This window comes from Lemur catta, chromosome 12 (assembly GCF_020740605.2).
Source record: "Lemur catta isolate mLemCat1 chromosome 12, mLemCat1.pri, whole genome shotgun sequence".
In the NCBI taxonomy this organism is placed as follows: Eukaryota; Metazoa; Chordata; class Mammalia; order Primates; family Lemuridae; genus Lemur; species Lemur catta.
This window is the reverse complement of record NC_059139.1, coordinates 76,298,781-76,370,869: the sequence shown is the minus strand read 5'-3', so window position 1 is coordinate 76,370,869 and position 72,089 is coordinate 76,298,781. Positions and strand designations below refer to the sequence as shown.

General features: G+C 35.7%; 1 protein-coding gene across 1 annotated transcript; it reads right to left on the bottom strand.

Moving 5' to 3' along the window:
• Positions 1–53,275: 53,275 nt before the first annotated feature.
• SLC25A46 (solute carrier family 25 member 46) lies at positions 53,276–70,987 on the bottom strand. Its single transcript, XM_045565627.1, has 8 exons — positions 70,570–70,987; positions 68,025–68,067; positions 66,663–66,720; positions 64,109–64,186; positions 62,263–62,363; positions 59,058–59,114; positions 57,807–57,864; positions 53,276–54,869 (listed from the first exon to the last, which is right to left on the bottom strand). Exons 1-8 carry the CDS (start codon positions 70,856–70,858, stop codon positions 54,291–54,293), a joined length of 1,263 nt encoding a protein of 420 aa, XP_045421583.1. The 5' UTR covers positions 70,859–70,987; the 3' UTR covers positions 53,276–54,290.
• Between the last annotated feature and the right edge of the window lie 1,102 nt (positions 70,988–72,089).

Below are 72,089 nucleotides of genomic sequence, written 5' to 3'. Positions count from 1 at the left end.
TTTTAGAATCTTACCCAAGTCCCATTTTTCTTCTTATTCTACACATGCTCTCTAAATGTGCTTCTCTACTTCCATGGCTTTACAAATGAACACCTTTTGGGTAGTCTTTGATACTCTAATGATTCCCTTTCTTTGGTAAAAGCCCCCACATTCGAAGTGATCCACAGTTTTTCAGTCTTATTTGTATAACATGAATCTGCTTCTTCAATCATAATGCTCACTCATAAAGGCCAATAACTATCTCCTCTAGGGAACCAAATTGAGAGCAAAGAGTTTTAAACTATCTTTTTTTGGTGGCACCTATATCACACACTCAGATAACAAGAGCCACTAATTTCTACTATGCAAGCAAGAGAGTCAAAGAAACTATTCTGTGTATGTAAAGAAGAATTAATAAGGTGTATAAACAAATTAAAAACCAGAGAGAGAATATTGCTTGGTTCTGATTAATTCCTTTTCCTGACCCTAGAACTTTCTAAGAAAGAGGGCTATGATCAGGAAAAAAGTTGTGAAGCAAAATCTACCCCTAAATATTAGATAACATAATGCCAAATATATTAATATAATTTTTCATAAAATACAGAGCTTTGTGTCTTGGAACGAAGGCAATAGCCAAGTCTCAGGGACAGGGCAGAATACTCACTGACCCATTATCTGATCAAAGCGGAAGGAGAGGGCAAGTAGTAATGCTCAGGAAGCCCCATCAGGCGTATAGATATGGCTTACAGAGAACTATAGTTCCAAGAAGAAACCGTGGTACTGCGACATTTACTTCTCTTTCATAGTAGTCCTTGAAAATAGTTTTCTAGCAGCAATAAGCTACTTATTTCCAGCATCTTCTGGTCAGAAAAGAGGCACAACCTGAGAAGACCGGCACCATTCCTACAGTCCACAGGTCCTATTTCACCTCTAAATGCCTGTAAATGACATTATACGTCATCTCCAAGGTCAAATTTCTGAGTAAATGAATTATAAAAGCTCATACAACTCTAGATTTGACATGTTTAAAGAGCAATTCCCAGAGAAGTGGGGTATTATGGGGCAGCATTTAATGGACAACACTGGAAATGCCATGATGTTCTTATTTCTATTCAGTGGAGGACTCATTTTTTTAATACAATTTCCAATCAAGAAACAATCTCTTGCTGCTAAAAAGAGGTTTAGATGCTCGTTTTATTGTCACAGAATGAAGCACAAGTGGTCTTGAGTTGCTTGTGGGGACCCAAACAGAGACTACTCAGATTACAGAGTGGAGCCATTGCAAATGTCCTTGCAGAGCTAAGTAGGCAACCAGAATTTTCAGAAGATTGATTTAAAGAAGGGTTTGCTATAAATCAATTGATAAAGACTATATTTAAAGTTATACTTGACAATGACTTTAGCAGAGACTGAGAAAAATCTGTAACTAGTTTTTTTTTCTTTAAAGCAGCTTAATATTAATACAAGGAAGCAAGTAATTGCTGCCATGAGTAAAGTATGATAGGTGATCCCAAAGGGTATTTGCAGAATCAATGGGATGGGGGGATTGAACAAGGAAGAGGCTGGTCAGAATCTCATGCATTTTTATGCTTTCATCAGGGTGTTACAAAAAGTGGATCAATTATATTTGACAACTATTTATTTTCCATTTCCATAAAATCTGAGGTAATTTCTCTTAAGTACCTGAAGTGAATTGCTATCCCTGACCATTGTGGTCAAGATTTGAATGTACATAAAGGACAAAACTAGATGAGCCAAATACTTACACAATTCCACCTTATCTAAGTGTTCTTCTGACTGGCTAAGCAACATGCCTCAATATGACTTCAGAATATTCCTGAAATACACAAAGCACACATATCTTCACTTGCTGGAAAAATCTTAAATTCCTTAAATAGAAATACAAATTTCTATGTCATGCTCAAATAAAAAAAGATGTGTATCCTGCCTGAAGGAACATGTTGACTCATGCTTTCACATGAATATACAATTAGTCAAATGACATCATGTGTACGTTGGCTTATATTACTATCATTTCCTGTTTGAACTTGAGATGAAGGGAATTTTAAGAAAGAGGATTCTGGGTAATTATAAAATGGTAGTCGAAGTGTCATGTCATGAGAAGCTGGAGACATTAAGGAAAACACATCTAAATTTTATTAGTTCATTTCTATCTTTTAATAACAAGATGGGACATAGGAGGTAGAAGGGCACTAGGGTCTTAAAGTGAGAAGAATAATGCCACAAGTACGGGGCAAATAGGAGAGGCTTCTTGCAGTGCGAAAGGACTGGCTGTAGTTAGGAAATGTAGCATGTTAAATGCGTCAGACTGAACACACTTGTTTATCTCTGCTCCCTCCTGAAAACCACTAAAAGAAATAAAAAGATATAACCCTGTAAGGACAAAGAAAATAAGACAGCAGAAAACGTGATGTCAAAAGTTTTGGAAGAAGAAAAATGATTAGGGAGTTGAAATTGACTTAGTTGAGGCAGACAACGACAAACTTAAATTGCTAGAAGGGAATGAAGGAAGCCAACAAGAAGTAAACCCACTCTCACTGCTGGATGCCCTAATTAAGAAGATGGATTTTACCACCAAAAGAAAGTATGTGAGGTGATGGATGTATTAATATTAAATAGCTTGATCACTTCACAATGTAAACATATATTAAAACATCACCTTGTAGTCCATAAACATACACAATTATTACTTATCAATCTAAAAAATTTAATTTAAAATAGAAGGAGATGGAGGCAGGACCAAGTGACTCTGATATATCATTTTAGATGATAAGATTATGGGTGATTTTTTCAAACTTTCTACAATGACTTTTTTTTTCCCTTAAGGGAAAAAAGATATTTCTCAAAAAAAGATTTCTAATGTGGGAAAGTTCTAGATGACAGCAAAATTCACAGTATAGTATTGGGAGTGAGCTGTGGATTAGAGACAAAGTCGCTTGAACTTGAATACATCAGAGAATTTTGAGCCCAGGCTACAGCACATTATTAACATGTACATTGAAATTGATCGAGATGATGGTGGAACTTCAAGCTTGTGAGAAAGTAAACCTGGGAGACGGAGGGTGGGAGAGAGTTTGAGACTTGAGGGAGCACTGCGGGCTGTGGAAAGCACAAACCTGTTAGAGATCACTTGCATCATTTCTGAGGCTCTCTGAATTTCAGACGATTATAAAAATGACTATTTAACAAAAGAAGCAACTGACATTCCTAAACCATGTGGAGGCTTAGCCTGTAAACCTATGCCTCCTTGGTATTTTCTGCAATTCCTAAGCAGGACTCCACTCAGACTCCAATCAAGCACCTACCAAATTTTTGGGCATTCACATGAGCAAAGAGCCTGAAATACAGTGTAAAATTCTCCATATGCACCTCATGCTCATTCCCGCACTTGCCTTTCCAGAGAACGTATTCTGATATCATGATTTCATTCCTGTGTTTCATCAGAGTGGTTTCTCCTCATCGGGAAAAGTGAAAGTAACCAGGAAGGTGAAACAATTTCCCTTGACTTAAAGTCAATTGCTAGGTATGCCAAGTGAATCATGCACATTTGCACAAGGAGCTGCAAGACTTTCAATTCAAAAGAAACATGTTTTCACTTGATAAAGGATTCTGGATATTTCATCAGCTCTCAACAATTCAAGAAGAAACACTCACTTCCTAAACCTAAGTTTTAAAAAAGGTATGACTTGGCCCCACCTTAATTTACCCACTTAATCTTTTCATGTTCTCACTCTTTTCGCAGGCACTTAACTTCTACTTTCACCAGGGGCACCTTTTTGTTGGACTATCATGCCTTGCTCTTCTTTTCACCTAGGGGATATTCAGATCAGCCATCTCCTATATGTGTACCCGATATTTTAATCTAGTTTACTTAACAAGAATATATTGAAATATATGGGAAACAGAGAGAGGACTATCAGAATTTTAATAATTTGATAAAAAATAAGGTGATAGAGAAGCAAAAATAAAAATAGAAAAAATATTTAGAAATATCTTTGCAATTGTGAATTGTGCTGCTATAAACATTTGGGTGCAGGTGTCTTTTTTTTATAAAATGACTTTTGTTCTTCTGGGTAGATGCCCAATAATGGGATTGCTGGATCGAATGGTGGAAACAACCCAAATGCCCATCAATTCATGAATGGATTAGCAAAATGTGGTATATGTATACCATGGAATATTACTCAGCTATAAGAAATAACGGTGATATGGCATCTCTTTGGTTCTCCTGGAGAGAGTTGGAACCCATTCTATTAAGTGAAGTATCCCAAAAATGGAAAAATAAGCACCACATGTACTCACCAGCAAACTGGTTTCCCTGATCATAACCTAAGTGCACATTTGGGAATAACACTAATTGGGTATCGGACAGAGGTGGGGGCTGGGGGGAAGGGATGGGTGTATACCTACTTGATGAGTGCGATGCGCACTGTCTGGGGAATGGTCATGCTTGAAGTTCTGACTGGGGGGGGCATGGGCAATATATATTACCTGAACTTTTGTACCCCCATAATGAGCTGAAATAAAAAAAAAAAAAAAAGAAAGAAAAATGAAGCCGGGTGAGGGTGGCTCACACCTGTAATCCTAGCACTCTGGGAGGCCGACGTGGGCAGAACGTCTGAATTCAGGAGTTCGAGACCAGCCTGAGCCAGGGCGAGACCCCGTCTCTACTAAAAAAATAGAAAGAAATTAGCTGGACAACTAAAAATATATAGAAAAAATTAGCCAGGCATGGTGGCGTATGCCTGTAGTCCCAGGTACTTGGGGGGCTGAGGCAGTAGGATTGCTTGAGACCAGGAGTTTGAGGTTGCTGTGAGCTAGGCTGACGCCACGGCACTCTAGCCCAGGCAACAGAGTGAGAGTCTGTCTCAAGAAAAAAAAAAAAAAAATGAATGTCACCCTGCTTATTTTATTAGGGATTAATTAAAACACTTGCTTTCTCTGAAAGCTAGTGAATAAATTAGATATGAAAACAAATAACACTAATTTCACACACTGTTGCAAATCCATATAAATTTCCTTATCCTGATCCATTTTCATTCCTACATCTATATCTACCTTGACCTCAGAATGTATCTTTACTGTGTAAGATGTATGTGTGTTAGAATGACTCTAATTGAATTAGGAGAGAAATCATTTTGGATTCCAGTTTTAAAAGTGACTGACTAATGCAAATCTTCTGTATTTCCTTTGTTATCTATAAATAAGCAAGTTAATTATTCTGTCTTATATTTCCTCATCTACTGAACAAAGTCACCTGTTAATATTTTGAACTTACTTCCACATAGATTATTTTGCCTTAATCTTTCCCCAAGTTAGTAATGATGACCTATGTAATTTTTTTTTTTTTTTTTTGAGACAGAATCTCACTCTATTGCCCGGGCTAGAGTGCCGTGGCATCAGGCTAGCTCACAGAAACCTCAAACTCCTGGGCTCAAGCGACCCTCCTGCCTCTGCTTCCCAAGTAGCTGGGACTACAGGCATGCGCCACCATGCCCGGCTAATTTTTACAATTTTTAGTTGTTTGGCTAATTTCTTTCTATTTTTAGTAGAGACAGGGTCTCGCTCTTGCTCAGGCTGGTCTTGAACTCCTGAGCTTAAGCAATCCTCCCGCCTCGGCCTCCTGGAGGGCTAGGATTACAGGCGTGAGCCACCACGCCCAGCCGACTTATGTAATTTTTTTGGTATCCATTTGATCCATTGACCCCGGGTATGAGAAGAAACCCAGCCAAACCATTAGGATCAAGATTCAAGTTTCAGCCAGTAATATTGGTAATGCTGAATGTTTTTTTCTAAAATGTATGCAAAGCTTTTTAAAAAGATGCTATTGTAATGTTTGTACAACTGTGTAAAATTACTAAAATTGTTGAATTCATTTTTTAAAAACAAGTATTTAAACTAACTGAGGTAGATCCACAGCTTAAGTCCTATAGGCCCACTAGCATCATGCTATTCACAAAATAGCTGAAGATTCCATGAGCTTAATCAAACTTGGCCTTCTCTGTATGACCCTTTTGCTTTGTTTTATATCTTTGTCTCATTTCCCTTGGTATATAACTGCAAGACATCTGTTAATAGAACCTTATTAACAAAATTCTTGATAAATAACTTCTTATTTTAGCTCCAAAGACATGCAAAAACATGAATAAAACACCTTGAAGAGATGATGAAAAAAAGTAATAAAATGTTCATAGTATGAGAAAGCAATGGAACAGTTCCATTTAAGGAAGAATTAAAGGCCACAAGTTAGCGAGGGCTTGCAGGACAGGATCCGGTTGAGGAGCATCTAGAAGTCAATAGAAGCAATTCTGTTTCTATTGCCAGCTCAACCAATGAAGTGATGTCATTTAGGATCACTTGAAAACTAGAATTGGGAGCTTTTCACGGAAATTCCCTTTTATTTATTCATTTATTTTTGGGTTGACTAAGTGAGTTAGGAATGTGGAAGTATATTTGCCACGAATATTCAAAGCTTTTCCAACATTACATATATATATATAGTCTCACTTGTTAGATCCACACTTGTTTCTGGGACTAGTAATTTCTTGTAGTCACCAGACATTACACCATTTTTATTTTTATTTTTTTATTTTGCTTGTGTGCGTGATGTACAGTAGTAGCTTAAAATATTTCATAAGGGCTTGGTGTGGATAAAGGAGACCCATCTGTAACAGACAATTCTTGTAGAACTAGAAGACAAGAAGAAAATGTCCTCTTAAACCTTCCTTGAGGTTACTTTTTTGTTATTTCCAGTTTTAACAAAATCAAAAATTGAACACAAATTCAATATTATTGCCCATATTAGATTCATCCACGTTTTTATACTCTCTCTATTTCCTTATGCTTTAAGCACTCTGTGAGCTCATCCCATTCCCCACTATAGAAAATGTGATTGTGTTGTTTATAGGGGAGATGTATACTATTTTAATTGTTATTTTGAAGTAATTATAGGCTCACCGGAAGTTGCAAAAATAGTATAAAGAATCTTGTGCACCCTTCATCCAATTTCCCCCGACAATGACCTCTTATATATTAATAGGTGTAGTACAATATCAAAACTAGGAATTTGACATTGATACATTACTATTAACTAGACTACAAACCTTAGTTTAAGCCTGGAATTGTTGTGTGCATTTGTGTACATGCAATTTACTTACGTAAATACTCTGCCTTTAAGGTGGGTAATTAATTTCCTACCCTTTTATTTATTTATTTTTTCAGACTATTACTGGGGTACAAATGTTTTGGTTGCATGGATTGCTTTTTTGTACTGCTTGAGTCAAAGTTATAAGTGTGCCCATCACCCAGATAGTGTACATTGTACCCATTAGGTATGAATTCACATCCCCTCCTGCCACCTTCCACCTGCATGATTTCCGTTGAGTTTTACTTCCATCTGTGCACATGAGTGTTGATGGGTTAATTCCAGTTTAATAGTGGGTACATATGGTGTTTGTTTTTCCATTCTTGCGATATTTCACTTAGCAGAATGGTCTCCAGTTCCATCCAGATTGTTGCAAAAGGTAATAATTCATTTTTTATAGCTGAGAACTACTCCATGGTATACATATACCACATTTCATTAATCCACTAATGAGCTGATGGGCACTTGGGTTGATCCCACATCTTTGTGATTGTGAATTGTGCTACAATAAACATTCTAGTGCAAGTGTCTTTTTGATAAAATGACTTTTTTTTCCCTATGGGTAAACACCCAGTAGTGGAATTGCTGGATCAAATGGTAGATCTACTTTTAGTTTTTTGAGGAATATCCATACTATTTTTCATAGAGGTTGTACTAGTTTGCAGTCCCACCAACAGTGTGTGTTCCTTTCTCTCTGCATCCACTCCAGCATCTATTGTTTTGGGATTTTTTGATAAAAGCCTTTCTCACTGGAGTTAGGTATTACCTCATTGTGGTTTTGATTTGCATTTCTCTAATGATCAGTGATGTGGAGCATTTTTCATATGTTTATTGGCCATTAGTCTATCTTCTTTTGAAATGCTTCTGTTCATGTCTTTTGCCCACTTCTAGTGGAGCTGTTTGATGTTTTATTGCTGATTTGCTTGAATTCTTTGTAGATTCTGATTATTGGCCCCTTATTGGATATATAGCATGAGAATATTTTCTCCCATTCTGGTTGGGAATGGGAAGTTGTCTATTTGCCCTGTTGATTGCTTTCTTGACTGTGTAGAAGCCTTTGAATTTAATCAAATCCCATTTATTTTTGTTATTGCTGTGATTGCCCTTGAGGTCTTCCTCACATATGAATAGGAGCTAAATGATGGGTATACATGGTCAAATAGAGTAGTACAGTAGACTTTGGAGACTCAGAAGGGGAGAATGGATCAAAAATTACCTATTGGGTACAATGAACACTATTCAGATGATGGATACACTAAAAGCCCTGAATTCACCATACAATTTATCCATGTAACAAAAATGCCACTTGTACCCTTAAATCTATTGAATTAGGAAAGATTCTAATGTATACTACTTTCAAAATTAGAAGTTCTACTTATTTCTGATTCAAGCTTGGGAGGTTATGTGTTTCCAAAAATTTATGCATTTCCTCTAGATTTTCTAGTTTGTGTGTATAGAGGTGTTTGTAGTATTCTCAGATGATCTTTTGTATTTCTGTGGTATCAGCTGTAATATCTCCTTTTTCATTTCTGATTGAGCTAATCTAAATTCTCTCTTCTTTCCTTGGTTAATCTAACCAGTGGTATTTATCTTTTCAAAACACCAACTTTTTGTTTCATTGATCATTTGTATTTTTTATTTCAATTTTAATTCTGCTCCGATCTTTGTTATTTACTCTCTTCTGCTAGCTTTGGGTTTTGTTATTTTTTTACTAGTTCCTGGAAATGTGACATTAAGTAGTTGATTTGTGATTTTTGTGTAGATATTTAGTGCTATGAACTTCCTTCTTAGCACTGCTTTTGCTGTATCACGGAGATTTTGGTAGCTAGTGCTGCCATTGTCATTCAATTAAAAGCATTTATTTCCATTTTTATTTTATCATTGACACAAGGATAATTCATCAGCAGGTTGTTTAACTTTCATGTATTTGTATAGTTTTGAGAGCTCCTCTTGAAATTAATTTCTAGTTTTATTTCACTGTGATCTAAGAAGATACATAATTTTATGCTTTTAATTTTTTAAAATTTGCTGAGGCTTTTTTTTGTGTGTGTGGCCTAATGTGTTATCTATCTTGGGAAATGTTCCATATGCTGATGAGAAGAAGGTATATTCTGTAGTTTTTGTGTAGAATATTCTGTAAATATCTGTTAGGTCCATTTGTTCTAGAGTCCAATTTAAGTCCAGTGTTTCTTTGTTGATTTTTCTGGCTTGATGATTTGCTCCATTCTATCAGTGGAGTGTTGAAGTCCCTTGCTATAATTATGTTTCTGTTTATTTTCTTTTTAAGTCTAGTATTATTTGGTTTTTGAATCTCAGAGCTTTGGTGTTAGGTGCATATATATTTAGGATTGTTATACCTTCTTGTTTAGTTGATCCCTTTATCATTATATAATGACTGTATTTGTCTTTTATTACTGTTGTTAATTTGAAATCTGTTATATCTGATATAAGCATGGCTAGTCTTGCTTGCTTTTGGTTTCCATTTGCATGGATTTTTTTTTACCCCTTTATCTTGAGTCCGTTAGACTCTTTATAAGTTAAATGGGTTTCTTGGAGAAAGCAGATATTTGGGTTCTGTTTTATTTCATCCATTCTATCAATTTTTATCTTTTAAATGGGACTTTTATACCATTTACATTCAGTGTTAATACTGATAAGTGAGACACTGTTCCAGTCATCATGTTGATTGTTACCTAGTTGCTCTGTATTCTCCCTTGTGTTACTGTTTTATAAGAGTTGTGAATTTTTACTTTCAAGCATTTTTACACTGTTGAGCATTGACTGTTCTTTTCAGTCTTTAGGACACTTTAAAGCATTTCTTGTAGGGCTAGTCAAGTGGTGACAAATTCCCTTAGTGTTTACATGTCTGAAAAAGATTTTACTTCTCTTTCATTTATGAAACTTATTTTTGCAGGATACAAAATGCATGGCTGACAGTTATTCTGTTTAAGAAGATTAAAGATGGGCCCCTAATCCCTTCTGGTTTGTAAGGTTTCCGCTGATAATTATGCTGTTAGTTGAATGGGCTTTCCTTTGTAAAATACTTGATGATTTCATCTCACAGCTTATAGAATTTTCTCTTTAATTTTGAGTTTGTCCAGACTGATGACTATGTGATTTCTTGATGTCCTATTTGCAATGAATCTTCCAGGAATTTGATGATTTTCTTGTATCTGGATGTCTAAATCTCTAGCAAGACCAGGAAAGCTTTTCTCTGTTATTCTCTCAAATAAGTTTTCCATGCTTTTGCTTTTTCTTTTTATCTCTCAGGGATACCTATGATTCTTATGTTTTGGCATTTTACAAAATCCCATATTTCTTGAGACTTTCTACATTTCTCTTGATTCTTTTTTCTCTATTTTTGATAGACTGGGTTAGCTCAAAATCCTTGTCTTCAGGCTCTGACAGTCTTTCTTTTGCTTGGTCTAGTCTGTTGTTAAAACTTTTGATTGTATTTTGAAATTACCTAAATGATTCTTTCATTTCCAGAAGTTCTGTTATTTTTTTATATATCTATCTCTTTATTGAGTTTTTCACTTGTGTTCTGAATTAATTTTTGGTTTCTTTGTATTGTTTTTCAGCTTTCTCATTGATCCCACTGAACTTACCTGGGATCCACATTTGAATTCTTTATCTGACTTTTCAAAAATTTCCTTTTGGTTGGAGTCCATTGCTGGAGAGCTAATGTGATCCTTTGGGTGTGTTGATAGAGCCTTTTAAAAAAATATTTCCAAAGTTCTTATGCTGGTTCCTTATTTTCTGGAACCTCTTTCCTCAGCTTAAGAGAGTTTTGTGGTTCATTTGTTCTCTTCTGCAGGGAACTCTGGTGCTTAGAGTACGGAGGGAAAATTACACTGTCTTTTAGCTCGTGCAGGTAGATACCCACTGTGGTGTCACTGGAAATTTGGGTGGGTTGGACATCAGACCCTTGGAAAAAGGTTGAGGTTAGGTAATCTTCAGTTCCTAGGCCCCTGGATGGCGTGCTTGAGTTTTTGATGGACTAGACCAAGACCAGACTGGCAGACTTGCCCTCAAGTCTTTCTGAGTTCAAGCACTGGCTGTGGTAGTGAGCAGTGAGGTGAACTCCTGTTCTGGAAAAATTCTCAGGCAGAAAAAGAGCAGATGTATTGTGAGCCTGTAACAAGGGGGATGAGCTCCCCTTGATTAAATTAGCAGAGGCAGGCCACTGTTGGGGGCACCAACTGCTCACACATCCCTCTGTCAGCAGTGACGGAAGTGTCTGTCATTTGGGGTCATAAAATCACCCAGCTTCCCAACTACCACTCTGGCCCAGCTACAGCAGATGTGGTGGAGGCAGCTCAGCCTGCTCTATGCAGAGCTATCAGACTGGCTATGGGGTGCAGCTGAAATGCTCCAGCAGGGAAGGTGTAGTTGTGTCAGGGACTTGCCTCCAGGGAGGGTAGTCTCCTCCAAGAAGAGACAGGTAGCTCAGGGAGAGGACTCCTAGCTCCACCCTCCCTCAGTGGAAACAGTAGTTTTTGTCCTTGGGGCACACAAAAGTGCTTGATGTGGCTTTTTAGAGGGAAAGGAGTGAGCCCCAAACTGAATGGAAGGCTGGGTGTGATAAGTGCTCTGTAAGAGAGAGACAGCTGCTCCTAAGTGTTTTAGGTTAATTGTCTCTTGTAGAACCCTTAGCTGTCCCAAGCAGAAACAGCTGTAGCTGCCTCAGCAGCAGTGGGCTAAGAGAGAGAAGTAGAAGGCCCCAAATGGTGGGGTGCTGGTGCCCTGTTCCCCTTTGTCATAAGGGGCCCTCTGGTGTGCTGCACTCTACTCTCAGCTGGAAGTGGTCCACCCTTAATACCCAAGTTCCAAGTGACCCATAACTCCCCTAGGACCCGTCAATCACCCCAAGGCTGCTGTGGTCCAAGTGGGGGCTGGGGAGCATTGCCTGTGGATCCAGTGACATACAGACTCAGGTGCTGAGATTCCCAGATCAGAACAGCTGCAAGAAAGCTGCCTGTCCATGAAGGGAGGGAAATAAGCTCTACCCTCCAGGCAGAACCTGGGTGTGGTGAGCAAAGTAGAACTGGGGTGCACCCACACACACAAACATTGAACTGGTTGTCCTACAGCATATCCACACCAGAAACTCATGCCTGGGTGCAGAGGAAGCTATGATCACAGCATTGGGCGGTTGGAAGAGGGGAGGTCCCCATTTCCATGTCCCTTGCCAGGTTTCAGTGCTGATTCTGCTCTGCTCTCCTCTCCTACATTACAAATTCCTCTCCATATTTGTGACTCCACTGGGAGGGGGGCAGACAATTTCAGATCATGAGCCAGGGACTTTTAGGTACAAGACAGTGTGTACTCCACCTTCCTCTGTCCTAAAAAGCCTTTGCAGCACTTCTCAGTCCCCTTGGGGCAGCCCACCCTATGTGTCAGAACTCTGAGAATGTGGATGCTCTCCTGTGTTTCCCTGTTTCTTTGTGGTTGTCACAGTCCAAGAGAGTGCAGGGGAATGTTCCTGTGGGACCCAGTGACAGGGAGACTGAGGAGATATGACTTCCCTGGCAGGACAGAGGCACCTGGTCCGTGCACAGGCCATATGGTATCCACTATTTCAGCTCAAATCTGTGGTGGGAAGAAGTGACCCTATATTGGCCTGTAGGCTGGTGCTCTGCTTCCAAAAAGCTCTCAATTTGCTGATGGCAACATCACCTGGATTTGTCATGGTAGAAGGGCTCTATGACAGATTGAGCTGACAGACTGCTATAGGTGTGAGGGGAGGAAAAGTAAATACTCCCAGCTATCTGAATGCCTCCAGCGTTGTTCTCTGCCCAAATTTGCTCCTTCTTGTTCTGCTCTGCAACTTCTTCCTGTGGGATCTCTGGTAAGGGTAAATTCTGGCACCTTTCCCTCACTATTTCACCTGGGCTATGCTTTGTCACCTGAAACTTTTTCTTCTTTTTGAGACGATCTAATGACTGATGTCTAGTCTGCCATCTTGCCACACCGCCACCAGAGTAGTATATGGAAGTCTTCCTCTAAAATTTCATTTTTAACCTATCTTCTTCCAAAAGATTTTATGTGTTTATATGCTATGTTTCTGGGCTGGACGTTTATAACTGCTATGTCTTCATAAGTGATGTCTTTTATCATTATGTATTACTCATTTTTATATTGTTTAAGTATTTTAATATTAAATTATAAATAGTTTGTAACTGATATTTTCTACTCTGGATTTTTGTTTTTGGTTTTGCTTGCAGTTACCTGGTAACTTTTTGTTTATCTGCTTAATTTCTGACCCATATTTATCACTGTGTTTTAAATTTGTTTTTTATATAAAGCATGTAGCACTTACTTTAAAAGGAAGTTTGACTATCTTTTCCTCCTGAGTGAAGAAATCAGCCTGTTTTCTCTCAGTATGATGAATCATGCTTATTCATCCCATCTGAATCAATGTTCTTTAATTATTCCTTCACATAATCCTTTTCTATTTTTCCAATTCTATTTTTTTTTTTTGCTAATTTGGTTAAATTGTTATCATTTTATGTATTCCTCATGCTTATTGGAAATTCTGCTTGACTCTTCTGGTCTGTTAATGTCTACTTTATCTTTCTCCACTCTCATAATCATACTAATTTCTATACTATTGTTTGAAAATAAAATACAAATGGATTCTCCAGCAACATAAACTATTCCCTCTACTTCTTTTTAACTCCCCAAAAGATGAAAGACCTATGAAATTAATCTTTCCTGCTCTCCTCCCGTACCACTGTCCCAGTCCATTGGATGTTTTATTTCTCTTTCCACTCACCCTTAACCCTGATTTATAGGTTTTGCTGAGGTAGCTTAAAACTCTTTATTCTAGACAATTTAGACTATATTAGAGTTTTCTTTATATCACCTTCCTTTCAATTCCAGATTCTTATAATATATAATTTCTCTGGAAATCAAAAAAGCATTCATATATGACAATTTATTGTTATTACAGTCCTTTTTTGGACAAAAATACCTATAGCCCCTAATAACTTTATATAGCTCAGACTCTCAGAAAGTAGAGGTGTGAGTTTTATTAGGCCACAAGTTTCCATTACTTTTATATATGATATATAAAAATAATATTCCATTATTTTTTACATTAAAAATATAATGTGTTGTTACATGGTATGCACACATTATATTATATATTTGGTACTTATCACCATCTGACAGGTTATATATTTTAGTAATTTATCTTGTTTATTGACCTTCTCCCCCTATTAGAATGAAGATATTTTTGGCTGAAATATTCACTGCTGCATCCCCATCACCTGCTACAGTACCTGCCATAGTGGAAACTCAATATATACTATTTAAATGAATAAAGTAATTGAGTATATTTCAAAGTGGGGATACGTTTTTTCTTTTTGGTTTTATATGTTTTCCAGATGTTTCTAAAATAAACATGTATTAACATTAAAAAATAAATAAAAATAAACTCTTAAAAATTTTTTTTACCATCCCTTCTTTCTTTTTCTTTATCTCCCTTTCTTCCTTTATTTCTTACAATGGAATGTACCAGGCTTCCTACACCAAACTTTGATCTGAGGCTGGGCCTCATTGCTTATTATCTGAATGTCTTTAGGCAAACCACTTAGCTTCCCTAAAAGTTGATTTTCTTCTATCAAATAAGAATAATAATGGAGTACTCTTTCCATGTCACAAGGCAGGTGTTCATAACAAATACAAAAAAACATGTAAAAGAACTTTGTGACTAGGTGTGGTATGCATGCTACATATCTGATTAGAAATTTTGTTTGACACCAGTTGATAAGAATTATAGGGACAGCCTAAAGTGGATACTCATTAAGGGGTAGGAAAAAATGTTAGATTTATGGAATGTCTCAGTCCATTTTCTGCTGCTATAACAAAATACCACAGATTGATTAATTTATAAAGAAAAGTGATTTGACTCAAGGCTGTAGAGGCTGGGCAGTCCAAGAGCATGGCCATCTGGTGAAGGTCATCCTACGGCAGAATTGTGAAAGGTGGAAATTAGCACATGAGACACAGAGAACTAATCGGGTCCAAACTTATCCTTTTATCAAGAGCTCACTCTTATGATAACTAACCCACTCCTGTGATAATGGGAGTTATCTAATTGATTCTTGAGGGTAGAGCCCTCATGATCTAGTCAACTCATAAGACCTCCACATCAATTGAATCTCAACATAAGTTTCAGAGGGGAAGAGTATTCAAATCATACCATGGAATGATTGGCATTTTCTTTTCCTTCTCCCTAGAATGTTCTTTCCCAAGACTTTCATAATGCTCACTTTTTTATTTCATTCTGGCTTCTGCTCATATTTGACCTCTTTAGAGAAGATTCATGTACCACAGAAGCCTTCCCTCTGGTCACTCTCTATGATTTTACCCTGCTTTATATTTTATAATAGTATGTATCACTTTTAAACATGTAGGCATTCTTTATTACCTTTCTCTTCCATTTTAATGTGAACTCCATAACAACACATATTTTCACTTTTTACTCATTACTGCAACCCCATTGCCTAGGATACTGCCAAACTTATAGGGATCCCTCAGTAATTACTTATTGAATGAATAAATAGTTGAAGTTGGAAAAACTATCACTAACTAAGTTTAATTTCTCTCAATTATCCAAATACCTTACATATTCTTGCCACGATATGGTTCAAAAAACATGAGAAGAGCTAACAACTTTTAAGAAAATGAAACTTTTGAAAAATTGAGCTTCAATATTAGAACAAATTTTCAACTATATAATTTATGCATATTTTATTTTATATTTTCATATACTTTTATTATTTTCAACAGAATCAGTTGCTCAAAATATAGCAAAATTATTTCATGCTTACACCTTTGTAAGATTTTTTTCTTATTACATAATATATAGACAGATATATCCTGTCACATGTCATGAGGATTATTATTTTTCAGACTTTGGCCATTTTTATACCATTTTCATAAGTTTGGGCCATAACTACATACCTATCATATGTAATGTTTTATTTCTGTATAAACCTACCTTAAAAGAATTATCTCTGCTGTTTTTAACTTTCTCTCATTCTAAGTATTAATATTTGAGAAATCATAAGTTTGATGTGTTGGTTATAGTTTTAAAATACACAGTAAGTTATGTATGTGATTATTAAAACAAAATCTCATCTATTTATTATGCTTAATGCTGCCAGTGCAACAAAATGTGGCACTAAGTGATGGGCAATTGATTACAGCAGCAAATTAACATCATTGCAACAGTGCAACTTTCTGAGGCCTGGCTTATCCATGTGAAAAATGAGAGGGTGAAATGAGTGGTCTCTAAGTTCTCATGGTCTTTCTCATAACCTGTTTCTCTTCCAAGAATGATCTAGAAAGCTTCCCAGGAAAGACTTAAGCTTGTTTCCTGGCACCACAACTCACATATGAGTAAGGAGATGACTCCATTGGTCCTACTATAAACTCTTAAATGGTAAACAATGAGAAAATAAGGGCTAAATTATGGAATTCCAACAAGATCACATAAGTATTAAGTATACATCAGCACATGTAAAATGAAACAAAAACATGAAGCAATTTATTGTTCTTATATATAATTTCTCTGGAAATTTTCTTTTACTTTTTGGGGGGATTGAATTATCTAGATGACCACTTGCCACTTTCTCTTCCATGTAGGAATTATATGATTTATTCAAGTGGTATCAACTAGAACTTTCCTGAGAAAGATGACCAGATCAAGTAGCCAACAAGGGTCATTCTTCATGCAACAAAGACTGATATATGCTATCAGGAACAGCCATTTTTTTCCAAGGCTTATGCTGCACTAGGGTAGGCATGGCCATCCACATGTAACTCATAACTACTGAAGATTTATTCATTGCATTAGTAGTATTTAAACCACACATTTGTGCACCCTTTCTATTTTATATACTATGTAAACTGATGTACCATCATTTGATATATATATCAAATATATATTGCTATCTTTAATATACATCTGAAATATATAGTGCTATATTGCTATATTTAATATATATTGCCACTTTTACAAATGTTAGTTATTTTTTACAACAATTCTGTGTGGAAGTGTAGCTATAATTAAACTCTTTTGTAATTTAAGATTTATTAACATAAAAGAATACTGAAAGGCCCAAGATAACTATGGGAAAACTTGCTTTTCATTGGTATTCCTATGCCTTGTAGTCATAATTACTATTTATTTCTGGGAAAAAATAATAAAACATAAAAATTAAACATATATTGATAGGGAAAATAGGAGGAAACATTTAAAATGAAAACCGTCCTGAGAATCGTGATCCCCAGTTATACAGTTGCTACCTATGCAAAGATGGGCAAGTAGGATCTAGTTTCCACCAGGTTCCTTCATTTCCTGACTAAGTAGTTGAGCCATTTGTTTACAAGTTACAGAAATGTAATTCAAACCGTTTTGCAATAATAATAAGAAGAAGAAGAATTCACTCTCTCACGCTCACACACACGTGCAAACATACTCACTCTCAGGCAGGCCATCTCCCTATAGTTGCCACCAGCCACTGAAGCTCACATAATTCCCTATCTTTAGCAAGGCCATCAGAAAGACAGTTTATTTTCTTTAATCCGTGGATAGATATATAGATAAAATTCCTGGAATTCTACTGGTTGGGAAAACATAGGATCTGCGCAATGTAGGACATAGTATAATCCCTTAAACCAGGGGTTTGATGGGTGCCCCCTGTCTCCACCTTAACCATGTGCACTGAAACTAAGTGAGGGAAGCTTCCCCAAAAGAACATTGGGGTGCTTTTCACCAGAAGAAGAGGGCAATGCATATTGTAAAATAAAATAAAGTAAAATCTCCACTAGGCTTGTGTTCAGTTAATCACTGAGGATTAATATGATGCCCTCAAGCAGCTACAACTCCAAAGGGGCTCCTAAACGTCAGAAAACATTGGGTAGACCACAGAACATTACTGAGACAATAACACTATGTTCTATAACTTTTGATTTTTTTTTAAATCTTAATACCTTTGAACTCATCCCTTAAAATGACTTCATGAGTTTTATGCTATGTATATGGCTGTTGTTAAAAGAAAAAACTTAAAAAAATTTTTTTTAAAGAGTGGTTTTACTCTGTAACTGCTCAAAGGGCTCTGTGTGGACCCTGTTTGGAGCTTCCCCCTAAAAATGGTACTAAGAGAGCAGGGAGCAGCCACCAAGGGAAGAATAAAAGGAGGCAGGAGTCCTTCAGAACAGGAAGAGCTACAGTTGCCCTAGAGTTGTAGGAATGAGACTCACTGCCAGTGAGAGCTACTTGAGAGAAGAGCCTTACAGATAGAAACAGCTGTCAGCGAGCCCATGCCAGGAGCCATAGCAAGAGCAGTGACAAAATGAGCTGCTGGGAATCGACTTGAGGAGCAAAAGGAATTGTCAGTGGTTTCAGCCCTCTTCACCACACTATAGGAAGTGACCACAGAGGTCAGGCATGAGAGTAAGATAGTTGTTTTTACTAAATACTATATAGCTATATCTGTATCTTTATATCATCCATATGTATACTTAAATCTATATCAATACTTCTGGGGAGCGTAAGAAATTGTCAGTGGCTTCAGCCTTCTTCACCACACTGTCATTGACCACAGAGGTCTGATGTGAGAGTAAGGTAGATGTTCTTACAAAATACTATATATTTATATCTATAGGTCATCTATATGGATATCTAAATCCATGTAAATATTGATATATAGATATATATCTTAGTATACTTTCAGTATACCATGTATTTCTGTGTATTCCACAGTAAAGGATAAAATTTGTTTCTTTTCATTCATTCAGTTAATAATTATATACCCTGTCTCTGCAAAAGATAAAATAAAAAGAAAACTTTAAACTTTGATATGATTACTATCTAGGGGAGGAAAGAAGTGTGAAAATAAATGTTTAGAATACAATGTAATGGAAATAGTTGCAAAATGTTCTTTGGGGGAGCGCAAGAGAAGATAAAGCTGCCTTGGCCGGAAGGACTTGATAAGGCTTTAAGAAGATGTTACATTTTATCTGCATCTTATCAAATGGAACGCCCAGAAATTCTAACAAGGGTAGAAACTGGCTATGAAACAGTAAATCAGGCTTCAATCCTGAAGTGTCATGTAGGGTAAGATAGTCTCATACATTACAACTTAAAGAAATAAGGTAACTAGCTCTAGAACGTGCATAGGTTAAGTGCCAAGTGAATATATGGGAAAATGTATTTAGTGGGTTAGAAGAATATTAGAACATGCTTGGTACATAGTTTGTAATACATGTAGTTTCCCCTCAAAGTTTGATATGATCTATTCCCAGATAATGTGAGTTAAAACTGGTAAATTTAACTGATTTTTATCTTTTACTTTTCTAACTCCTTTTACTTCTCACTCACTATCATTTTTATATATTTCTTCTCCAGAAGTTTATAAGAAGCAGAAGAAATATGGCCCCATTGCTTGGTTATTATCATTTAAGAGACAATTATTAAATAAATGGATAACATTTGCTGAAAGTTTATTATATCATAGGCACAATACTATGTAATGTATGGGCATTAAGTTATTTAATTATCTTTAAAACCCCATAAGGAATGTAGCATTGATAATGTCATTTTATAGTAAAGAGACTGAGGTTTAGCGATTTTAATCGAGTATCACATAGTGGGTGGCAATGCTAGGACTCTAGCCAGGCTCTCTAATTTCAAGTGATTTCAACACTAAAGTACAGGAATTGAAAATCAGTATAAATCACTTTAAGGATGCTTGTTTTACGATTTTAATAATACTTTAATTCTGTCTTAGCTCAAGAGGAATAATTTTGTTTACCCAAATATTTTTCCAATTCATAAGGTGACGTTAAATACCTCAATATCTCATGCTTTTTTTCTTAATTTCTAAATATCCAAAGATAAGACTGAAAGGTTATGTAGAAATATTTTTGGTTATGCACAAATCAACATGGATCCCAGATAACCAAATATTAAGTCATCCTCTGGCAGAACAGCTACATTTTTTAATAGGGAAGCCATGCCATCTTGGTGGTTAGTTTATGTCTTTTTAATAGCCTATTAATTTCTTTCAGATGATCTCCAAACTCATAAAATTTTATGAGCTCTATGTGGGCCTTTCCAAAACCCTGAAGAAACTGTGGAGACAGATTCCCAACTCATTCCTATGTGCTTCTTTTAACATATAACAAAATTAGACACAGTTTTTATTAAGTAGCTGATACATAAAGAGTTGATGGGCCACTTGCCAAGCTGGTCTTCAGCTGTATATAATATGACAGTTTATTTAGTTTAATAAAGTATTTTATGAAATAATAATGGCACAAGTGATATAATAGCTGATATCTCTCATTACCATCCCCACTCTTATATTAGGTATTATAGCCTAAAGATAAACTCTTCAATGCTTCCCAGCTTCCTATTTAGTTGTTAACCAACTAACTGTTGGACAGAAATGGAAAGCAGAGGCAGGGTAGTCTCATGACAAAGACTAGAGGGGTAGAAATCTGAAAAGTGGAGGTCCAGTCCAGGTGTGGCTGACTTGCTTGCTGTGTACCATTAGGCAGACAGTGAGCCTCTCTGGACCTGTCAGAATCCAAATCTGTAGAGGGGAAATGATGATCCATCCATCAGCACCTCTTAGAATATGATGAGAGTAAAGTATGATGATGAAAGAAGAGAAAATATTGCAGTTACAAGGTGGTGTTTTTTTTTTTCCTTTTCCTACTGGCCACAAATAACTACGATTTATCCTTCTTTTTTCAATCAGTGCAGAATCTCCAAAAAGATATTGGAAAATTATTAACTAATGTATTAATTATAAATTGTTATGTAACAAATCACCCCCAAATTTAGTAGCCTAAAACAACAACAAATATGTATTATCTCACATAGCTTCAGAGGGTCAGGAATTTGGCTGGCAGTGCCTTTAGCTGAATGGTTCTGACTCAAGGTCTCTTATGAAGTTGAAATCAAGCTGCGGTCAAGACAGGGCTGCACCATCTCAATGTTCCACTTGAGGGGGAGGGTCTGCTTCCAAATTCACCATATGGTAGTGGTAAAAAGTCATTATCCAGACTCCTGTAGACTTGGTATAAGTGAGTAATTAGAAATGATCAAGGAAGTGGCTAAGCTTCACATTTAGATGAATAAAACGTGAGAAAGAGGGTAAATGAACACAGGAAATTGAAGACAGAGTTAATTATGGGAAAGTTAGCCTGCTCCTGGAATTGGTAAAAAGCTTTTTAGATGGCTTAGGATGTCCACAGGCCACAGGTGTTTTATCTAAAATTATCCAGATGTCAGGGTGCCAGAAGATTCTAGCTGACTTCTGAATTAAACACATGAACCTGATAATGAAGATAGCAAACAGATTTTCTTAGCCACTGTACTTTTAAAATACATAAACAGAATTTTTAAAAATTTCACTGTCTCATTCTGATGCTAAAAGTTTTCAGAAAGACATTCAGCTGTCTTATTTTTTTTCAGTTATAGTATAACTGATATTTAAAAAAAAAACAGGACTAGCAGTGTGCAATCAAAAAGCAACTTGATTTTTTTCCCCTACAACTACCCTTAAAACTCATTCTGTGTGGCCAGTTCAGTAAGTGGTGAAACTTCAGGAAGGCTCATTTGCTCTCTCTTGGGTAATAAAGTCTCCCAAACCGTCTCAGTCTAGTAATTATTAATAATATATCCATTCCAACCTAATAATTAAAATTCCTTACTCCATTTAAAGTTAAGTCTTCTTTTTCTAGTTCCTTGAGATGTAAAATTAGGTTGCTTATTTGAGAACTTTCTTCTTTATTAATGTATACATTTATCGCTATGAACTTCCTTCTTAGATATATTTGCTGCATCCTAAAGGTTATTGGTATGTTGTATTTTCATTTGTCTCAAGATATTTTCTAACTTCCCTTTTGGCTTCTTCTTTGACCCAATGTGTTAGGGAGAATGTGGAGAAATAGGAACATTAGCACACTGTTCATGAGAATACAATAGCCAAGACAGCCCTATGTACATGGAGACCTTGCAACCCTAGCTAAAAGCCTCTGCTTAGAACCGTGATAGGTAGGAAGATAACACCACCATATAAAAACCATTCCTAATGTGTTATTTAAAAGTTAGCAAGTAAGTGCACCTGTAATGAAGAAGGAATGGAAGAACAGACTAGACTTTGATTTCTCCTTTGTATAGAGACCCTTAATTTCCATTTTATAGATCTTGTTGTGTGAAGCCCTTATTTGCTCACAGAAGTTTGCTGTACATACTTTTTGGCTGCTTTCTCTAAAAGCTTATATTCATGACTTGTATATCCTTACCAATTTTATGAAACTCTAGTTTTTTTCTGTTTCCATATGCTGGCTTCCCTGGAAAGTAGATTTTTATCCTTTAACATAATTAAAGCTGTAGAATTATAGAGCTACAATTCATTAAAGTCAAAGTCACCACAAGTGATTATGTAGGCCACTACAAACTACAAAAGCAAAATCAAGTGAATGCCCATCTTTGCCAACCACTGATGCAACAGCTATTGGTACAAGTCAAGGCAAAGAAGTCAGTAAAAAGAATTATGATTAATCAGATACAGCATAAATTCTGCTGCACTTTGGCACCACATCTAACCTTTTCTACTTATGCTAATGGGCTTGGATGTGGTACAGTATGAGTGGAGGAAAGAACAAACACTTGTAAAAATGAAATAAACCCACATCTACCTGGACAGTGCCAAAAAGATGACTTTCCCTTAAGTAAGTTATTCCCAAACTATAAAGTTTATCAGTCCAAGGCCAAAATTAGAGCTGTAATAACCTCTTACCTTCTTGATGCTCCTAGGGTTGGGTCTCAGAGAATCCAATTCTAGAACTCTGGGCTTTTGAAACTCTTTGAGGAGCTTGTTGTACCTATAGACCCTATGGACATATCTGATGAGCCCAGTGAGAATGTTACATAGGAGTTTTTCCTGGCAAATCAGGCCATTTGTTAGTATTGGTGCTCTGTCAACAAATAATTATAAAGTTTTCTTCCTTGACTAACCTACAAAAATATGATTGAACAGACAATGGGAATAAAAAATAAATGGTATTTCTAGCTACATTTGGACATGCAGAATTGCTTTATTCCCTGTGGGTCAGCCTTTGACAACAAAGGTACAATGAAGTTTTTTTTTTTTTGTCCAATATCGCTTTTATTTATTTTATTTTTTTTTTATTTCAGCTTATTATGGGAGTACAAAAGTTCAGGTTACATATATGGCCCATGTCCCGCCCATCCCCCCGAGTCAGAGCTTCAAGCGTGTCCATTCCCCAGACAGTGTGCTTGGCGCTCACCATGTAGTTATACCTCCATCCCCTCCCCCCACCCCCCACCTCCCTGAGCCAGCACCTTCAAGCATGACCATTCCCCAGACGGTGCGCAACGCACTCATCATGTAGACATACACCCATCCCCTCCCCCCACCTTCCGCCTCAGTCCGATATCCAATTGGTATCATTCTCCAATGTGCATTTAGGTGATGATCAGGGAAACCAGTTTTCTGGTGAGTACATGTGATGCTTGTTTATACTTCACTTAATATAATGGGTTCCAACTCTCTCCAGGAGAACCAAAGAGATGTTGTATCACTGTTATTTCTTATAGCTGAGTAATACTCCATGGCATACATATACCATAATTTACTAATCCATTCGTGAATTGATGGGCATTTGGGTTGTTTCCACATCTTTGCAATTGTGAATTGTGCTGCTATAAACATTCGGGTACAGGTGTCTTTGTCATAGAATGACTTTTGTTCCTTTGGTTAGATGCCCAATAATGGGATTGCTGGATTGAATGGTAGGTCTACTTGAATCTGTTTAAGGTATCTCCATAATGCTTTCCACAGGAGTTGCACTAGTTTGCAGTCCCACCAGCAGTGTATGAGTGTTCCTGTCTCTCCGCATCCACGCCAACGTGTGTTGTTTTGGGACTTTTTGATAAAGGCCATTCTCACTGGAGTTCAGTGATATCTCATTGTGGTTTTGATTTGAATTTCCCTGATGATTAGGGATGTTGAGCATTTTTTCATATGTTTGTCAGCCGTTCTTATATCTTCTTTTGAAAAATTTCTGTTCATGTCGTTTGCCCACTTTTTGATAGGGTTGTTTGATTTTTTTCTTGCTGATTTTCCTGAGTTCTAAATAGATTCTTGTTATCAGTCCTTTATCTGATGTGTAGTATGTGAAAATTTTTTCCCATTCTGTAGGTTGTCTGTTTATTCTCGTGACTGTTTCTTTGGCTGTGCAGAAGCTTTTTAATTTGATCATGTCCCATTCATTTATTTTTGTTGTTGCTGTGATTGCCTTAGGGGTCTTCTTGATAAATTCTTTGCCTAGACCAATGTCTGTAAGAGTCTTTCCTACATTTTCTTCTAGAATTCTAATCGTTTCCCATTCCAGGTTTAAATCTGTTATCCACCGTGATTTGATTTTTGTGAGAGGTGAAAAGTGTGGGTCCTGTTTCAGTCTTCTACATGTGGCTATCCAGTTTTCCCAGCACCATTTATTGAATAAGGATTCTTTTCCCCACAGTATGTTTTTGTCTGCTTTGTCAAAGATTAGATGGCTATATGAGGATGGTTTTATATCTGGATTTTCTGTTCTGTTCCGCTGGTCTGTGTCCCTGCACTTGTGCCAATACCAGGCAGTTTTAAGAACCACAGCCTTGTAGTATAGTTTGAAGTCTGGCAAATTAATACCTCCCATTTTGTTTTTATTGCTTAAAATTGCTTTTGCTATACAGGGTCTTCTCTGATTCCATACAAAGTGTATAATTATTTTTTCTAAATCTGTGAAAAATGATGTTGGTAATTTAATAGGGATTGCATTGAATTTGTAGATCACTTTGGGTAGTACAGACATTTTAACAATGTTGATTCTTCCAATCCAGGAGTATGGTATGGTTTTCCACCTATTTACATGTTCTGCAATTACCTTCCTCAGTGTTTCATAGTTCTCCCTATAGAGGTCCTTTATCTCTTTAGTTAAATATATTCCTAGATATTTTATTTTCTTTGTTGCTATTTTGAAGGGTATTGAGTCTTTAATTTGGTTCTCCGATTGACTGTTATTGGCATATATGAATGCCTCTGATTTGTGTGTATTGATTTTGTAACCTGAGACTTTACTGACTTCATTAATCAATTCCAGGAGTCTCTTGGTTGAATCCTTGGGGTTTTCCAGATATAACATCATATCATCAGCGAAGAATGAGAGTTTGATCTCTTCTTTCCCTATTTGGACTCCCTTGATTCTGCTCTCTTGCCTGATAGCTCTCGCAAGGACTTCCAAAACTATGTTGAAAAGTAATGGGGACAGTGGGCAGGCTTGTCTGGTTTCGGTTCTGAGTGGGAATGCTTTCAATTTTTCCCCGTTTAGTATGATGTTGGGTGTGGGTTTGTCATATATGGCTTGTATCATTTTTAGGTAGGTCCCGTCTATGCCTATTTCGTTAAGCGTTCTTATCATAAAAGGGTGTTGAATTTTGTCAAATGCTTTTTCTGCATCTATTGAGAGGATCATATGGTCTTTATTTTTGCTTCTATTTATGTGGTTAATTACATTTATAGATTTGCGTATGTTGAACCACCCCTGCATCTCTGAGATGAAGCCCACTTGGTCATGATGAATTATTTTTTTTTGATAAGCACTTGGATACAATTTGCTAGGATTTTATTGAGAATTTTTGCATCTATATTCATAAGAGAAATTGGTCTGTAGTTTTCTTTTTTTGTTGCATCCTTTCCTGGTTTTGGTATCAATGTTATATTGGCTTGGTAAAACGTGTTGGGGAGAATTCCATCCTTCTCGATATTAGAGGATAGTTTATGTAGGATGGGCACCAACTCTTCTTTGTATGTGTGGTAAAATTCGGGTGTGAACCCATCTGGACCAGGGCTTTTCTTTTTGGGAAGGTTTTTTATTGCTGTTTCCATTTCAGTTCTTGATATTGGTCTATTCAGGAATTCAATTTTTTCCTGATTGAGCTTGGGAAGGCTATGTGTTTCTAAAAAATTGTCCATTTCCTCCACATTTTCCAATTTGTGTGCATAAAGATTCTTGTAGAATTCATAGATGATATTGTGTATCTCTGTGGCATTGGTTGTGATTTCTCCTTTCATGTTCCTGATGGAGGTTATTAGAGATTTTTCTTTTCTGCTCTTGGTTAGTCTAGCCAGAGGTGTGTCTATTTTGTTTATCTTTTCAAAGAACCAACTTTTTGTTTTATTAATTTCCCTTATGGTATTTTTGTTGTCCTTTTCATTTTATTCTGGTTTGATCTTAACAATTTCTCTCCTTCTGCTGGGTTTGGGGTTGGTCTTTTCTTCTTTCTCCAGCTCTTTGAGTCTATTCATTAGGTTTTCTATTAGGTTTTCTATTTGTAAGTCTTCTGTCTTTTTGATATAGGCATTTATGGAAATGAATTTTCCTCTCAGGACTGCTTTAGCTGTGTCCCATAGATTTTGATAAGTTGTCGTTTAATTCAAAGAATCTTTTGATTTCTGACTTGATTTCTTCCTTTATAAAATAATCATTCAGGAGAAGGTTATTTAGCTTCCATGACTTTGAGTAGGAATGAGAGTTTCTGTTAGGGTTCATTGTTACTTTTATTCCACTGTGATCTGAGAAGATGCATGGTATAATTTCTATTTTTTTAAATTTTTTAAGACACGCTTTATGTCCTAGGATATAGTCAATCTTGGAGAATGTCCCATGAGCTGATGAGAAGAATGTATATTCAGTGGATTTCGGGTAGAATGTCCTGTAGATGTCACTCAGGCCCATTTGTTCTAGCATTCTATTTAAGTCCATTATTTCTTTGCTTATTTTCTGTTTGGAGGATCTGTCCTGTACTGTCAGTGGGGTGTTAAAGTCTCCAGCTATTACAGTATTGTTATCTATCATTTGGTTCAGATCAAGTAGGGTTTACTTTATGAATCTGGGGGCGCCTAAGTTGGGTGCATGTATATTAAGTATAGTTATGTCTTCTTGTTGAATTGTGCCTTTCACCAGTATATATTAACCATCTTTGTCTTTTATTACTTTTGTTGGTTTAAAAACTAAGTTATTGGAGATTAAAACTGCCATGCCAGCTTTCTTTTGGCTACTGTTTGCTTGAAATATCGATTTCCATCCTTTTATTTTCAGTCTAAATGCATCTTTGCAGGTTAGGTGAGTTTCCTGAAGGCAGCAGATACTTGGTTTGTGTTTTTTTATCCATTGGGCCAGTCTATGTCTCTTGAGTGGGGAATTCAAGCCATTTACATTTATTGAGAGAACTGATAAGTGGGACAGATTTCTGTTTGTCTTGTTGGGTAGAACTTCATTGCTATGTTTTCTCTCTTGAGCCATTGTGGTGGCTGGAATTTGATCTTTGGCTCTTGAGTAGTTTTACATTGTGGGTCTTTCTTGTGCTTATCCGTATGTAACTCTCTTTTGAGTACTTCTTGGAGGGCTGGTCTTGTCTTGGTGAATTCCCTCAATCCTTGTTTATCTGAGAATGTCTTAATTTCTCCTTCGTATAGAAAACTTAGCTTGGCTGGGTACAAGATTCTAGGCTGGCCATTATTCTGTTTCAGAAGAGTGAGAATGGGGCCCCAACCTCTTCTTGGTTGTAAGGTTTCAGTTGAGAAATCTGGCATAATTCTAATGGACTTTCCTTTGTATGTTACTTGTTTCTTTCTCCTTACAGCTTGAACAAGGGTCTCTTTAGTGGATATTTTGGTCAGTCTGATGACTGGGTGGTGTGGTGTTTTCCTGTTTGCTATGAATCTCCTAGGGGTTCTTTGAGCTTCTTGAACCTCTATATCTAGAGTTTTAGCAAGGCCTGGGAAATTTTCCTCAATTATGTCTTCAAATAGCTTATCCAGCCCTTGCTTATTATCTTCTTCACCCTCAGGAATGCTGATAACTCTCACGTTAGGCTTCTTCACATAATCCCACATTTCTTGTAGACTCTGATCTTTTCTCTTATTTCTTTGCTCAATCTCTGTGACTGACTTATTCAATTGGAAAGAGTTATCTTTAATCTCTGAGATTCTTTCTTCTGTTTGATCTACCCTGCTCTTGAGACTTTCCACTGTGTTTTGTAGCTCCCTGAATAAGTTCTTCATTTCTAGGAGTTGAGTTTGGTTTTTCTTCAATATTTCAATTTCCTTAGTGAATTTTTCTTCCAAATCCTGGATTTTTTTTGTGGTTTCTTTGTGTTGGTTATCCATTTTTTCTTGTATGTTATTCAGCTTGTTTATAATCCATAATTGTAATTCTTCCTGTAACATGTTGGAATTTTGAATCTGGTTTGTATCAATTGGTAGAGAGCTGGTATTTCTCTTTGGAGGAGAGATTTCCATTTGATTCTTTGTGCTCCCTGTATTTTTCTGCTGAGCCCTTCCCATTTGGATCTATTGTTAGATCTTTTCTTACAGCTTTAGTCTGGCTAGCGGCACACCTTATACTCTGTTCTTAGGCTGTGAAGCAATCTAGGTGTTACTTCCTTTGTCCAGAGGGGGAGACTATTGTGTGTTATTTAGAGTTTTTTTCTATCTCAGTTGGGGGACTGCTTCTGATGGGTCCAGCCCCAGAGGATTGGTTTGACCTAAGACTGGTTTGGTGAGTTAAGTCACTGTGTTGTGGACTTTCAGTTAGCAGGCAGGATTCACACTAGTTTCAGGCAGAAAGTCTCTCTCTCTCTCTCTTTTTTTTTTTCTTCCTTTTCTTTAGTTCTTCCTCTAGAGGGGTGGTTTCTGTCTCTTTCCGCAGGAAAGACACTGGCTAGGGGGAGGAGGCGGTGCCCTTGCTCGCTCAGTGCCCCAGCTGTTGCAGCTCCCACGGGCAAAGGTCTGCTCTGGCCCAATGTCCCCAAGGTCCAGGCTCCACACTCTGGCATCTGTGGAAGCACTCAGCATTCACACAAGGGTGGGGGTCCTAGAGAGGGACCACGGACCAGGGGAGGGAGCCGCCCAGGGACCCGCCCGGCCCCTTATGGATCCTCAGCGGCTAGGCTGTGGGTCCCCAGATGGCGACCGCGCGCCCGCAGATCGCCTGCAATGGGGGAGAATGTTCAGAGTCCGGCAGGCCCCAGAGCGGGGGACCTGGCGAGCACAGAAGCCCGCAGTAGTTCCCCGGCTAGAGGGCTGCCGAACAAGAAAGAAAAAAAGAAAAAAAAAGAAAAAAGAAAAATTCTGTAATTCGGCGACCCTTCTCGGTTTTTTGCCTTAGCGCAGTTCCGTCCCTCTGCCTTTAAGTGCCTGTCCCAGTGGAGATACCCCAGAGTCTAAGCTGATTCCCGTTGATGTCACCTGTTCATGGAGCCCCACGTCTCTGGCGGTGATTCTGCCCCGACTTCAGTCAGATCCCTGATTGAGTGGGTGTGGGGGTCACTCGCTGGTGATGAGGGTACAGCCGTCCCGCACTCCGCTGTCTATTGTCCATCCCGCACTCTCCAGATTTTCTGGATCCTATTTCCTGTTCACCTCGGTTTTTTCTTGTTCTCTGTGTCCCACGTTGATCCTCCGTGGGTTCCCACCGCTGTTCTTGCGGGGGAGCAATCCTCTAGTATTGTGGCAGGCCGAGATCCATGCCTTCCTCTCTGGGAGCACAAATCCAGGAGGTCACCTCCACTCTGCCATCTTCCAACCTTCCAATGAAGTTTTATAACACTTAAGAAATAGAAAAACCTCCAAGATTCTGGCAATACGTTGATGGGCAGTCCTTGTTTTCACTGCTTTGAGTTTTATTTTCTTTTATTTCTCTAGGAGGTATTTCAACAGGAAATTGGGAGAAGATGCTTTATAAATGCCCTCTTCAATCAGCAAGGCATATTTAAAATAAGTACCTCAACTGATGTCTATAACCACAGAGACAAAAGGAACTAAAAATTTCCTTGCACGAGGAAAGAGACCAAAGAAACAAAACCAAAATGACACTTGGAGAAAGTAGAAGAGAGAGAATGTCTGCATGATTTTTCATCTAGGATAAGTCCTAGCTCATGAGATACATACACAAATCAAATTTTACTATAATAATCCAGTGAAGAAATGGCTATAATTGGAGAGAGAAAATCAGAAATGAAACAAGAGACAAGGAAGAGAGAGAGAGAGATGATTTTAAGAAGTGATAACAACATCAGCAGGAAAGAAGTTGTAATGAAATAAAAAGAAAACAGGTTCATTGACAACAAGGGGAATTTAATTCATCAAAAACTTATCAGGTTCTTGGTGAAGCAAAGAAATGGGCTAAATGCAAAGGGTTCTACAATGAATAAGATCTGCTTGCTTCTAAAAGTTGCCTTTTATTGAGAACTTACTATACACCACAACCTTACACACATTGTCTTTTATTTTCAACGTTTTTGCTTCGTTGATATTACTATTTTTATTTTATCAAAGAGGTTCATTTGTGCACTTTCTTATTTCTTTTCTCCAATATCAAAGGAAGAGGTACCTTCCTCATTCATTCTCTCCATAAATACTGAGTCCATGCCAGGGACTATGCTGGACTCATAAAGAAAATTAAGAGCAAAAGAGACAAGATTCCTGACCATATGCACTCACATTCTAAAGGGGGAATAGTTAACAAACATATACATATGTGTGTGTGTGCACACATGCACACACACACAATATTTTACTAATTGGGATTCCTACTAAGAAGGAAAGAAACAAAAATCTGTGATAGAGAATGTGATGGAAGACAATTTTAGTTCAGGAAATTCTTTTGCTTAGGATTAATTCTCCTAGCAGCAATTTCTGTATTAATTGTTGTAAATAAAACTCACTCTAAATAATTTAATCAGAAAAATAATATATTAAATTATATGAAGTACTTTTCAGCATATCTGGGTGAGCCAAGGAGTCAATCGTTGTGGGCACGTGGCAAGAAATAACACACAAGCCACATCATGCCCTAATTTCAGCTATGATCCTAATGTACCACCACTAGAAACAGACACTGTAGTTTATAACAGCTACATGATTTTGCCTAATATTTACTGTTTCTAAAAATCAAAACATCTTAGTTACATCCTCATCAAAGATGGATTTTATGGCATTCTTTTATTTTCTGATCTGAAGTCTAACACAGGTACATCAACTATTGAATATAAATTCTAGGTCACATGTCTCTGTCTTAGGTGCAAGAGATATTGGAAAAGTGAATTTTGGCTTCTGTCCTAAACAGATGGGATTCTGAACATGGGACAGTCCACAGATACAAGAAGGCTATTCAAAAGATGGTGAGCACCATGTTAACAATATGCACAACTATGACAGGCCCTGCCAGATGCCTCCTCAATTTCCAGTCTCCCCTGCTTCCTTAGGAACAAAACCCTTAGTGACAGGACCCAGAGTGTCAATGTGCACAGCTGAAAACACTTTCTTGCTTCCCCAAAATTCCTTGAAGTGAGAAGTCACCTCATGACACAACTGGAGCCAATGAGACATAGGGAAAGTCTGCTGATTTCAGGAAAACCATTTCCTTCTTTTACACAGGTGATGCCCCTATTCATTTCTCATTTCTCATTTCTCCTTTTTGTCTGTACTATAATTTGACATGAGAATGGGGGTATAGCAGTCACCTTGCAACCATGAGGTAATAAGCCTGAAGGTAAAAGCACACATGCAAAAGATGGCAAATTAGAGCTGCTGCTCTGGCCCTGCATGGTCCATCTCCAAGCTTCATGTTATAGAGAAAAATAGTCATTATTATTTAAGATATTCTTGGCCAAATCAATCTGTTTCTTTCAACCAAATGTTTTCTCCAACTGATAAAACCACAAAGTTTCTAAAAATGATTTTCATTTTGGAAAAATCCAACAGTCATTCCTAATCGCATGAATTACTTTAGGCAGAGATGACTAATTTAGATATTATTAAATAAAAAATAATAACATAGCTATAAAAGAAGATATGCTCCCCATGGATTACGAAAGAAAAGAGAGATTTTAGAAATGTACTGAGAAATTGTGCATTAATAGTATATGTATGTAACAAGTTAAGTGGAGCATGTTGAATGCACTCCTTTAAGTTCTAACTCACCTTGTATTGTGTTAATGGGCTGAATTGTGCCCCCTTTAAATTCATATGTTGAAATTCTAACCCCAGTGCCTTAGAATGTGACTGTATTTGACAATAGGGCTTTTAAAGAGGTAATTAAATTTTTTTAAAAAAGGCTGTTGGGAGTGGACCCTAATACAATCTGACCGGTGTCCTTATAAGAAGAGGAGATTAGAACAGAGAGAGAGACACCAGGGAATTGTATGCACGGAGAAAAAACCACGTGAGGAGACAGCAAGAAGGCAGCCATCCCATCTGCAAGCTGAGGAGAGAAGCCTCCAAAGAAACCATTCCTGCTGACACCTTGATTTTAGACTTCTTTCTGGTCTCCAGAACTGTGAGAAAGTAAATTACTCTCATTTAAGCCACTCGGTCTACAATGCTTTGTTATGGCAGCCCAACCAACCTAATGCATGCTGTCATTCATATAGATATAGATGTAGGTATAGCTATAGATACAAACACATATGTAGTAAGAAGATAAGCTCCATGGGGCCAGGAGGTTTGTTTTATTTGGTGATATCTCTTAGGCACCTAGGACAGTAATTGACACAGAGTTGGTGCTCAATAAATATTTCTTGTTGAATTGATTAATGAATTCTGTTGAACTTCTTTATATAGTGATTTATAGATTTTTCTTAAGTCATGTTATTATCTGCAGAAGCTAGACAAAGATAAAGTGAACAGATAAGTTGAGTTAATGATTTCCTTCCCCATAATCATGATTGAGATTCAGTCTTGTTCCCCTTCAATTTCTTAATTTCCAGACAGGCTATTGAGATGTGGTGAAAATATTAAGATGTCCCCCATAAGGGCACCCCTGGAGGAGGCAGGGTAGATCATTAGCTCAGTACCTGGAGGCACCCAGAGCAGGCTGAACAGCTCTGGAGGGATAGGAAAGTATGGACAGAGCTCCTTGAGTAGTAACTACAGTATCATATCTCAAAACATTTCAATGACAAGTCTTTCCTCTTTCTCTGAATATGTCCACATATTTACTGTATTTTCCTTATATAACTGATATTATTGTACTTAGAAATATATACAAAAATCACATCACAGGAAGAATTTTCTTTTCTTTTTTTTTTTTTTTGGAATCTCTTCTTTATTGATAAACAAGATCAGTAAGGGTTTTTATTAGTTAACAAATAGGACTTATTAGCTAGAATGTAATTGTCCTGAACATTTTACTGTTATCCAAGTATTAGCCCCTGTATTTTTTAAGGAGTCACTGCATCAAATATATAACCAATTTTATTAGACAATTGTACAGGGAATGACAAGTGGCAGAGCCTGTTTTTTGATATCAAACTTCCCCTTTTAAATGTTTAATCCATAATTCCTCCATATTATATTTCTCCCCCACCCCCAGTAAGCGTTTACATTACGGAACAACTTGGTGAGGTAGGTAGGTAAGTAGGTAGGTGAAGAATAAAATAAGATCATTTCTAAGGGTCAAAACACTATGCTTCAGATCTTTTAGATTTATTTAAAACAGCTTTTATTAACAAGCTAACTTCACTCGCCAAGTTAATGCATAACTTCACCCCTTAATTTTCTTTCTTCTGCTTCCTCCTCTTTTATTTTGAAATCTATACTACTAGGAATAAAGTTAAAGAAAGCAGCAAACATAATGTAAAGAAGGGACAAGGGCAGAATAAAAACTCGAAAGGCATATTAGCAAGTTCTTCCTGGTCCAGTGTTCTAAGCCGGCAGGTGAGAAACAGACAGGAAGTGACAGTCCAGCAGATCTCCAAGTTTTCTCATTTTTTATAGTTATGTTGAACTCAGATGGACATACTATAGTTTATTCAATCACACTTGTAAAATCATTTTTGTGGTTTTCAATATTTTACAATTGCAAACAAAGCTGAAATAAATAACCGTGAAGATACATATTTTCATTTTGTTAGAGGGTATCTTTAAGGTAAATTATTACCTATGAGATTACTGGGTCATAAATACATATCTATTTGTTGTTAGATATTGCCAAATTCTCCTCTGAAAGGATTGTTTCAGTTGTATTTCTACAAGTAATGCATGAAACTATTTCCCTATCATCTAGCCAAAAGATGCCACACTTTTAATTTTCCTTAATCTCATATTTGAGAAATGGTATCTCAGTGTAGTTTTTATTTGCATATCTCTAACTGTGAGTGAGGTTGACAATTTTATTCCATAACTAAAGGTCATTTTTATACACTTTAAATACATTTTCTGTGCTTTATCTTTTGCCCATTTTCCTATGTAATACATTTTTTTTTTTTACTTTTTTCCATCTTTTTTTAAGTTTTTCATATGTTAAGGATAGTATCCCTTTACTATGTTGCAAATAGTTTTCTCTAGCATCAGTTGTATGTTGAATATGTTTATGGATTTTAGGTGGTTTTTTTTTTTTTTTTGCTGTTTAAGTTTTAAAAGTTTTATTTAGTCAGATTTATTAACCTAATATTTTATGGTCCCTGAGTTTTCAATCATAGAAAACCATTCCTACCTCCAGGTTATGAGAAATTCACCTGTGTTTTCTTTTAGTACATGTGCTGTTTGTTTTCTTCCTTTTCCTTTCTTCATTTTTACATTTAGTTTCTTGATTTATTTAGAACTTATTGTTGAGTATGGTCTGAGGTACGTATTTAATTTTGCTTTCTATTTATTTTGTTGCAATTTTTCTTGGGTTTTTTTGAGCTTAGAAATGAATTCATTTATTTTAGATTTTTTATTGATAGAAGTGTTCAGTTCTATGAATTTTTCTTTGATCACACTTAAAATGTATCCCATAGATACTGATATCTTGCTATCAATATTTTAGTTTTTATTTATTCTTTTACCTGAGAGCTATTTAGTAAAAAAAATAATTAATTTTTAGGTGAAAGGACCTTTTAAAATTTTTTGTGAATAATTTCTAGTTTTTTATTTTTATTTATGGTAGTTAGAGAGTACTGTTTATATTTCTACTTTATGAAACTTATTGATATTGATTTTGTAACCTAATATATGATCAATATTTGTGAGCAATCCATTAATGTATTTTGCTTCAATGATATACTGAGAAGAAGGTCTATGGTCTACTATCAAGATATAACATTTAATATATACCCATAAAATCTACATGATAGTTTATGCTGTTTAGATTTTTAATATTAATTATTCTTAAAAATTTTAAATTATTATGGCTACATAATAGTTGTATATCTTTATAGGGTATGTATGATATTTTGATAATGGCATACAGTGAATTAATCAAATCAGGGTAATTGGGGTATCCATCAACTCAGGCATTTAACATTTCTTTGTGTTAGGAACATTCCAATCCTACTATTTTAGTTATTTCTAAATATACTCTAACATAATGTTGATCATAATCACTTTGTTGTGCTATCAAATATTGTTAATTCTATCGAATTATCTAACTATATTTTTGTACCCATTAACTAGCCCCATTTTATCCTCTCCTCCCCACTACTTTTCTCAGCCTATGGTAACCATCATTCTACTCTCTGTCTCCATGAAATCAATTGTTTTAAATATTTAGCTCCCACATATTAGTGAGAACATGAGAAATTTGTCTTTCTGCACTTGGTTTATTTCACTTAACATAATGTTCTCCAGTCCCATCCATGTTGTTGCAAATGGCAAGATTGTGTTCCTTTTTGTGGCTATATAATATTCCATTGTATATGTGTACCACAATTTATTTATCCATTCAATCCATCCATCCATTGATGGACACTTAGGTTGACTCCATATGTTGGCTATTAGGAATAGTGCTGCAATAAACCTGGAAGTGTAGGTATCTTTTCGATATACTGATTTCCCCTCCTTTGGATATATACTCAGGAGTGGGATTGCTGGGTCATATGATAGTTGTATTTTTAGTTTTTTGAGGAACCTCCATACTGTTCTCCATAGTGATTGACTTAATTTACATTCCCATGAACAGTGTACAAGGGTTCTCTTTTAACCATATCCTTGCCAGAATCATTATTACCTGTCTTTTTGATAAAAACCATTTTAACTATGGTGAGAAGATATCTAATTATAGTTTTGATTTGAATTTCTCTGATGACTAATGATGTTGACCATTATTTTCATATACTTATTGGCCATTTATATGTCTTCTTTTGGGAAATATCCATTCAGATCCTTTACCCATTTTTTAGTTGGGTTATTTGATTTTGTCCTATTGAAATGTTGGAGCTCCTTATATATTCTAGTTCTTAATGCCTTGTGAGATGAATAGTTTGCAAATATTTTCTCTCATTCTGTGGGTTGTCTCTTCACTTTGTTGATCATTTCCTTTGCTGTGCAGAAGGATTTTAGCTTGGTGAGATCCAATTTGTCCAATTTTGCCTATGCTTTGGTGGTATTACTCAAGAAGTCCTTGCCCAGACCAATGTCCTGAAGCATTTCACCAACGTTTCCTTTTAGTAGTTTCACGTTTTCAGGTCTTAAAGTCTTTAATCCATTTTGATTTGATTTTTGTCTATGGTGAAAGATAAGGGTCTAGTTTCATTCTTCTGCATATGGATATCCAGTTTTCCCAGTACCATTTGAAAAGACTGTCCTTTCCCCACTGTATGTTCTTGGCATCTTTGTTGAAGATATGTTTACTATAGATGCATGGATTTATTTATGGGTTCTCTATTCTGTTTCATTGGTCTATATGTCTATTTTTATGCCAATACCATGCTGTTTTGGTTACTACAGCTCTGTGGTATAATTTGAAGTCAGGTAATGTGATTCCTCCAGCTTTGTTGTTTTTGCTCAGGTTGACTATGTCTATTCTGGATCTTTTGCGGTTCCATATAAATTTTAGGATTTTTTTTTACTTCTCTGAAGAATGTCATTGATATTGTGATGGGGATTGCATTGAATCTATATATTGTTTTGGGTAGTATGGATATTTCAACAATATTGATTATTCCAATCCATGAGCATAGAATATCTTTCCATTTTTTTGTGTCTTCATCAATTTCTTTCATCAATGTTTTGTAGTTTTCATTACAGAGATCTTTCATTTCTTTAGTTAAATTTATTCCTATGTATTTTATTTTGTGTAGCTATTGTAAATGGGATTACTTTCTTGTTTTCTTTTTCAAATTGTTTACTATTGGAATATTAAATGCTACTGAATTTGTACAGTGATTTTATATCCTGTAACTGTACTGAATTTGTTTATCAGTTCTAATAGTTTTTGGGTGGAAACTAGGATAATTTGACTTCTTCCTTTCCAATTTGGATTCCCTTTGTTTCTTTCTCTCTTGTATCATTGCTCTAGCTAGAACTTCCAGTATGATGTTGAATAACAGTGGTGAAAGTCGGCATCCTTGTCTCATTTCAGGTCCTAGAGGAAAGACTTTCAGTTTTTCCCCTTTCAGCATGATATTAATACTAGCTATGGATCTGTCATATATGGCTTTTATAATATTGAGGTAGGTTGCTTCTACACACAGTTTTTGAGAGTTTATATCATGAAGGGAGGTTGAATATTAATGAATGCTTTTCAGCATCAATTGAAATGATCATATGGTTTTGGTCCTTTGTTCTGTTGATGTGATGTGTCACACTGATTGATTTGTGTATGTTGAACCATCCTTGCACCACTGGGATAAATTCCACTTGATCATGATGAATAATGTTTATAATGTGCTGTTGAATTTGGTTTGCTAGTGTTTTATTGAGGATTTTTACATGTATGTTCATCAGAGATATTGGTCTATAGTTTTCTTTTTTTGTTGCTGTGTCTTTTTCTGGTTTTGGTATCAGGGTGACACAGGCCTCATAGAATGAGTTTGGGAGTATCCTCTCCTCCTTGATTTTTGGAATAGTTTAAATAGGGTTGATATTAGTTCTCTGAATGGATGGTAGAATTCAGCAATGAAGCAGTCAGGTCCTGGGCTTTTCTTTGATGGGAGACTTTTTATTACTGCTTCTATCTCATTACTTATTATTGGTTTATTTAGGTTTTGGATTTCTTCCTCGTTCAATCTTAGTAGGTTACATATGTCTAGGAATTTATCCATTTCTTCTAGGGTTTCCAATTTTTTGGCATATAGTTGCTCGTTGTAGTCTCTAATGATCCTTTGGATTTCTGCAGTATCACTTGTAATGCCTCCTTCTTCATCTCTGATTTTATTTACTTGGGTCCTCTCTTTTTTTCTTAGTCTGGCTAAAGGTGTCAAGTTTGATTATCTTTTGAAAAAAACAACTTTTTGTTTTGTTGATCTTTTATATTTTTGTCTCAAAATTCATTTATTCCTGCTCTGATATTTATTATTTATTTTCTTCTACTGATTTTCAGATGGGTTTGCTCTTGTTTTTCTAGTTCTTTGAGATACATCATCAAGTTGTATATTTGAAGCTTTTCTACTTTTTTGATGTAGGCACTTACTGCTATAAGTTTTCCTCTTATTACTTCTTTTGCTGTATCCTATAAGTTTTGATATTAATATATTGTGTTTTCATTTTCATTTATTTTGAGACATTTTTTAATTTCCTTTTTAATCTCTTCATTGATCTACTGGTCATTCAGAAGCATATTGTTTAATTTGCATGTATTTGTATAGTTTCAATATTCCTCTTGTTATTGATTTCTACTTTTATCCTAGAGAAAATATTTGGAATGATTTTACTTTTTTTGAATTTTTTGAGACTTGTTTTGTGGCCTAATATATGATCTATCCTTTAGAATGATCCATGAGCTGAGGAGAATGACATGTGTTCTGCAGCTATTGGATAAAACATTCTGTAAATATCTATTAGGTCCATTTGGTCTATAGTTCAGATAAAGTCCAGTGTTTCATTGTTGATTTTCTATCTGGATGGTCTGTCCAATGCTGAAAGTGGAGTGTTGAGGTCTCCAGTGATTATTGTATGGTGGTCTATTTCTTTCTTTAACTCTGATAATATTTGCTTTGGATATCAGGATGGTTCAGTGTATATATTTAGAATTGCTATATCCTGTTTCTGAATTGATACCCTTGTTATTATATAATGACCTTCCTTGTCTCTTTTTATAGTTTTTATCTTGAAATCTGTTTATCTGATAGAAGAATAGCTACTCCTGCTCTTTTTTGGTTTCCATTTCCATGGAATGTCTTTTTCCATTCCTTAATTTTCAGTCTACATGTGTCTTTATAGGTGAAGTGGGTTTCTTGAGGACAACATATAATTGGTTCTTGTTTTTTTATCCATTCAGCCACTCTACGTCTTTTGATTGGCGAGTTTAGTAACCATTCACATTTAATGTTATTATTGATAGGTAAAGACTTAATACTGCCATGTGGTTATTTGATTTCTGGTTGTTTTGTGGTCTTCTCTTCCTTCCTTCTTTCCTGTCTTCCTTTGTTTAAAGTGATTTTCTCTGGCAGTGTGTTTTAATTTCTTGCTTTTTATTTCTGTGTATCTGTTGTAGGTTTTTTGATTTGAGGTTACCATGAGGTTTGCAGAAAACATTTTATAATCAATTATTTTAAGCATATGACAACTTTACTTACAAACAAACAGGCAAAAGGAAATCTAACAGAAATTCTACTCTTTAACTCCATCTTTCACTTTTTTAACTTTTTGTTGTTTCCATCCATACCTTCTATCTATCTCTCAAAAAGTTGTTGTTATTTTTGATAGGTTTGTCTTTTAATCTTCCTACTCAAGACATAAGGGGTTTATATACCACAATTACAGCAATAGAATATTCTGTATTTCTGTCCTTACTGTTATCAATGGGTTGTACACGTTCAGATAATTTGTTCATTATTGTTCATTAATGTCCTTTTCTTTCAGATTGAAGAACTCCTTTTAGCATTTCTTATAGGAAAGGTCTCGTTGATGAAATCCCTCAGCTTTTTTTTTTTTATCTTGGAAAGTTTTTATTACTATTTCATGTTTGAAGGATATCTTTGCAGAATATAATTTTCTGGGGTTAAAGTTTCTTACCTTCAGCACTTTGAATATGTCATGCCACTTTCTCCTGGAAGGTTTCCACTGAGAAGTCTGCTGCAAGGTGTATTGGAGCTCCTTTTTATGCTATTTTTTTTCTTTTTTCTTATGGCCCTTAGGGCTTTTTCTTTGTCCATGTCCTTTGGAAGATTGATTATTAAATGCCTTGAAGTAGCCTTGTTTGGGTTAAGTCTGCTTGGTGTTCTATGCCTGTTTTGTCCTTCAATATTGATATCTTTCTCTAGATTTGGAAAGTTCTATGTTATTATTACTTGTTTGAATAAACTTTCTACCTTAGTCTCTCTATCTACCTCCTCTTTAGGGCCAATAACTCTTATATTTTCTCTTTTGAGGCTATTTTATAGCTCTTGTAGGTGTGCTTTATTCTTATTTTTTTCTTTTTTCTCTTCTGACTGTGTATTTTCAAATAATCTGTCTTCAAGCTCACTAATTCTTTTTTCTGGTTGGTCATTTCTGCTCTTGAGAGACTCTGATGCATTTCTTGGTTTGTTGATTAAATTCTTAATTTTAGAACTTCTATTTGATTTATTATTATTATGTTAATCTATTTGTTAAATTTCTTTGATATGCTTCTGAATTATTTCTCTGTGTTATCTTAAAGTTCACTGAGCTTCTTCAGAACAGCTATTTTGAATATTGAAAGGTCACCTATCTCCATCAATCCAGGGTTAGTCACTGGTACTTTTTTTAGTTTCTTTGATGAGGTCATTATTTCCTGTATGATCATGTGTGTTCATCAATGTGTGGCAATTGAAGAGTTAGGAATTTATTTTAATCTTCACAGCCTGAGCTTGCTTGAACACATCGTTTTTGAGAAGGTTTTCCAGATATTCAAAGAGAATTGAGTGTTGTGATCTAAGTCTTTGGTCACTGCGGCCAGATCAGTAGTGGGGATGCTGTGAGCCCAGTAATGCTGTGACGCTTGCAGACTCCTGGTAGTACCACATTGGTGGACTTGGGTAAGACACCAGAGAATTCCCTGGCTTACCAGGCAAAATCTTTCACTCTCTTCCCTCATTCTCTGTGCTGGGCTGCTGGAGTTGGGGGAGGAGTGACGTGGGCACTCCCTAATATCCACCAGGACCAGGTCAGACCTGAAGCCATCCCAGTCTCACCCAAACCCAGTGGTTGCCTGGCAACCTCTGATGTTTATTCAAATCCCAAGGGCTCTTTAGTCAGCAAGTGGTGAATTCTTCCAGTACTGGATCCTTCCCTTCAGGGCAGCTCTTTGGCCCAGGATGGATCTAGAAATGCCATCTAGGAACTAAGGCCTAAACTCAAGGGTCTCTGGAGTCTGCTTGGTACTTTATTTTACTGTGGCTGAGCTGGTACCCAAGTTGCAAAATAATGTCCTCTGAGCTCTTTCCTTTCCTTTCCTTTCTCCAATGGAAGAAGATGCTCCCTGAGCCACACTGTCTATAGTTGAAGGAGGGGTGACGCAGGCACTGATTTGGCTACAGCTGCTAATGTCTTGCTGGGTCATGTGCACCCCAAGTCCACTGGCTCTGTGCCAGCATAGCCATAGGAATTGCACAAGGTCTATAACCTTTGTAGCCTGACTGCCTTACAAATTTAGTCCAGGCCCTAGGCCCTAGCCAGAACTCAGGTTTTGGGATGGAAGATTTCCCTCTGTCCAGGCTGGTCAAAATGCTCCTTCCGTGGGCACTGGCAAACATGTGCCCTGTACTGTGTTCCTCTGTGCCAGGGTGGCACTGAGTTTCAGTGCAAAACTCCACAATCACTTCTGTCTCTCTCCCCCAGGCACACAGATTCTCCCTTCAGCACTGGCATGGCCCTGCTGGGAGGTTGGGAGGGGTGGTGTAGACAATGCTAGATCATCCTTTCTGCCCTTTACAGTGCCTCTTCCCTTGATATAATTGAATGGGTTGGGACTCACGAGGAGCTCGTGTGGTTTGGGGAAAGTATTCTCACACCAGGAGTCGGATAGTTTTAAAGAAAGAAAGTTCATTTTTATTTTTTTGAGGAGAGAGAGAGAGAGAGAAAGAAAGAAAGAATAAAGAGAAAGAAAGAAAAAGAAGAAGGAAGGAAGGAAAGAAGGAAGGAAGGAAGGAAGGAAGGAAGGGGAAAAGAAAAGAAAGAAAGAGGAAGGAAGGAAGGAAGGAAGAAAGATAGAGAGAGGAAGAGATAAAAGGGAGACAGTGGCCCATGGCACATGAATGAAGGAGTGAAAGTGCCAGGCAGTGAGGCCAAGCAGCTTGTGGTTTTGAAAGAGTAAAATGTTTTTTTTTCCCCCTCTACTTCAGTCTGATAACAAGAACATCTGTGAAACTGCTGCATGTCCTTTTTTTATTTTTTTATTTTTTCTTTTCTCTGTGAGGCTGGCTTAGCTGAGTCCTTGAAATGAAGTCTTGGCAGGAACTGAGGCAGAGAGCTGCCAGCACGACTGTCCACTTAGGGCTCTTCAAGGCTGGGAAAAAACTGGAGGGATGATTGCTGGAGGTTTCTATTTGGCCATCTTCCTTCACTCCCTCTCCCAATTCTTATTTTTATCCACTTTTTTTATCTTACACTAAGAATGGCCTATTAAATTATTCTATCTATAGCTTAAATTTGTTTCTTTGCATCTTGAGTAGTTTTTCCTTTGTAAATGGTTGCTATAATATTTGGTGCATGAATATTCATAAGAATCATATCTTTTGGTGAATTTTGATTCAATATTTAAATGTGTCCTTCTATCCATGAGTTTATACAAGCATAAATGAATAAATAAACTGCAGAAAAGAAAAAATTCTTTATTATAATTTTCCAACTAATAAATTTAAAAGGAAAGATGGAAATAGAGAATTACCATTGGGCAAATAACACGGTAATAATTTTTGCAGGCGAGATCCACTAATGGATACTAAAATTAGTGTGTAAAAATTTGAGGATAATTAGAATTTTCAGTTTCAAAGTATGTCTTTTAAGATACTTATATTAACTAAAATGGAAAAGATAGTAACTTTTCAGATGAGAAACTCAGCAGACCCCATCTTACCCAAATAATCAGGGTTAACATCACTAATTATAAGACAGTGACATTATGAATCCCTGGATAAGAAGAAAAAAGACACAATACCATTTCCATGGCACTTTTCCCAAGAACACATAATATTATTTCAAGCATGAGAAAACATCAGACAAATCCAAATTGAGGAGCAAACCACAAAATAACTGATTAGTACTCTTGAGAATTGTCAAGGTCATGAAAGACAAAAGTAGATGGTGGAACTTTTACAATTAAATGTAATGTGAGATCCTGGATAGGATCCTGGAACAGGAAAAGGATATTAGTGGGAAAATTGTGAAATATAAATAAAGTCTGTAGTTAATATTTCCAAAATTAATTTTCTGTTCTTATTAATGTTACTATGGCTATATATGATATTTAACATTAGAGAAAGTGTGTTAAGAGATAAATGCCCAACTATTTTTTAAAATTAGCAGACTTTATTTTTTAGATCAGTTTTAGATTTACAGAAAAACTAAGCAGATAGTACAGAGAGTTCCTATATATTGTCCCTCTCCCTGCCACAGTTTCCCCTATTACCCTTTTGCATTAGTGTGGTATATTTGTTGCATTTACTGAATCAGTATTGATGCATTATTATTAACTGAAGTCCATACTTTACATTAACTTTTAGTCATTGTGTTATACAGTTCTATGGGTTTCAACAAATGTATAATGTCCTGTATCCACCATTACAGTATCACACAGAATAGTTTCACTGCCCTAAAATCCCCGATGCTCCATCTTGTCATCCCTCTCTCTGTTCCTCACTCCTGAACTCCAGGCAACCATTGACAATTGTGCTGTACCTACAATTTTGCTTTTTCTAGAATGTCATACAGTTGCAATCATATAATATATAGGCTTTTCAGAGTGATTTCTTTCATGTAGCAATATACATTTAAGGTGCCTCGTGTCTTTGTTGTCTTAATAATTCATTTCTTTCATAACTGAATAGTATCTTATTTACTGATGTACCACAGTTTGTTTATCCATTCACTTATTGATGGACATCTCTGTTGCTTCCAAGTGTTGGCGGTTATGAATGAAGCCGCTGTAAACATTTGTGTGCAAGTTTTTGTAGGGACATGTTTTTGGCTCAATTGAGTTAATACCTAGGAGCATGATTGCTTGATTGTATGACAAGACTATGTTTAGTCTTATTTTATATCTTCTAAAATGTCTGTACCATTTTACATTCCCACCAGTAATGAGAGTTCCACAGCCTTGTCAGCATTTGATGTTGTCAGTGTTTTGAATTTTACCCATTCTACTCAGTATGTAGTGTCATTTCATCATTGTTTTAATTTTCAGTTGTTTAATGACTTATGATGTTGAGCATCTTTCATATGTTTATTTGCCATCTGTATATCTTCTTTGTTGAGGTGTCTACGTGTCTGCTCGGATCTTTTACCCACTTTTTAATCGAACTGTTTATTTTATGATTATAGAGTTTTAAGAAGATTTTTAAAAATATTTTGGATATATGACCTTAATAAGGTATGTTTGACAAATATTTTCTCCCAGTCTGTGGCTTGTCTTTTACCTTTTTGAAGGTGAATATTTCCATAGAGATCAGAGATCCGTAGAATTGTCAAATGTTGACCTTTTTGGCTAAACTGTGTACATAGATGTATGTCACTATAAATAATTCCAATTTTATTTTAAGTGGGGTTAAGCATTTTTATAGAGCCATCTATAAATAGAGCCTTTTTCCTGTCCTCGGAAAGAACCTAATTTACCTTCAGGATCTAATTCAAGAAAATGCTACCTTCAAAGTTATGTATCAGACATAGTTTTCTATTTATTTTCTCTTTGGTTTTTAAAAGGTTGAGAATGACGTCAGTGTTATAGATATTTCTGTAGCAATTATAGCAAACATTGTAAATGAGAATGGACCTCTTTTATTATTAAAAGCTTGATCATGCCAAGTTTACCTTTTCCCCAAAGTCCAGGCCATAGATCTTTCTTTTCCGCCTGGCTCAGAGCTACTTCAGCTCGCCCAAAGAAGTCATCTGCTTACCAGCTGCAGCACATCTATGTTTCCATTGTTGGATGCAGGAATCTTGTGACTAAACCAGTAATAAAAGAAGTCACTATTTCAAATACATATTTTCCCTGGGCACTATGTGTGGGAGGAAGGCATGGAAAGTTTCCCTATATCAACAGGTTAGGTCATGTGCATAAGATTTTACAACAGCTAGAAATAGGCTTTGCTTAACACGCTTTATACATTTGTTTAAAAATAGTTTCAATCAGATTCCAATAGAGTAGAGAGATTCTCAAAGTAGTCTTACAAATGTAGGTTTATTCTGAGGCTGTGAGCTATTTTTTGAGACAGATTTCTAGCTGGTCCCTACCCTCAGGTTGGATTTCAGGCTGGCAAATATTGGAGTTCTGATCTCATTTTCTAAATACAAGAATTTCATTATCAAAAATGCCTCTTCTACATTGTAAAATTATAATCTTCTAACAAGCTACTTGCTTGAAGTAAATAAATTCAATTTGTATTTTTGAATATTTATATGTACCAATAAATGTGCTAGGTATTGGAGTAGGATGGGGTGGTGAGTTGTTGTTATAATTGTAATATTAAATTAGATTATTGCAAGTATGATAACAACATAATAATATATAAAATAAAATGAAGAAAATAATGCCTACCTCATGGGGTCCAAGTAAGAATTAAATGAAATAACATTTATAAAATTTTAAATAATCAATAATATTTGTAAAGCATTTAGGACAGTGTTTGGCACACTTCTGACACTCAATAAAGCTTAGCCACTATATGGAGATTATAGTCTTGCTGGAATGATAACATAGTTGTTAAGAAACCCATGATACCTGCCAAAAGATGTGATAAAGGGGATTGTTTCTATAAGACTTCAAAGAAGGAAAGACTGATGTGAGTATAAGTGGCTGGGGAAAGCTTGGCTTAAAGTCCCCTGTGCATGTGATAGTGTCTTTCTCATAGCTCCCTCCTGGCTATGTCATGAAAGTGCTTAATATATAAAATGTTCAATGAATATTTGCCCTTTGAATAACTTAAGACTTGAGTTAGGAATGCCAAAGATGGGTAGGATTTTATTGGTAAGATAAGAGGATACATTCTTGGTGAGAGCAGAAATTTAGCAAAGATGCAAGGCAGGATTAGGAGTGGTGTGAGTACAGAGGTAACAATGATTAAACTAGACACTGCTCATGTAGATTGGTAATAACAGTAGTTAGAGAAAGGCCAGGAAGAGATGGCAAGCCTTGGGGAAAACAGAGGGGTATTATGAACCCAATAACTTAATTTGGGGGGCAGTCGGTGGCCACTGAAAGTAATTAAGCAGGGAAGCAATGTTACCAAAATGATAGCTAAGAATAATTATGTCATAGTACTGTATTATTATTAAAAGATAATCCTATAGGGAAAACCTATTACTCACATGTGACACAATAAGAACTTGAACTCCAGCGGGAGAAAGGAAATTGGAAAGGGGGTAATTTTCAATATCACAGGTTATTTACAGACACTATTTCATTTAACCTTCAGTGAAGAAGGCTTTATCCTCATTTCATATGTGCGGAAACTGAGTATCAGAGAGTTTATTAGCGTGGCATGTAACCAGAATTCAAAACCAGGTTCTCAAGTCTCCAAAGGCATGGTCTTTTTAAAAAAAATTATTAATTTTTTTTATTTCAATAGGTTTAGGGAGTTCTAGTGGAGGTTTGTTACGTGGATATATCGTGTAGTGGTGAAGTTTGGGCTTTAGTTATACTCCTCACCTGGATAGCATACATTGTACACAATAGGTGATTTTCCATGCTTCATCCCTTCCCAGCCTCCCCCCTTCAGTCTCCAGTGTCCATTATACCACTTTATATGACCTTGCATAGCCCTAGCTTACCTCCCAGTTAAAAGTGAGAACATATAGTATATTTGCTTTTCTGTTCCTGAGTTATTTCACTTAGGATAATGGTCTCAGGTTCCATCTAAGTTGCTGCAAAAGACATTATTTCACTTTTTTTTAAATGGCTGAACAATATTTCATAGTGTGTATGTATGTATGTATATGTGTGTGTGTTTATATATGTATACACACACACACTGCACACACACATTTTTCTTTATCCACTCATTGGTTGGTGGGCACTTAAGTTGATTCCATAACTTTGTGATTGTCAATTGTGCTGCAATAAACATATGAGTGTAGGTATCTTTTTGATATAATGATTTCTGATCCTTTGGGTAGATACTCAGTAGTGGGATTATAGATAGAATGGTAGATCTACCTTTAGTTCTTTGAGAAATCTCCATAGAGGTTGTACTAATTTACATTCTCACCAACATATAAACATTCTCCCTTTTTACCACATCCACACCAATATCTATATTTTTTGACTTTTTAATAGTGGCTATTCTGACTGGAGTAAAATGGTATTTCATTGTGATTTTAATTTGTATTTCTCTGATGATTAGTGATGTTGAGCATCTTTTCACGTTTGTATATCTTTTTTTGTATATCTGTTTTTGAAAAATTCCTGTTCATATCATTTGCCCACTTTTTAATGGGGTTATTCATTTTTTAATTGCTGAGTTGAGTTCCTTGTAGGCATGGTCTTTTTAATAGGCTTTGATAACTGACTATGAAAGATCTCAAGAGAAATTGAAGACAATTTCAATGAGAAGGAAGAACCAGATTATAAAAAATAATAAATTTAGCTTTCAATACATTGAATTGGGGAACACAGTGCCAATGTGCATGAAGTAATTAGAGATATGGGCCTGGAGCTTATAGGCAAGATCAGGACTGAAGATAAACATTGAGAAATCAACTGAAGCAATGAGTAGTAGATGACATGTTCTAGGTAGAAAAAAGTAAAGGCTGAGAACAGTTTGGAAAATTCTAAGGACTGGATTAAGAACTGGAGCCAGTGAAGAAGACAAAAGAGGAAATTAAGAGAGAAAGTGCAAGTGACATACGGAATGTACAAGTGGTTTTTGTTTGTTTGTTTTTAAAGTAAAGTGTATCAAGTGCTACAGAGTTCAAAGAGTTTCAGGTATTTATAGATATGTATAGATAGAAAGGAGGAAGTTGGTGCTAAATGAAAGATAAAAGGCAAGATGATGTGTGTGGAGATTGGGAGAAGACCAGTCTGAGAGTGGAAAGAACTGAGTTGCAGTACCAGCTCTGTCATTCTGTGACCTTATTAAAATCACCAAACATGTTTAGGACTCAGTTTACAAATTTGTGAACTGAGAGGCTGAATGGAGATGATTTCCAAAGGACACTTGAAAGTTTTGAAATTCTTAGCTAAAAGGGAATAAGTTTCAGAATATGTAGACAAGAATAGGTGTACAATTTTATAATTCATTCAACATTTGTTATGCCTATGTAATTTATTTGTCTGTGTAGTGGGAGTGTGGAGAAAACATGATGTCTGGTCTAAAATTTGGAGAGCTTAAGAGATGTTCACAGATAACTGTTATACAAGGTCCATATGTCACAAGAAAGAACTAAAAGAGAGGTTGTTTCCAACTTAGAGAAGGGAAAAGTACGGAGAGGATTATGGAGGGATCTATTTAAAAGTTCTCCATTGGAGGCCCCAGTACAAATTAAGCTGAGAAGCAATTCATCAGTTAGTGAGAACAGTCATGTCCTTTAGTCCTTCTGTTGGATGTCCTTGTCTCTTGTAACCACTTTTGACTTAAAATCTATGTTCTCTGATAATATAGGAGAAATAACCCGAACTTTCTTTTAGTTATTTACACGGAATATCCTTTTCCATTATGTTCTTTTAACCCTTTTTGTGTCTTTGTATCTAAAGTGAGTCTTATACACATCATACAGATGTACCAGTTTTTAAATCCATTCTGCCACTCTCTGCCTTTTAAATGGAGAGTTTAATTCTTTTACTTAAAGTAATTACAGATAAGGATAGAATTCTGTTATTTAGCTATTTGTTTTCTGTGTGTCTTATACACTTTTTATTCCTCAATTCCTACATTACTGCCTTTTTCTTGTATTAAGTAATTTTTTGGTAGTGCACCACTTTGATTCCCTTCTTCTTTTTTCTATATATTTTTAAAGTTGTTTCCTAGTGTTTACTTCAGGGAGCATAATTAAACATGTAACAACCAAATCTGAATAATATCAACTTAATTTCAACAATATACACTCTTCTCCTATACATCTCCATCCCTCTCCCTTTATACTGTTCTTGTCACAGATTACATCTTTATGCATTTGCTTTTTAAATTATATAGGAAAGAAAGAGGGGTTAAAAACTTACATGTACAATAATACTGAGTTTTATACTTACCTATGTGGTTACATTTACCTGTGTTCTTTATTTCTTTATATGGCTTCAGTTACTGTCTATTCTCCTTTCTTTGAAGCCTGAAGCACTCCCTTTAATATTTCTTATAAGGAAGTTCTACTAATAACAAATTCGGTTAGCTTTGTTTATCTAGGAATGTCTTAATTTCTCCATTCTTGAAGGATAGTTTTGCTAGTTTTAGAATTCTTATTTAATCTTTTATTATTTTTATTTCATTTTATTTTTAACACATTAACTGTCATGTGAGTTGTATTTAACTTAAGGCTAGTTTTGAGCCTGGTGCCTCAAGAAGTATATGTAACTCACACATCTCTTCACCTTGGGAACCACGAGAACTATTTTTCAAGTTGCATATAACTCACGCACAGAAAACAATAAAAAATAAACTTTTCATTAAATTAAGATCATTGTGTTTTCGTATTTTTATAATAAAACACCTTGGCTCTAAGGAAAAAAAAAATTTTCAGTGTGGCTGTCAATATGTTAAAGATAAGGTCTCACTGATGTTGCCAACTCCTGGGCTCAAGCAATCCTTCCACCTCAGCCTCCTGGGTAGCTGGAATTACAAGGCATGAGCCACCACACCTTGCTTTAACTTTCTTTAAAATGTATTTATTTTCAGCACTATAAACACGTCATTTTATTGCCTTCTGGTGAGTAATGTCTGCTCTGTTTCTTCCGGAACTGAGGACCAGGTCCACACGACACATGAGCTGCTGTTTTCAAGATGGTCACACCACTGGTCCTGGGAGGAGATGGGAACCAAGGTGAGTCAAAGCCAGAAATAAATGGCTTTCCTACCAATAAATGGCCTTTTTCTTGATTCAGCATTTACTTGGTTGCTTCGAACTTTTGACTGTTTTCCAGATGTCTGACAAAGTTGGTTCTGATAGTTTCTCGTCAGTTTTTTTCTGTTTCTATGGAGGGACAGGAGTTTGAAGCTGCCTACTTGCCATTCTGCTGTTGTCATTCCCCCAGCTGAACAAATCACAACCTCTCTGTATCTATTTCCTTCTTAGTCAAACAGCACAACTCCAAAAATGTCACAGGGCTGCTGTGAGGATCAAATATAGGAATGTGTAAGACTTCTATAAAACATAATACACACAAAACATTACTTTAAGAAATATGTTGTTTTTGCACATCACAGTTACATCACTTTTATGATGCTAGAGAAGAATTTAAATGGTGGGCAAAAAAGTTTAATTTTACATGCATATTTTTCTTCATCTCCATTTCTACCTAAAAATATACTTTATCTTTTACTACCAGCCTCAGTAGTCCTCTAATATCAGTAAGTGGAAAATACTGGTTTTACTTGAATATTTTATTGAACTTCTCATATTACACAATTTACTCAAAACATTTAAAGTACCAGTGAGACAAAAACAACTTAAAAAAAAAAAAAAGACATACAGACAAAATACCTCTAGGTGAGGTAATAGTGTAGTAAGATTCATTGTCAAATCACAAGTTTTTGTTACTCTGCTATACAACTTGGTACCATATCAATGATATTAAATGATCCAAAAGTTAAGACATTACACATTCAGTTTGTGTATGTGTGTGTGAGAGAGATCTCTTATGTACAAAGAGTTGGAAAACAGAAATGCCAACATTAAATATCATTCAAATTCTAGTGCAGTGTGAATTGTTACCAAGAGATTTTATCTGCTTACATAAGTTTTGAAAATAATTCAAACCTGGCTATGTTTTTAAGATCTGGCAGAGTAGTCTTTTTTATCCTAAAAGATCAGCAGGCAAACATCCTACATAATCTCAACTGATAAATATCAAAGCAGTGTTTTTTTTCCCATTTTCTGAACAGTTTTCCATTTGTGCCCACTCAATAAAATGAACACTTTGTGCAGTTATAACAAAGCCCATGCAAAAAGGACAGTTGTGAGTGAGTAGTCAGGTAAATCTGCAAAAGTGAGCAAGATCTCTTACCTCTCCAGTTTTGTATGTTTCTAAAAGCACTGGCTATCAAATACCCCAATCCATGATCATTTTCAAATTAGCTTGCTTTTACTATTTCACATTTATAACATCTAGTGCTGGGAGTTTGGAGGCTTGAATAACCTTATTAATCTAGGGATTTTAAGGACCCATAAAATAAAATTGAGAAGGGCATCTCAGGAAAGTCTATATACACAAATTTAGTAAATCAATTCATACATTCACTTTACATAGTAGGTTAATATTTACCAGTTTTTTATTCAATTGCTTCCAGTCTATGTGACTCAAATTAAGAAACCATACAATGTAAGGTAAGCATTAACACAAGCTCCACGGCCAAAATCTGACTTATATAAGACCATTGGGCTGTGGACCACTTTAATAGAATCTTACTCACACTAGTATTAGTCATGTTAAATTAAAAAAATTTTATTCTAAGATATTATTAAGAAATACAGCTCATGCATATTTCCTTCTGGAACCCATAGGTTAAAGAAAAGTAGCAATTTTGAAAAGGGGAAGAGTGGTTATTTTATTTATTCTTTCTAAATTCAGGGAAACCTATTTGGCCAGCTTAAATGTAAGTGCTTAGACTTTTAAGGATTTTATATTTTAACTAAATTGTAATGGCAGTAAAAAATAATTAGTATTTTACTTTCCACATATTAATTTTAGTTTTAATGTTAATTTGTATTCTCTTTATCCAAAAAAGAAAATAAGACCAACCTCACACGTGTGGTTCATCCTATCAAATAATGATTCCATAATAAAATGTATGAAATTGTATTTTCATACTAACTTCTAACAAATAATACTGAAATATCTCATTTTTAGCTAAATAAAGGATCCCACAGATTCTCACTAATAAATACTTGATTCCACTCATATTCTGTTCCAGAAATTTTGTGAAACTAAATTTTCTAGGTTACTTGAAACTACTTTGATTATAATAAAAGTGGAAGGTTTTTAGGAAGTTGAACATATTATGAACATCTAAAAAGTTATTTGGCAGTTCAAAAGCGATGGAAGCAATTTAAATGCCATAGGTTGGACAAAGTAAATCAGAACCTAAAAGATTAACCATAACATACAAAATGTGATCAAAGGTGTCTAATTTTATTTTGCCCCTCTTGGTGGAATTTAAAAATGGAAAACTTATGTGTTTCAGTAATTAAAACACACACACAGAAGACAGTAGAGAAAGCTGGTACCTAAATATTGTTTTACACCTTTTAGATGTCTTTTTTTTTTGGTTCCAATACTATTAAAAAGTAACCATTCTGCGACATTTAGCAAGTAAAATACATTTCAGTTTGTATGTATTCTCACTGAGACAACATCAGTGCAAAGTCACTGTGCTTCAGAGTACTAACCATTCACTGTAAAACTGTGATCATCCATGTGAAGAAACGAAACTTTAAAATGTTTAATGATTGATCAAACACATCATTTTACTATACAAAGAGCTTAATCCACCAAATTAAATTTAGGGACAGAATTTTTTTATTAAACTGATTAATAATTTTTTTGCTTATCTATTGAAATGTCCTTTTTCCCCTCCTTCATAAAACACACAGGCAAGTTTCTTTTAAGGTTTGTATTTTTTTTTTCAGTATTCATCCAAACACATTTACATAAAAGGTGATAAGAAAAACTTGCTTTTCCCTTTATGTATATCTAGTTTGGAAAATAAAACCTTAAGTAAAATCTGAAAGAAAATAAAAATTGAAGCCATTATTTAATGATGACTATACAGTGCGTAAGAGGCACAAATTCCCAGGTGAATTTTAATTTTGTTTCCTCTAAGACAAGTCATTCAGAAACGAAAGACAAATGAGGTTCCTTTAAGTACATAATTTGTAAATGCGGAAACAGTAATAGTTGTCATGATTATTTTATATTCTCTCTTAAGAGTGGCTCTAAAATTAGCCTGACAATTCATACAACTAGCTAAGCAAACCAAACTTTATAAACATGACGGATTTTTAAGTTTCTGGCACTGAAATCCTGGGTTTGGATACGGACAAGTATGCTCTATTTGACTTAACATCATTTGGGTACCTTGGCTTTTGATGCTGTATTTTGATGTTCAAGCAGAAAGTACATGACTTAATTTTATGCAATAAGCTGACCTAAGTATAGAAAACTTACAGAGATGAAGGAAATTCCAAGTTACATGTGTGCACATAAATGGCTTTGTAAAATACATATATGCAGCCGTTAAAATAGTTATATAGGGACAATGCAATTTAAAACCCTTCATCTCCTGCTTACAAATTGCCAGATCTAATCCTCTTATTCTTTTTCAATGATGATATAACTTATTTGCTTAAAAGTAAAACCTCCAGATTGTATTAAGGATATTACACTGTATTAACGATAATATGCTAACATCAATCTGGAAGGTAAAATAAACATGTGACAAATATTAAGGTCAGATGATTTGAATAGATTCAGCTCTATGAAATTTCATTTTATATTTGATAATAAAGTTTTACTTCTGCCCAGGATCATTTTTACTTCAGCATGAGTGTTCTGCTAACTAGAATTGAATTTACTTTTATTGAGTTTCCAAATTTGGGAGCATTGTGATCCAAAATATATACCTATGCCTTAAAAAAAATGAAAAGTCAAGAGAATCAGCATGGGCATAGGCTTTTTTTTTTTTTTGTAAGCAATTTCACTTTCCAATCCATTTTTTCCCCAGTATTTCCCTTTTATCCCTCATAATTTCATAGTAAATTATCCAGATTATGCCTTCTGGACTAACCAGTGATGGAACCTAATCTCAAACGCTATTTTGAAGAAGTGTAGAGTAAATAATTTTGGTAATCTGTAAAACGGCTGCATGCAGTGTGTACTGTATGATAACAGCACCAAACCCTTTATAAAATCCAAGCACTCCTTCCTCCTGCCTTATGGTATTGATACAGTCTCTCATTCCCTCATACTGTGTGTTAATTGGAAGCACTTCATAGCCAAGGTCTGTGTTGTCAATTATTGTGCGTGTTCCCTGAATGTGAAGGCGGTGCAAAACTGTTTCCAATGGGTAAAGTATAACATCAGAACAAAGACTGGCAGCAAAGTTAGCAATAAGTTCTGGAAAATAAGCATCCAGCATACTCTGTACAGGGCTAGTGCTCTCAGCTAGGTGGCTATTGTAAGTCTTTCTCTTTAGAATCAGTAGGACAAACTTCTGAATAACTGAACTAATGATGTAATGAAGAACTCCATGAAGCACCGTAGGGAAGATCAAGGACAGAAGCGGAAGAAGTCGTTTGCTATGAGGCACTCCCATGCCTATCACTCTTCCAATTCCTTCTTTAACACATTCCAAAATGCCAGCATTATCTCGAATTATCTCACTCTGAAATAAAAATGATGAAATAAGTAAAATTTAACATTTTCTTATTTTGCCACACAACAGGGACTCTTTCTAGGTTTCTTCCAAATCCTACTTTACTGACTAAAGAGGGAAAACAACAATGATTTTCAGACTTCAGCTGTCATCTAGGCATTAGATTTTCCTTTTTTTTTTTTTTTTAATAAAATCTCATAAAACAGATAGCAGCGAAGTTGAGAGCTATTGCTATTGGTGTAGGGAGACCAAGGAGATGTGGAGGTAGACACACCTGGTTTCCCCATCTCAAGAAGCTCCTCAGAACTCGTTTGGAAAAGCAACAACTACCTGATGCCTAAGGAGGCAGTATAGTGCTTAGAGTTTTTAAACATGGGTTTAAATCCTGCCTCCATTACTTACTGGTTATGTAACCATTGGTAAGTCACTTAACTTCTCCTAAGTGTCAGCTTCCTATTTAATAAAAATGGAAATTAGTACTACCTACCTTTTATGCACAGAGTTGTTGTATTAAATAAAAAAGGCCTGGCACCCAGTGGCACTCAATAAATGTTAATCTTATTATCATTTGCAATGTCTATCTTTTTACAATTTTGGGGATATGATTAAGAAAGTTTGTGATACAGATTAAAGAGGTATGGGTAGGGAGAAAATAAATAGCTAAAAGGCTACTTTTGCTGCAGCAATGATTTATTTGATAAATCTAAATAAATGTTTAGCAGTTAAGGAAGGTAAGTTGAAAAGGTAAAGTGAAGTCATTAAAACCTTGATTTAATACCATGCTGAGAAGTCTAAAATTGATCTTCGGGAATATGAATCAATATGAATCCTTAATCAGCAAAAGGACATAAGCATTACAACCTAAGGACACCAATCTTGCATGAGTACATAGAATGGACTTTTAAAATGCAGAAACCAGAACAAGGGTTCTTAATGATGAAATAGATCATTAGGAAGTTCATATTTAAGGGCTTCAGTAGATGTTCTTCAGGAGATCTATTTACAAATGTGTACTTTTCAAGAAAAACAATGTTCTCAAAGAGATCTGAGCTCCCCAGAAGGGCAAAGAATCACCGAGCATCAAGCAGGAAGAAAGAATATAATATAAGCTGGGTATATGGTAAAGAAGGGATAAGAATGGTGGGGAGAAACAGACAAATCTTAGGTATTTGTTAAAGTTAGAACTAAGAAGGCACGAGAACTGATTAACTATAAAGGATGAAAGAAATGTAAACATCAAAAACTTTCATAAAACAAAACTTAAAGTTTTAAGTTTTTAGAGTGAAAACAATATTGCCATTAATTGAAAGGGAAAAGAGGTCCTAAAGGAAGCTAATTTTCAGAGGGATAAGATTGTTTTTATAAGTTGAGTTTGAGGTGAAAGATTTAGTTCACATAAATATTAGAGTTAAAATGATTCATGTGAGTAAATGAGTCCCTTCAGGAATAGTGAGTACAGGATAAAAAACAGAGGGTCCAAAATTGAGACACAGGGTACAATAAAAGAATGGTATAGTAAAGAGGCTACTGAATGAAGACAATGTTCAAGAGAGTAGAAATCTAAGAAGGAAATAAAAAAGAGTTCTAGAAAAGCAGACAAAAGGATTCAAAAGGAGAGTTAGCAGGTAGAACCTGTAGCAGGAAACACAAGGGTAGATACTGGATCAAAAAGAAAAAAAAAAAAACATACACAGAAAAAACCATATCCCACAGTAAGCTGGGCATTTACATAAATAACTCATTTAATTTTTATAGCTCAGTTATTAAAACACTGTTCCCATTTTATGGATGAGAACATTAAGAAAATTACAAAGGTTAAGAAATTTGTCTAAAGCAGCAGATCTAATTTAAGCAGAGAAATGTGATTCTGATAAGGGTCTTTCTTAAGCTAAAACTTGTTTTCCCCCAGTAAATCACGCAGCTTCATTGTTTTTCCTTAAGTAACTATTTTCCTGCTCTTTTTTCCTTATCTTTAGGATATCTCATAGAGTGATGATTCTGTAAATTCTATAGTGTCATAAAAAGGTTATATCATTTATTTAACACAATGCCAAATGCAAAAGGGAAAGCAAAGAATTATTTGGGTCACAAGACATTAACTTCAGTTAACAGAAATTAGTTCTAACAACACCAATAAAAACAATCAAAGTTAATGATGGGGCCAGAAAAACTAAAGTGGAAAAGAGTAATTAGAAAAGGGAAGGCTGATCTAGTGGGGATTTTACAGAGAAGTGGCACTTGGACATAATGAGGTAAAAATATGCTGGAGGGTCTGATATTGGAAATAGAAGACAGATGTACAATAGTTCACCAGCTAAAACTACCCTTACCTTACAGTTTTAAGTGTAGGAAGGGTCTGACACTTAATTCAATGTAATTGAAGTGCCACCATGTGGTTAGAAATGGTAAAACAAGCAAACAAAATTGGAAACACTAGCTGAAAATTGCTTTAGCTTTGTAGTACTTACCACGTCATTAGTATCAAATGTTCATTAATGTATATATTTAAAAAGAATGTTGTTAGTAAACTACCTACTGGAACAACCTGCTGCTTGTTAAAATGACTGTCTATCATGTTATGCTCAGCTAATTATTTACTATCCTATCATAAGACGTCACCATCTGAATTGTACATAGGGCCTTAAAAAGTTAATATAGATTCTTTGTATTCAGAACAAGTCATAGGCTGGGTTGTGAGATACATGAATGAAGAGTACAGTTGCCTATGAGAAGGATGAAAATAATTAAAACTAGAAGTGTGACCTAAGTTTGTAATGGAAATATACACACCAGCCATGTGTGATATATGTGTGGTATCTGGGAAAGAAACATTTTAAAAGGACACTGTGTTAAAATGTTCTGCTAAACAATAAGACATACACAATATATTAAATATCCCAAAAAATATATTTAACTAAAAAAAAGGACAATAAAAATACAGCTTACCTGTACTGTTTCAATTAGACTTGCTGAATAAAATGGCATTGCCACTATGTAAGTTAGGCTGTAGAAATTAAAACAAATTTATCAGTAGAGTGAAACAAGATACTTATACTAAATTTTTAACATATTCAAGCCAGAATGATTTTTTTTAAGGTTTCCAACTATTAATACCTATGGTCTAAAGATATTAACTTCAGAGATCTGTAACATAGGATGCTTTATTCAAAAGAAACAAAAAAAATCAAATATTAATAATAACACAAAGGACAGCCTGCAAAGAAAATAGATTTCACTTTAAACCAATGAAATGCAGGCCCATTTATGATTCATTGTACATCTACCTGGACATAGCTAATGCAGTTATAAATTTAATACTTAAAACTTAGTTTGAGGGATCCATTCTGTAGCTTGCCTTTTTAGTGATATTTGAATAAGTATACTTTTCTGCTATTATCCTATTATCATTATCTATTCCCAGAATTCCCATCCAGCAGAACTAAGCCAGCCTTCTACGGTGAGTGAAGTCCCCTGTTATTATTAAAAAACAATATTGCACAGCTTTGCAAAGTTGTTTCCTATCATCAATATTTAGACATAGTAATATTACAACTTTGCAAGCCTGCAAAATATAGTTATTTAAAATAGTATCAAGGTGGGACTTACCTAACCCTTATGGGCCAGGTCCTGGCAAGTAGTAGTTTTCAAGGTGAATGGAACATCACTAAGTAATAATGTGCTAGAATGTCCCATTGAGGGAGCCAGCAAGCTGGGGAATTTCCAATTCACAATCTTCAAAAAAAATTAAAAAGTGAAGAATAAAATTCTAATCTACAAAAATGGGTTACTGCTGTAAAATTACTAAGTGCCTTTAGGATTACATTTTAACGTTACTAAGGTTTTTTGGGTTTGCTCATTACCATACAAATAAATTTGTGTTTCTCATCAGTAACAAAATAATAATAATCATTTTCTTGGAAATTTGGGTTAAATAAGTTAAAGATCTTTGCTACCGGAAAACACACAAAAATATTAGGCTGTGATTCCAGCTTTTCAATAGTAAGATTTATTTTAAAGATGATATGTATATCCGGATTTATTCCTAAACTCTGTTACTTGTCCTCTGAAGTTCTAGTCCTACAAACATTTTACCGCTCTAATTTCCTTCACCATATTTAATAAGATGTTTTTTTCCAGTTCTACTACTCTAAAAGTTAAGGTAAATTTCCAATACAAATACTATTTTTTGATACTTACGATTTCAGTAGAAGGTGTTCTCCTATTTGTTTAGGATTCCATTTGTGTAAAATCTCTCTAAAACATAAATTTAAATAAAACAAAAAGCCATGTTATTGAAAACCATTTTGAATTAGCCCAATTTTCAAAAAGGTTGCCAGTTTTTTTTAATTTGTAGGAGAAATATATTCTAATAATGAACATTTGCCTTTTCTGGGATCACAGCATAGAACAACTGTGGTGATGTGGAGAGAGAGAAAAAACATACAAGGTGTTTTGTGTGTGCTGACAGAAGGGGCTGACAGGAGGAAGAGCTACAGCTTACTATAAAAATGAACATGATGAAAAATTAAAGGAACACATAAAAATGATAGGTTAAAAAAGAGAGAATGGATGGGGAAAGGAGAGGGAAACAAGGCACAGGATAGAAAAAAAGGCTCTACAAAGTACGTAAGAATGAGAATTTTAAAACAAAACAAAATTAAGTAACTATAATATAGAATGACACATTACATTTGTGTAATAACCTAATTTCCAAAGTGCCTTATTACAATGACATTAATTTTGTGGCCACTATTATATTCTATTATCTTTTTGAGCACCTACTATATGCCAGGCACTGTGTAAAGTGCTTTGCATGAATTATTTCTAATCTTTACAATGACTCTATTATCCCTATCTCATAGATGAGGAAATAGGATCAGAGACGGTTAATAACTTACCCAAAGCCATACAACTAACTAGTGTGGAACTAGGTTCTAAACTCTGGGCTATACTCTCTGCCTGCACTGCCTCTCATCTCATTTGATACAAGAAGGAATACCGTGAGACGAGTGCAACAAGTATCACTGCATTTGTTTTACTGATGAGAAAAATGAGGGTTGAAAAGATCACAGGGACGTGTTCAAAAGAAACAGGCAAAATGCCATGTCTGGAACCAAGGTCTAGAACTGTGCTTTCTGCTATTTAGGTTATCTTTGGAAACCAGGAAAAAACACAGGCAAGCTGAAACAGAACAAGACGGAAAAAAGGGGAGAAAGTTCTACCATGAGAAAAGTCAAAAAGGAGAGAAGACTAAGGAGAATAAAAGGGAAAATACGAAGATAGAAAAAAAATGGAAAGGTAGAGGGAATAGAGACAAAACAGAAAGGGAAGTGCAAAACAAAGGTGACACTTGCTGCCACCAGCTCCCCTGGGGGAATTGGCACTCATTTTATCAGGGCTACTGCAAGAACCTTGAAAAATGTTTTCTATTTGAAATGAATGAATATGAAAAAACAAAAGAATATAAAGGAATAGATATATTTTATATTAAAAAGGTGAAGAAAATTAAAGACACTAATAAGGTAAGTGCCCTAAAAACAAACTCAGTACAATTATAGCATGGGTAGTATATAAACCTTCCTACACTTTTCTAAGAGAATGAAATGTATGCAGAGACTTTTTCAACAACAAAATGATCACCCCTGATTTCTAAGACCTTAGAGAGCCTTCTGGGTCAAATTCTGATTAAATTATTACTATGAAACTTACTTGACCCGAACAACACAGAAAATGTCACTGAAATGATATTCATGAATTAAGTTGAAAATGTAAAAAACAGATTAGGCCTCCCATCTTACAATTACTTATGATTATAAAACAAAACATGCTATATGCTTTGTAAATCATCTTGGTGCTGCTATTACTCATGGGCTTAGAAAGTATTACCACAGGTTATTATGACATTTATTTTAAGCATAAAACTGTCATAAACAGATGAGTCTGTGACCTGTATTTCTGTAAAGATTGGGCTACCTCCCCTTTAAATACAATTCTAATCACTACTGCCAATTCTTAAAGATCATTAATATAAAAGAAGAGAAAGGGAGACTTAGAACCAAGTATCAAAAAAATTTTTTGAGACTCTTCCTTATATCTGTTCTCTACTATTTTATAAAATGGATAAAACTTACTTCCACAGTTTCCCTTGAGGTGATTTCTTCCACTCTAATGCTTCAACTGCTACTTTTATGCCACTACACTGAAAGCTATGCCCCTGCTTCAAATTTTCTCTAAGACACTGATCCACGGTTCCAACCACCTATTAGACGTGTCCCCCTCAATATTTTGCAAGAATCTCCTCAAACTTCATTTACTGAAAGTTAAATTTCTTATCTTCTCCCCTACTCCAACTTTTTCATGAATTCTCCATTTTGGGTAATGTTTTTCAATCTAGAAATCTCAGTTACTGCTGACAACTCATTTTCTCATACCCCCATTCTCAAGCTAACATAAGCTACCATCAACTACACTTCAGAAATATCTATCCAGCTCACTCTTTTCTGTTCTGTTCCATAGTTCAGAACCTTCTCAGTATGGTCTAGATTACTCTCCACATGTCTGTCTATAGCAGTCAATTTTTTTTTTTACACTGCCACTTGAGTATATCCTTGAGTAAAACACCTATATATTAAATAAAGAAACAAAAAAGAAATCTTAGACTCCCAAACTCATACAGAATAAAACCTTACAAAGGCACAATCACACTTTAATCAAACACTTCACAGGGGTGGGGAACATGCAGCCTTCTGATTTCAAGATCGTTCTTTTTTAAGCACCAAAGGAGGCAAGAAAAGATTCATCTTTCTCTGCTACACCCCTTTTAATAAAATGATTTGTTCTTTAAAATTTGGATCCAGTCAAATGGCCACACTCAAGGATCCAGAAGGACACATGTGGCCCCAAGGCCGCAGATTCCCCACGCCTGTGCAGGTTTTACCTCTTCTTGGAACGATTACCTTCTCCGCCAAGTCAATTCTTATTCATAATTCAAGATCTAGCTCAGATTTCAGTTATTTTTCTGAAATCTTTGTCAGTAACTCCAGACAAAGTGTCCCCTGAACTCTGAAAGGGGTTTAATTATAGCACAAATCACCCCGTGTAACTTGCTTACAATGTGTCTCCTTCACCAAACTGAATACTTAAAGAACAGGGATGGCTCACATACTCGTATTTGCTCCTTAGTTGGCAGCTGCTGGCATATAGCAGTAGCAGCTGAAAGATATCTCAGTAGATACTAGACCAAGAAGAATTTTCTTTATCACATACTAATTCAGTAAGATATGATTAATTAATTTTATACTGTTTCTTCTTTTAGCCACTTAAGTTTTCAGATTCAAAGTATTTCAGAAACTATATTTTATTAAAACTTAGTATAAAGATTGAAGAAATGCCAAAAAGGTACCTTGGCAAAGGTGTGAATTCACTAATTATGCCTTCTGCTCCAAGTGTGACTCCCTGGACAATAAATGTACTTCCCATTCCTTTCCATAGGGCTCTTGGTCCCTAAAACAAATAAAATTTAGTGTTATTTCTATTAATATCTCAATATAAAACAAAGGATCTTAACAAAACTTGATATTGAATTAAATACCCCTAATGATTAATTTAATTTTTTAAGTAACTCTAGTATCTGTATATTCAACTCCCTACTAGGACTGTCCTTTGGACAATACATAGGTATCTTAAAATTTACATATCCATAACTTAACCCAATGATACCCACTCAAACCACACCAATTCTTTCTTTCTCTGCTGTATTTCCTATCTTCCTAGATAGCAACTTCATCATCCTAGTGTTCAAATCATATATACAGAGAACACTTTTCTCTCACTCTTTCTATTTAATTAATCAAGTTCTATTAATTCTACTCCCTTAGTATCATACAAACCCATGCTCTTTTCTCCATCTTTACACCATTTACTTTATATCAATTTGACTACAACAGTTCCACCGTCTCTAGTCTTGCCCCTTTCCATGATACCATGTGATATTCCTATTCCTATTTATCTATGTTATTAATAAATAACACACAGATATGGTACAATTGAAAAGATGCAATAGGGTATCATGTGAAAAGTTTGCCCCCTTTGCATCCCAGTCCCTTAGCAGCAGTTTCTTATTTATCCTCCAAACATTATGCAGGCACATACAAGTATATCTCTGAGTGTATGTATAGTTATAGTAACGTTTTGTTCATTTTTAACAGGTGGTACTATCTTGAACCACAAAAAATATCCCAGAGATCATTCCATATTAGTACGTACAGTACACATCTTATTTTTACAGGCTATGTGGTGTTTTACCATATAAATATACCAAAATTATTTTACTAGTACCCTCTTGATGGACATTTAATCATTTCCAATCTATTGTATACAATGCCAAAATGACATCCCTGCATATACATTTTTGCATATATATGTGCGTATTTATGTGGGATAAGTTCCTAGAAGTGAAATTAGTAGTCAGAGAATATGTAAATTTTAAATTTTGAAGGATATTTGCCAAACAACCCAAGTTTGTTCAAAATACTTTGGTCACTGCTAAAACATCTTCAATGGTACTCTTATAGCTTTTAAGATCAGGTGTGCGGTTTTTAGAAGGCACTCTATGATCTAGATCTTGCTTAGGTCTCTAGCTACCTTTTCATCTTTCTCTTACTCTTCAACCCCTGCTCTAAGCTCCCATTGTATTGCTTTAAATCCATTCCCAAACATTACAATCCCTCCTTCTCTTCTGTCTTTGCATATCTACTTAAAAAACCTTTTCTCTACCCTCATCATGAAAAACTAAGACTTCTTGATAGTAAGTATAAAACTCAGGTGTCCCTTTTCCCAAAGTTTTTCCTAGCCATAACCCTGTGCCCAATCCCAATTCTGACAAGGCATCTCTCTTCTGTACTCTGATAGCATTCTGGACTTGTTAACAGTGTATTTTTCTTACTGCACCACAATCTTCTGTTTAAGTTTTTGTCTCCCTGACTAAACTATAAGCCTCTTGATAGCAGAGACATCTTCTTACCTGTTGCTGTGTTCTTAGAGCTTAGCATAGCTCTTTGTAGTTTTGCTAAATTAACTAAGTGAAATTTTGGAAGAATCAAAAAGATATCATTATGCCACATTAGTTTTACTACAACAATTAAGCTATTTTTAATAAACAAATTAAAATCATTCTTGCTTTAATTATTACTAAGCCTAATGATACATATTATATATATCTTTAATAGAATCTATAGACTAATTCTCACCTGAGTTTTGTTGAAGCTGTACATGATATTGATGACTGTAAATGGAGTGAGATGATAATGCCGCGCATGGTAATTAACCTGTAGAAAAGGTATTTCATATTGTTTTGTCCAAAGAACAAGGCCATGAAAGATACATAGTGGAATTGTAGCATAAACAAAAGTTCAATTCTAAAGTCAATATAAATTATACATAAGCAAAATTACTCTTGAAAGTGCTTTAAGTAACCTATTAAAACTACAGTATATATGGTTATATAAATACAATCTGAAGACCAATGCATAATATACACAGTAATGTAGACTATATAGTCAAGAGGATCTTGTTGTTTGATATTTGTATTGCCCTAAACAATTGAATTACATCTCCCAACTCATGCTCATTTTAGCCAAGCATTCTCAAACTATAGGGTGCAATCAATTGATAAATTATGGTATCAACTAAAGGGGATCAAAACAATATTTATTGTGTGAAATAATAAAAAAGAAAAATATTAGAATGATCATACATTCTAATGTATTATTTCATAAAACATTTCTAAATAATACATTTGTTATTTATGTATATATACACTGGATCACAATATAATATTACAATGTAAAATATATATCTGAAATACACTGTTCTGGGGCATGTACACTATCAATGTTATTTAAATGGTTATTTATCTATACATATTTTTTGATGCTAAGCATAAACAAAGTAAGTTGTAATGATTTATATTGTTTTAAACTCTTAACACCAAACAAATATGGGAAAAATTACTTTGCAAGGAAGATAAGTTATATTACAGCAGAGTTTGTCATAGTGTAGTCCACTGGCCTCTGAGGGGCCCATAACCCTCTCAGGGGATCAAAAAATTCAAAATTGTTTTCTTAATTATACTAAGGCATCATGTGCCTTTTTCATTATGTTGACACTTTCACTAATGGTGCAAAAGTCATGGTGGATAAAACTGCTAGCTCCTTAGTCCAAATCAAGGCAGTAGGCATCAAACTATATTTTTGTGATTATTGTATTTTCCACCTCACTAATAGGAAGGAAAAAAGCAACCTTCATGTAAGAATACCCTTAATGAAGCAGTAAAAAATGTTAATTTTATGAAACCTTGACCTGAGTACACATCATCTAATCAATATCCTGTGTGTTGCATAAGGGAGTAAGATGGCTGCCATAAAGAAAGCATTTGTATTAGCATGATGGAATTGCAAGCTGATCTAGCCACTTTTTTCATGGAACATCATTTTTGCTTGAGAAACTCACTGACAGACTATAGCTACTCATACTTGGAAATGAGATGCTCTTAAAAATGAACAAAGTGTTGGCCGGGCGCGGTGGCTCACGCCTGTAATCCTAGCCCTCTGGGAGGCCGAGGCGGGTGGATCGCTCGAGGTCAGGAGTTCAAGACCAGCCTGAGCGAGACCCCATCTCTACTAAAAATAGAAACAAATTACCTGGACAACTAAAAAAAAATATATATATATAGAAAAAATTAGCCGGGCATGGTGGCGCATGCCTGTAGTCCCAGCTACTCGGGAGGCTGAGGCAGTAGGATCACTTAAGCCCAGGAGTTTGAGGTTGCTGTGAGCTAGGCTGACGCCACAGCACTCACTCTAGCCCGGGCAACAAAAGGAGATTCTGTCTCAAAAAAAAAAAAAAAAAGTGAACAAAGTGAGCTTGTTGATTTTTAAAAAAAATGACTATTGTCAACAATAAATTTGAATTTTCAAGTAAAAATCAGAATTTTGGAAAATCTATATCCACCATCAAGAGCTACCAATACTTAAAGACTTTTCTCATGAGATCAGTAGTGTTTTTAATAAAGATGATTTTTGATATTTTCTAATCAAATTCCTTAACATCTGGCAGATCTATACTCAGTGAATCATTATTTTTCAAATAACCGTGCACAATGACACAGAATCATGCATGAGTAAAATATCCATTCAAGATGCAGTACAGATTAATGGACAAAGTATAAAAAGTTCATTAATATAGTTTCAGATTTTACATTGTAAATAACCTTTAAAAAACTACCACTTAGTGAGTTTTGCTGTAATTTCAAAGAATGCTCACAATCATCTGGAAAGGACATAAAACACTCCTGTTTTCAACTACATATGTATACAAGGCTGGACTTTCTTGTTTCTTTCAAAAACAACATTTTGCAATGGAGTGACTGCAGAAGCTGTCTCTTATGCCAGACATTAAAGACATTTGCAAAAATGTAAAATAGTTATTTTTCATAAAAATGTCATTCATCTTAATATCTAATGAGTTTATTACTTTAATGAATTGCATAGAGAATTAAAACTTTAATTTCTGATATGGTAAATATCAACAAATATGACCCACATAAACCAAAGTTGTTTGGGAATTTCAATAATTTTTAAGACTTTAAAGAGATTTTGAGACCAAAAAGTTTGAGAACTAATAAAGATTTTGGAACATCTCATACGGAATAATGGTTACAAAGTTTCATGTCATTTATCTGCGTTCTGCACTTCAAATCAAGGTTACGATTATTGTTTCAGAAGGTCACAGAAATACATTTACCTGACATTGGCGACGTAGAACAATGCAAGGATGGGCCAGTACATTTTCTGTGAAGAGACTATATAAAAATAATTTATGTATATATGTGTCTATACAGAGACAAATTTAATTTATAACATATATGTATCATGAAATTATTCCTGCCTAAACAATCATGCATTATTTCATGTCCTCCATTCTTCAAAGACATAAATGGATTATTTTAAATATCTAGACATGTTTGCAAACGATTCCACCAAAAACAAATTCAATATGGGAAGAAAAGAAACTAGATCTGTAAACTAGTAAATAAGAGAAATAATACCAAATAGTCTTATCTATAAAGACGAAACTAGATCTCTGTACATTTGATGTGGGAAATGGCATATTTAATGGCATCACTGTCATTTAACTTCTATTTCTTTCAGAAAATGTCCTAAGAACAAAGTTTCTATCAGCAGAGCCATTTGTTCCTCATGAACTCTATTCTAAAAATTTTGGTTTTGATGTACTTTGCACTTAAGTTATAAGATTTTAAATGATCATGTTAATTGGCTATTTTAAGTAACAAATATTTCGTTTGAGAATATTCCCCACAAAATAATTATAGCTGTGGGTTTATGCTCTAAGAGTGACACACATACAGGCACACACACATTCACATATATTAATACTCTATCAAATGAACAAAAGCTTTAAATGTAAACAGGGAGGCTAAAAAATAACTCTAGCAGAAAGCAGAATGGAAAACTGATTTTATTTATAGTGACATTAACATCCTCAGGTTTAATTATGCAAATAAGCTCTTTTCTCTTGGTTAAAATGTTTAAAAGATGATGGTCATTGTGGCATGAAATGTAAGCCTTGTACAATTTCAATGTTTTTGAAACTGGTATTCACTAAAGATCACAATAATCAAGACTAAAGGCTTTCCTTAAACAAAATGATCATTAGAGATAAAAAAAAAATGCTGATGACCAAAGGCTGATTATAAGCAAAATCTAGACTCTGTACTGCTAAATATCTTGTTAGCATTCAAATGTTTAGACAGAAGGCTCAATGCACAATTACTTTTTGGCCTGGGGAGGTAGGTAAGATCAATTAGATTTTATTCTTTGAACAGATCCATGGAAGTTGTTACAATATTCATTACAAAATTACTTTGTGTTTATAAAATTGAATGACTAGTCTCTACCCTTTCTAGAAAAAAAATCAAGTTATAGATTTTAAATAATGATCATTTTTTCTGCAAAATATTATTCAATATTTAACCTGCTGTTTCAAAGAAACAACCTAAGGAAGCAATACTAATCATTTCATGTTATAAATTACAGAAGAAAACTAAATAAAAACTTTAAAAAAAATCTTTAGATAAAACATTACCTTGCAAGTCCAATACCAAATCCAGCAAATCTATTCAACTGTTCTAAAATAAAAGGAATAAGATTACTCATAACCAATATTTAGGATTACTGTGAAAACAAAAAAATTATTTTCTTTTATGAACATGCTGTTTGGTTAAACTTCAAAGTCAAGGTCAATTGTCATAGGGCACAGAGAGATCATTTAAATGAATGAAGGAAAAAATAAATAAATGAATGAAGGCCTCTGCTGGGGCTTGTGGCAAGTTGCAAGGCTTAGACTCTTAAAGGCACAACTCTCTTGAGCTCCAACTCATTGCTGCCATAGGGGACTGTGGGCCACGGGTTTCTAGGTTGTGATTTTTCAAAAAGGATATTCTCATTTTTATGTAAAATCTTCTAATTTCTAAGTATTGGCCAGCTATTTCAAAAAGTGTTGAAACACTGTATGAGCCAAATCAAACAAGTATGCAGATAGAACCTAAGGGCTACCAGTTTTCAATTTCTGATTGAAATCAGAAAAAAATTTTTCTATAGATGGCCCTGACTGAAATTTACACCAACTTTACCTCCCATGCTATAAAACTAGTTATTCCCTGTTATTGATAGAAACCACCTTGTTAAACCAATAGTTGCTTTAATTTGACAGAGTACTAAGGGTAACCCAAATGGCTAGCTACAACTCCCTTCTTCCCTATCTTCTCAAGCTTTAAATAGTTTGATAGTAGCTATTGAATTAATAGGGATAGGTCATGGATATATATGTGCTATTAATACTGCTGATAGCATTTCTCTAATATTAATGGAAAAGTTCACAGCTGAAAACATTCCTATGCATATGTCAAAAGAGAAAAGTCTTTCTCCTTGACTAAGGAACTCAAAGTCATAATGGTGAACTCCCACAATCCCAGGAGACTAGAAAATCAACTAACTAGAATTTTAACTTTAATAGTCACAAGGGACAATTCTTTCTCTTACCCCTCACCTCTTTCAAATGAAGCAATACCCCCACTATTCCCTTTCAGTCATAACAAAGCCATATAAGCATGTTCCTGGGAAAACCATGTGGTTCACCTTGGACAAATGTACAAGCCAGATAGAAAGTTCTTTTGCTCAGTTAAGTCTTTCCTTTTTTCAACTTTTGCCCTTTTTGTGTGCATAGATCATTCCCAAATGTCGCCGACATTTTCTGGAAGGTGTTAGGAAAGTTTACTGTTGTAACTGTGTAAGTTACATTCACCCACCTGTTAAGGACTACAAAATAAACCCCTGGTTTTGTTAATGAGTGCCTCCTCATTATAACCATCAAAGCATTAACTTATGAAAAGATAAAAACATAAACTTTACTTAACTCTGTAGCAATTGTATATGCATTTTGAATTATTTAATTCATAACTTACAAAACCTTTCCACTATTCTTCTAGGACAGCATGACACGATGGAAAGAAAACTTGTTAAGACTCAAAAAGCTAATTGTATAACACTGGATAAATCATTGATCCTCCTTCATATCTTCATTTGCTCACTAGATAATCCTTAAAGTCTATTTCTCCCAATTAATGCAAATCAAATATTATTGTACTTCCAAGTCAAAATTGAGGAAATGAGAATAAAGCAGACGTCCATAATATATTTAATAATATAATTAATCTATTATTTTAACAATTCCTGGAAAGAGGCAGCCCTTAATTTAAATTTTATGAATAAAAGGATTTTGAAAATATGAATATTTTATGAATAAAAAGGATCATGCAGTGTTGCAATTTAAACACAAGTCTTCCAACATCCTATTGAGAATAATTATGCTTTGACTCCAAAGTACTATATTGAAATTGTATCAGTGTTTCTAAGTGTAGTTTTCAGGTCAGAAGAAGGAAAACAGAAGGAAAAATTAGAGAGGAAAATTTCTAGACTGGGTATCTAAAAATCAGATACAACTCCTGTGATCAAAAAGGAAGGAAACTAATTTCTTTTAGCCTACTTACTATCTGTCCCATACTGTACTAGGCATTACTCACAATTCATTTTATTTAATACTTGCAAAAAAAAAAAAAAAACCTATCAGTTATTCTATACATCCAAAACTGAGAAAACTGAGGGCTCACAGAGGTTAAGAAAGTCGTTCAGTTTAGGAGTGCCAAGGCCAAATTTGAACCCAAATCTGCCTATGCCAAAAGCTTCCCTTTCCAGTACACAAAGCTACAAATAAATAGATTAATTAAATCTAGAAAATACAGCTGCCTGAATTAGGTATTGGTAAATAATCCAGCCTCCTTCTTCCGTGACTCAGGCCACGGATTCAGACGCCAAAACACCTAAAAATTCCTATCATGCACCCCATAGCTAAGGCAGATGTCTTTTTTGGAGGCGATCCCATAACATAGGTTTGCGTGAGACGGGGGGAGGCCCGCTTCACGGGCTGAGGACGAAAGGAGGGCAGAGGGTGTGGCGCACGACAGGCTGAGAAGGGACCAGAGGCGGGACCCTCCGCACGGCTTCTGGGTCTGCAAGGCACGAGCCGAGGCTCCGGCCCCCACCCACCCCTGCCTTAGTCCCCAACCCCTCACCACTGCTCTGCCCCTGCACGCTGCCGCCGCCGCCGCCGCCGCCGGAAAAGGGCTCCTCTGCGGGGCCTTCGTACGGGGTGGAGGTGGAGGGCACTCCGTAGGGCGGGCTCTTCTCGCCCCAGTGCAGGTTGCGGCTGCCGGGGATGTCTGGGGGAGTCGTCACCCAGTGGCCCAGGTCCGACCCGGAGCTGAAGGACCTTGCTGGGAAAGCGCCGCCAAAACCCTGCTCGTCCCGGGCACCACCCCGGTAGCCCAAGCCATCAAACCCGTCGGGGCGCCGCGGATGCATCGCAGCCAGGGCAGGATGACGCGAGCCCACCCGGAGCCCACCAACACCCGGGCGACGGCGACCTAAGGCCACACAGCTTCCCCCTCTCTGACGCCGCGGCAGCCGCGTCTGGGGGGAATTCTGACAACCGGAAGTCACATTGGAAACACGGAAGTCCTGTGGATCACGTGATCGAAGCCTCTTCCGGCGACTGTTAATAGGCACAGTTGCTAGGGAGACGCCGCAGGAACCTAGGGCCATCTCTTAAAACTTCGCTGTGATTAGGCAGGAGGTGGGAATATGGTTATAGGGTACCGAAGAGATTCCGGAAAGGGAACTGAGGTAGGAATGCGGAGCGGATGGGAGGAGGTCAAATAGATGCTTCCTCGAGAGCGTTTAGAACGCGCGAGTGGAGCTGACCCACTGAGGACGCCGCTAGGAATGACCCGCCCCGCTGCGACTCCCCAGACCTAATTTTCCCTGGTACCTGGTATCTCGCCTGTCTTAAGGGAGCTTGTAGAGGTTAGTGTTGTGCGTTGTTAGTGACGTTCCGTCCAGTTTTGTCTTCTGCACTTAGGGTTTTGGAGAGAATTATTGAGAGCTCTGGTTCCGCCCAGCGAACCCAAAGGTACTACGGACCACCAGAGCAAGCATTAAAAAAGTTCAAGTGAACGTCGGCGAGAAAGAAACCCACGCACATTAATACAAACGGCTCTCCTGGAGTTAAGAATTAAGTATTTTACTTTTCTAAGGCTGCAAAGCGACTATAGTTTTCTGTCGTATTTTTCTGAGCGTTTCTAAATCCCCCAGGGTATTGAAATCCCAACGATATCGTTCAAAATCGAGACCCCTAAAACATTGAACTGAGAGGATTTCTGCAGAGAGTCCGCTACTACCTGTTTTCGTTAGCTCCATGGGCTTTTAGGGCAGAGTCTCTCTTCCTAGATCTGACAGAGGCTTCCATGGGTTCTTCCTGTGTCTCTTTTTCCCTACCGAACGCTCAGGATTCCGAGGGCTTTCAGAAAAGAACCCTATACTGTTCTCAAGCTTCTAGACGCGAGCCTTGATTTAAAGTGATAATTGACTTTGAGTGAATTGACACCCTTAAATCAAATTGGGTTGTGATGTGACTTGGGCAAAGGTGTTGAGTCTCTTGATAAGTGTATCAAGTTTTCCTCAAGTACTAATACCAAATTACTGGATAATTAATATCAAATCAGTTACTGGGCATGACAATAAAAATATTTCTCTT

Excerpts from the sequence above, each read along its gene's own strand:
- SLC25A46 (XM_045565627.1), bottom strand. The coding sequence starts at position 70,858 with ATGCATCCGCGGCGCCCCGACGGGTTTGATGGCTTGGGCTACCGGGGT. Across the intron at positions 66,721-68,024 it reads TTTGGTATTGGACTTGCAAG|TCTCTTCACAGAAAATGTAC; the intron begins GTAATGTTTTAT and ends ATTTTTATATAG. Across the intron at positions 64,187-66,662 it reads TTCTACGTCGCCAATGTCAG|GTTAATTACCATGCGCGGCA; the intron begins GTAAATGTATTT and ends CCTTTTCTACAG.